Raw genomic sequence first — 72,089 nt, forward strand, 5'->3', positions numbered from 1 at the left:
GTGTCATTTTTTTTACATTTCCAGATTTTGACACCATGGAAGAAGAGGATATAATCAAATAAAACAGATTGAATATGCAAACTATTATTGATTCATGTCATCAGCTGGAGTCACACGTCTGCCTCACAATAAGAAGCCCACATCAATAACACCAATAGTCAATATGATGGCAGTACACAATTTTGGGACCATAGGCTCATTCTACTATTCAGTGGCAGTATCTGGTGGCATGTCAAAATCAACTTTAAGTGATGTGGTATAACACATTTTTTTTCTTACAGTGAAGAGATACATTAACAGCTTCATACACTTAACACAAAATTAGGATTTTCCAAACATGAAGGGAGATAAATATTCTATAGGTGGACTTATAAAAGTTAAGCAGCACATATTGCCTTGGTGGCAACATTCCACAGAAAACAGGTCTGACACAATCTCATAAACTTTCATTCAGTCACTCTGCAACTGTTAAATATATGTACATCCAAAGTGTATGTGTTTTTCAAAGGATCAACCCATGTTCCCTTTGTACTTTGCAACAGCAAATAGCGCAATTTTGAAATGTCCAAATGTAGATGACGTAGTGAAGGATCTTAAAACAGAATAACAGGAAAAATTAATTATTTACACACAAAAAAAGCATATAATGAGGATACATTTACTTAGAACAATCAAAGATAAACAATGTGAATTAACACAATAGTCAATGTGTCAGAAATGTCATCAACAAACATCTTTGCCCTGGAATTTTCCTATAGGAGCCCAAAATCCCCTCCCTGACCTCCGTGTTCTTCCATTGGCCTCATTGAAGTGGACTTCCCCTGGGGTTGTTGGATTCCTTAGCGGTGCTACCAACCATGGTCAGTTGGGATAAGCTGAGTCTTCTATATGCAATGAAAAATTATATTGAGCAAAAATATCTCAGCCCATTGTACATACTTAAACTAGAAATTAAGCAAATCAATATGTTGTCATATCGTACTCACCAACAAGCCAGGGCCTCTCAGGTCTGAGTTGTGACATTTACAGGGGTATGCTGCTGTTCTGTAGTACAAAGGTGTGAGAAAACAGGGCTGATTGCAGAGGCCCCATAACTTTTTGCCCCCATTTTCCTCTTTTTGCTGGTGTTTTCCTGACTTTGTTGGTGCCCTGGGTACTGCTAACCAGTCCCAGGGCCTGTGCTCTGTGTAAAATGGATATGCAAATTAGGTTAATTATAATTGGCTAAGTTAACCTACCTATAAGTCCCTAGTATATGGTAGGGCATGTAGGTTTAGGGACCACAGCATAGGTGGTGCACACCTAGGTGCACTGCTGAGGTGCCCAGTGTCATTTTAAAAGCAAGCCTGCCTTGCTGGCTGCTTTTAAATTAAAGTTATATGCAAATTCGACTTTGGAATTAAAGGTACTTCCAAAGTCTTAAACTACCTTATTTTTACATATATGTCACCCCTAAGGTGTGCCCTATCTGCCCCTAGGGCTGGGTGCCATGTAACTATAAGCAGGGACTTTATAAAAATAGATTTATAAGCCCTGGTGAGGTAAAAACAGCCAAATTCGTTTTTCCCTCATTGAAGTAAATGGCCTTCATAGGCTAGAATGGGCAGACTTTATTTTACATTTTAAAGTCTCCTTAAATGTTACATACCAAGAATTTGGTATCAAATTGATTGTTGTAATAAATCCCACAACTTCCAGTTGTTGGATTTAATATAACTTGTCCAGGTAAAAAGTTTAGACTTTACCTAAAAAGTTGCCAATTTCAGCTCTGCATTGTTTTTGCTGCTGTGCTCTGATTGGCCAGCCTGCAGCAGCTTCTGCCAGGCTGCCTTGATGAGGTGTGAAGTGGCCTGGCTTCACACAAAGGAATGTGCTTGGGGGAGAGAATCTCCCCTCAGCAGATGGTGAGGCAGGAAGGGGGAGTGCTGCCAAACTGGTCTTCAAAGGCAGAGAAGGACATTTGGAGCACCCAGCAACACCCCCACATCCTGCAACCCCAGACAATTAGGTGCCCCCTTGATTAGATTAGGAGAGGGCAGGAGAGGGGTGTGTTTATGATTTTTAGCCACACCAGTGGGTGGGCTCAGCCAGATGTAACCTCCAAAAATCAGATTGATCCATGTTGGATTTTTAGAGACTGTTGCCTTCTGGGATGGATTTTTGCCACACTTCCCAGGAAGTGGTCATCACAGGGGGACGACCCTGTCCCTGATTGGAGAACCAGGGCCCCCCTGCTTTTCACCCAGGAGCAAGGATAAACCTGGCAGACCTGCCCCCACACCTCAGATCCCCTCCAGAATTCAACAAGAAAGGAACTAAAGAAGAAGAAGGACTGCCCTGCTGGACCCCTGGCCTGCACCTGGACCCTGCACTCAGAAGGACTGCACCAGCTGCACACTTAGGCTCCACCACAAGAAGGACTTTGCCTGGCTTCAACTGGTTCAAGGAGGGACTCCCTGTTTGCTACAGGTGAAAAATTGCTAACCAGAGTCCCCTGCACCAACTCCTGAAGAAAGCGACCAGCTGACCACTGTCCAGTGGCCAAAAAGGAGTTTGCGCCAGGTGCATTCTGGGAGTTGAAGTCTGCACCCCCCAAGGACCATCACAGAACTTCTGGACCCTTGGGGTGAGCTGTGGACCCCAAAAGAACCTTAAAAGAACATCTGGGTGAAGCCCCAGAAGTTTGGAAAAGATTTGAGAATTTTTGGAAAAAAGCTCCAGAGAGGGACTGACCCGCTGCGGAAATTCTAGCCGGCTTGCCTCAACCGCGACCCGGCCTGACTTCGTGGTTCGTCCCGGTAAAGAAAAACATCCAAAAAAGAGACTAAGGCCCTGATTCTAACCCCGGCGGTCTTTGACCGCCGGGGCGAGGGTCGGCGGGAGCACCGCCGACAGGCCGGCGGTTCCCCGCAGGGCATTCTGACCGCGGCGCTTTGGCCGCGGTCAGAAAGGGTAAACCGGCGGTCTCCCGCCGGTTTACCGCTGCCCTCAGAATCCCCCATGGCGGCGCAGCTTGCTGCGCCGCCATGGGGGATTCTGACCCCCCCTACCGCCATCCTGTTCATGGCGGGAAAGCCGCCATGAACAGGATGGCGGTAGGGGGGGTCGCGGGGCCCCTGGGGGCCCCTGCCGTGCCCATGCCAATGGCATGGGCACGGCAGGGGCCCCCGTAAGAGGGCCCCGCAAGGTATTTCAGTGTCTGCCTTGCAGACACTGAAATACGCGACGGGTGCTACTGCACCCGTCGCACCTTCCTTTCTACTCCGCCGGCTCGATTACGAGCCGGCATCCTCGTGGGAAGGGAGTTTTTCCCTGGGCTGGCGGGCGGTCTTTTGGAGACCGCCCGCCAGCCCAGGGAAAAACTCATAATACCCTCCGCGGTCTTCTGACCGCGGAGCGGTATTATGGGGGCGGAATTCTGGCGGGCGGCCTCCGCCGCCCGCCAGGATTAGAATCACCCCCTAAGTCCGAACGTAAAAAGTTGACCGGGACCTCCCAGCCATCGTATCCGAGAAGGGCTCCATGGACGTCGGATCAAGATCCAGGTTTACCTCGGTCGAAGGATTTTCATCTCGAAAAAACGACTAAGTCCGAAGGTAAAAGTCTCCACCGAGGAAACCCACATTGCGTATCCGGACAAGGGCTCCTGGAGGTCGGATTCAACTGGCAGGTTCGTCCCGGTGAAGAAAAACTTCAAAATAAAGACTAAGTCAGAAGGTAACTTTTTAACCGAGGCCTCCCGCGACCTGTAGCCGAGCAGGGCTCCATCGCGGTCGGCCTGAAAGTTTGACTTTGCCCCGGTCGAGGTGCAACCAGATGACCCGATTGGCGCTTTTTGTTTCTAAGCGCTAGAAAAGTAATAATTCTTTAAAAATTCGTATCTCCGGTTCCCCTGAACCGATTTTAATAGTTTTTGTGTCATTTTAAAGATAAAAATATAAACTATTTTTATAAATTGGTTTTGGATTTTTAAACTGTTTCCTGTGTTTTATTTAATTACTGATTTGTGATATTTGAATGCTTTACACTTTGGCCCTCATTCTGACCTTGGCGGGCGGCGGAGGCCGCCCGCCAAAGTCCCGCCGTCAGATTACCGTTCCGCGGTCGAAAGACCGCGGCGGTAATTCTGACTTTCCCGCTGGGCTGGCGGGCGGTCGCCTTCAGACCGCCCGCCAGCCCAGCGGGAAAGAGGCTTCCACGATGAAGCCGGCTCGGAATCGAGCCGGCGGAGTGGAAGCTGTGCGACGGGTGCAGTTGCACCCGTCGCGTATTTCACTGTCTGCGCAGCAGACAGTGAAATACATGTAGGGGCCCTCTTACTGGGGCCCCTGCAATGCCCATGCCAGTGGCATGGGCACTGCAGGGGCCCCCAGGGGCCCTGCGACCCCCCCTACCGCCATCCGGATCCCGGCGGTCCGACCGCCGGGATCTGGATAGCGGTAGGGGGGGTCGGAATCCCCGCGGCGGTGCAGCAAGCTGCGCCGCCGCGGAGGATTCAATGGGGCGGCGGTACACTGGCGGGACCCCGCCAGTGGTGCCGGTCCGACCGCGGCTTTACCGCCGCGGTCGGAATCCCCATTGGAGCACCGCCAGCCTGTCGGCGGTGCTCCCGCGGTCCTCCGCCCTGGCGGTCAAAGACCGCCAGGGTCAGAATGACCACCTTTGTCTCCTAAGTTAAGCCTTGACGCTCGTTGCCAAGCTACCAAGGGTTGAGCTGGGATTAATTTACTGAGACCTAACTGTACCTATGTGGAGGTTAGTGGCTTGTTGCTAGGTGTAGGTACCTACCTGCCCTACCAATAACCCATTTCCAACATAATTGGAAGCAGCGACGGGATCCTGTACTTGTGTTCAATATCACGTTACAGTTTTGGGTAAAACAAATTAAAAATCCTTTAAATTGTCCTAGTGCAAAAATTGTTTTTAATTTTTAATTTGGATTAATTTCAATTATTGAATTTTTGTAATTTTTCTAAATTCTTGTTTCCAATTTTTGCAAAAAGTTTTTGTTGACACAAAACTAGGGAACCATGGAGCTTGATCTGGCTAGCCTACCCACACTGACAGTAGTCCAGCTTAGGGGGTTGTGTATTGAAAGAGGGTTGCCTGCAACCACTGATCCCAGGAAGCAAATCCTGATCACATCCCTGACAGCATGGGCTGAGGCCCAAGAGGTAGAGTCAGAAGAAGCTCCAGAGGAGGGAGAAAGAAGGGAGGATGCAAGCTCTAACCACTCAGGGGAGGGAAGGCATCTGAGCCCAAGTGAGGATGAGGAAGAACGGTCCTCAGTAAATACAGTCACTAGGGGCAGATCCAAAGCTAGTGGTGGGAAGGGGGTCCTTTCAGGAGGAGAGAACCCATCCATCAGAGAAAGAGAGCTGGAGGCCCAGCTAGCATTCATAGCTTTGGAAGCAGAGAAGCTGGCCCTAGAAAAGAAAAAGTGGGCATACAAAGAGAAAAGAGATGGAAGCAGCGATAAAGAAGCTGAGGTGTCCATGGGTGGGGGAGTTTGCCCCAGGTTACCCAAGGGGGTAGTTCCTGCTTATGTAGAGGGGGATGACATAGATAAGTGGCTGGGGGCCTTTGAGATGGCACTCCAAATGAGAAGGGTTAGGCCTCAATACTGGGGTTCCCTTTTGTGGGAGTTGGTCCCCAACTCAGGGAGGGATAGGCTTCTGACCTTAAGGGGGGAGGAGGCAGATTCATACCCTAGTATGAAGAGGTGCTTAGCCAAGAAGTTTGGTCTGACCCCAGAGCAATATAGAATGAAGTTCAGGGACACCCAGAAGGTCAGTACCCAGTCTTGGGTTGACTTTGTGGACATTTCACTAAAGGCACTAGAGGGCTGGATTATTGGTAACAAAGTAGATACTTATTAGGGGTTATACAATCTGATCATGAGAGAGCACATCTTGACCAATTGTACCCAAGAAAGGTTACGCCAGCATCTAGTGGACTCTAAGCAGACCAACCCTAGAGAGCTAGGGGAGGCAGCTGATGAGTGGTTGAGAACCAGGGTGGTTGTCAAGTCCCAGGGGGGAGACTCCAAGAAGGGGGGGGGCAGGTCCCCAAAAACCTAAGGAGGGAGGTGGTAAGCCCACCACAGAGACTCCCTCTGTACCCCAGAACCCCAAGAAGGAGGAGAGTAAATCCCACTCTGACCAGCAGAGACAGTTAGACCCAGGGTTAAAAAAGCTCTTGGACAGTAGGGCTTGCTTTGACTGTCAGCAGACAGGTCACTTCAGAGGAGATGCAGCCTGTCCAAAGAAGGTGGTTAGCACTGGGCTGTCCAGTGTAGCCATAGAGGAGGATTCCTCAGATGATGAAGTCCTCCTAGCATTGAGCTGGGAGACAGGACCAGATGGTAAGCTGGTGATCCCTGAGGGTGGGAGCAAACACTTCCACCACATTCAAGTGAATGGGATCCCTACCACTGGCCTGAGAGACACCGGTGCCAGTCACACTATAGTGAGTGACCGGTTAGTGACCCCAGACATGTATGTCCCAGGAAAGACAAACAAAGTCAGGATAGCCACAGGGGAGGTCACCTCCAAACCTGTAGCCATAGTGCCCCTAGAGAGGGAGGGTATCCTTGACTGGATTAGGGTGGTAGTCAGTGCTGACCTTCCCCTAGATTGTATCCTGGGCAATGACCTCCCAGAGGTGAGTCTGGTCACAGATGGGGTGGTCGCCCAGGGCGCCCCCCCAACCCAAAGTCCTGGGGAGTCAGTCCCTACAGTTAGGAGACAGGGGTCCCCAAGAAAAGGAAAGAAGAAAAGGAAGGGTAGGCCACTCTTAAAGAGAGTTCCAGGGAGCCAAGGGCCTTCTGCCCCAGTAAGGGGGGAGCCCAGAGTTGGCACTGGTGAGGCCTCACCTGACCCCAAGGAAGTCCTGAGTAGTCAGGCAGCTGTCCAGATGCAAGGTGTTGCCCCTGCACTGACAGAAGGGAGAGTGGAAGGAGGGTGTCTGCCACAGGAGGTGGTAGCCCCCCACTCTAGACAGCAAGAGGGGTGCCAGGACCCCAAAGTTGCCCCTAAAGCAGCTCAGCCACCTGTCAGTGGAGAGCTTAGGGTGTGGTTCTGGGTACTGACAGCTGTCAGTAGCCTCTGCTGGGTGCTAGCCTTCCTGGCAGCACTGTACTTGGCCTGGGAGGCAGACCCCAGGGCCAATAGCAAAGTAGGCCCCCTGACCCTGTTGGTCATGGTGGGGTTGCTCAAGTGTTGGGTGACCTCTTTGGGTAAGCTAGGTGTTGCCCTAGCAAAGTTTGGAGTAGGGGAGGTGGGCACCTCACTACCCAAGTTGGCAGAGAGAAAGGAGGAAGACCCCCCTAGAGGGAAGTTTCAGTTTGAGTTGGGTCCTTTTACTGTTGGGATGGCTTCACTACCCATAGGGAGTGACCCTGACAGGAGGATATAAGGCAGAGCAGGCCCTGCAAAGGGACAGCTAGTTTTCTTCACTGTCTTCCTCGCCTAACAAGCCAGGAAGACTCTCCCAGGGTTGGGCTGAGTCTCCTGGGCGTGTGGGCTGGGGGGGGGGTTGTGTGAGAAAACAGGGCTGATTGCAGAGGCCCCATAACTTTTTGCCCCCATTTTCCTCTTTTTGCTGGTGTTTTCCTGACTTTGTTGGTGCCCTGGGTACTGCTAACCAGTCCCAGGGCCTGTGCTCTGTGTAAAATGGATATGCAAATTAGGTTAATTATAATTGGCTAAGTTAACCTACCTATAAGTCCCTAGTATATGGTAGGGCATGTAGGTTTAGGGACCACAGCATAGGTGGTGCACACCTAGGTGCACTGCTGAGGTGCCCAGTGTCATTTTAAAAGCAAGCCTGCCTTGCTGGCTGCTTTTAAATTAAAGTTATATGCAAATTCGACTTTGGAATTAAAGGTACTTCCAAAGTCTTAAACTACCTTATTTTTACATATAAGTCACCCCTAAGGTGTGCCCTGTGTGCCCCTAGGGCTGGGTGCCATGTAACTATAAGCAGGGACTTTATAAAAATAGATGTATAAGCCCTGGTGAGGTAAAAACAGCCAAATTCGTTTTTCCCTCATTGAAGTAAATGGCCTTCATAGGCTAGAATGGGCAGACTTTATTTTAAATTTTAAAGTCTCCTTAAATGTTACATACCAAGAATTTGGTATCAAATTGATTGTTGTAATAAATCCCACAACTTCCAGTTGTTGGATTTAATATAACTTGTCCAGGTAAAAAGTTTAGACTTTACCTAAAAAGTTGCCAATTTCAGCTCTGCATTGTTTTTGCTGCTGTGCTCTGATTGGCCAGCCTGCAGCAGCTTCTGCCAGGCTGCCTTGATGAGGTGTGAAGTGGCCTGGCTTCACACAAAGGAATGTGCTTGGGGGAGAGAATCTCCCCTCAGCAGATGGTGAGGCAGGAAGGGGGAGGGCTGCCAAACTGGTCTTCAAAGGCGGAGAAGGACATTTGGAGCACCCAGCAACACCCCCACATCCTGCAACCCCAGACAATTAGGTGCCCCCTTGATTAGATTAGGAGAGGGCAGGAGAGGGGTGTGTTTATGATTTTTAGCCACACCAGTGGGTGGGCTCAGCCAGATGTAACCTCCAAAAATCAGATTCATCCATGTTGGATTTTTAGAGACTGTTGCCTTCTGGGATGGATTTTTGCCACACTTCCCAGGAAGTGGTCATCACAGGGGGACGACCCTGTCCCTGATTGGAGAACCAGGGCCCCCCTGCTTTTCACCCAGGAGCAAGGATAAAACTGGCAGACCTGCCCCCACACCTCAGATCCCCTCCAGAATTCAACAAGAAAGGAACTAAAGAAGAAGAAGGACTGCCCTGCTGGACCCCTGGCCTGCACCTGGACCCTGCACTCAGAAGGACTGCACCAGCTGCACACTTGGGCTTCACCACAAGAAGGACTTTGCCTGGCTTCAACTGGTTCAAGGAGGGACTCCCTGTTTGCTACAGGTGAAAAATTGCTAACCAGAGTCCCCTGCACCAACTCCTGAAGAAAGCGACCAGCTGACCACTGTCCAGTGGCCAAAAAGGAGTTTGCGCCAGGTGCATTCTGGGAGTTGAAGTCCGCACCCCCCAAGGACCATCACAGAACTTCTGGACCCTTGGGGTGAGCTGTGGACCCCAAAAGAACCTTAAAAGAACATCTGGGTGAAGCCCCAGAAGTTTGGAAAAGATTTGAGAATTTTTGGAAAAAAGCTCCAGAGAGGGACCGACCCGCCGCGGAAATTTTAGCCGGCTTGCCTCAACCACGACCCGGCCTGACTTCGTGGTTCGTCCCGGTAAAGAAAAACATCCAAAAAAGAGACTAAGGCCCACATTCTGACCCTGGCGGTCTTTGACCGCCAGGGCGGAGGACCGCGGGAGCACCGCCGACAGGCCGGCGGTGCTCCAATGGGGATTCCGACCGCGGCGGTAAAGCCGCGGTCGGACCGGCACCACTGGCGGGCTCCCGCCAGTGTACCGCCGCCCCATTGAATCCTCCACGGCGGCGCAGCTTGCTGCACCGCTGCGGGGATTCCGACCCCCCCTACCGCCATCCAGATCCCGGCGGTCCGACCGCTGGGATCCGGATGGCGGTAGGGGGGGTCGCGGGGCCCCTGGGGGCCTCTGCAGTGCCCATGCCACTGCCTGCGCAGACAGTGAAATACGCGACGGGTGCAACTGCACCCGTCGCACAGCTTCCACTCCGCCGGCTCGATTCCGAGCCGGCTTCATCGTGGAAGCCTCTTTCCCGCTGGGCTGGCGGGCGGTCTGAAGGCGACCGCCCGCCAGCCCAGCGGGAAAGTCAGAATTACCGCCACGGTCTTTCGACCGCGGAACGGTAATCTGACGGCGGGACTTTGGCGGGCGGCCTCCGCCGCCCGCCAAGGTCAGAATGAGGGCCTAAGTCCGAACGTAAAAAGTTGACCGGGACCTCCCAGCCATCGTATCCGAGAAGGGCTCCATGGACGTCGGATCAAGATCCAGGTTTACCCCGGTCGAAGGATTTTCATCTCGAAAAAACAACTAAGTCCGAAGGTAAAAGTCTCCACCGAGGAAACCCACATCGCGTATCCGGACAAGGGCTCCTGGAGGTCGGATTCAACTGGCAGGTTCGTCCCGGTGAAGAAAAACTTCAAAATAAAGACTAAGTCAGAAGGTAACTTTTTAACCGAGGCCTCCCGCGACCTGTCGCCGAGCAGGGCTCCATCGCGGTCGGCCTGAAAGTTTGACTTTGCCCCGGTCGAGGTGCAACCAGATGACCCGATTGGAGCTTTTTGTTTCTAAGCGCTAGAAAAGTAATAATTCTTTAAAAATTCATATCTCCGGTTCCCCTGAACCGATTTTAATAGTTTTTGTGTCATTTTAAAGATAAAAATATAAACTATTTTTTATAAATTGGTTTTGGATTTTTAAACTGTTTCCTGTGTTTTATTTAATTACTGTTTTGTGATATTTGAATGCTTTACACTTTGTCTCCTAAGTTAAGCCTTGACGCTCGTTGCCAAGCTACCAAAGGTTGAGCTGGGATTAATTTACTGAGACCTAACTGTACCTATGTGGAGGTTAGTGGCTTGTTGCTAGGTGTAGGTACCTACCTGCCCTACCAATAACCCATTTTCCAACAAAAGGAATCGTGTGTTGACACCGGGGAATGGGCACACATACTTGAGATGTACAAATCAGGTAAGCAGACACCTTGCACATTATTTGAATGGAACTTGTTCCCCGGCGTGTTATGGCACTAAGGCAATGTGTGTGTGCCATCAATTGCTCTAACCAAATGTGCTATGCCACCTAAAGCATAAAATTCTCCCTTCACAGTGGCCAGATCCTGAGCTCTTGGAACTAGATGAAGCTGTTGATGTGTCTCATCATTGAAGAAATGACTTCTTGAAGCATACCACTGAAAGCTGGTTGTGACATGCCTCCTGGTAGTGTCACGACTTACACGCTGCTTTAACCTGGAGTCTGCAGAACGAGAGGCGAGGATCTTGTTCCTGAATGTTCAGCCTTGGCCCAGGTAGGGGCGACTCTTTCTGGTAGCCACGGTGCTTCAGGCAATGGAAACGCCAAGAGCAGGCCATGTCCTTCAGAAGTAGTGCCAGAGGGAAAAAAACCCTGAGAGGGGAAAAAACCTCCAAAAAAGAAAGGTTCCTGAAACAGGAGCAAAATGAATAGGTAAATACAAGAGCAAAGTACAGGAAAAAACACTGGAACAGACGTGAGCCAGTATTGAATATGAGAAAGCAGGAACGAAGACACCATCCAAATAGAAAGTGTTGCAGTGCCAGGAGAGAAAGAATCACAGGCCTTAAATACCAAAAAACAGGAAGCGACCAACAGGAAGTACAAGGACACCATGTTAGATAGGGACAAACACATAGAACATTATGAGCTAGGAGCCATAGAGAGTAGGGAACGAAGGCTTGCTGGGAAGAGAGGGGTAATATGGGAAAAGGAAAAAACATAAAGGAAGGCACAATGAAGAGACAGAAAAAGAAGAAGAGAAGAACAGGTGAGTGCCGGAGGTCAGACCTGCATGAAGGCGCGTCGCGCTCAGAAAGAACGAGGCCCCATGCCCAATTTGGGTCCTCGTACTGTGCACAGCAGGCTGGGGACGCAGCGCGTCTTCATGCTGCGTGCCGCGGCCCGAGCCGAATGTTTGGTTCGTGCCGCGCACAGCGGCGTGACAGATAGTGCCAGTGTACTGGAAGGATCCTGATGCTACAAAACAGAGTACTGCCATGATACTCACTATTGGTGGTATTGATGTGGGATTCCTATTGTGTAGTAGATCTGACTCAAACTGATGGCATAAATCAACAAAATTTGGCCTATTCAATCTGAATATTTTGATAACATCCCTTTCTTCCATGGTGGCAGGGTCTGGATGGGGTCAAAGCACTTGAGGCTGTTTTCTACCTTGCCTTGGGTTCATATGTCTGCAGTTAAGATAAAAGAGAAATATCACTTTAAATTGGCAAACAATACTTTGCTAATCAACATCCCATGTCTTTTTAGTGATGTTACTTAGATAAACATTTTTTTACATGTCTGATATTTTCTAAAAATAATATGTAAATAATACTTTTTAAATGTATTATTTACCCTTTTTGGGGATTTTTTTTCTCTAAAATTCTGCCAACTGAAGTGTACAATGAACTGCGTCACTATTGCATTTAAACACAGTGATGCATTATATTATCCTTTTTAAATGTTATCATAAAACAGTAATGTATGCATTTCGGAAATGTAAACAAACTAGCCACCTTTTTGTGTGGTGGTGACGCACTTACCATTAAAAAATATACTTGTTCACATTCTAAAATGGCAGCCGTCTGACCTTGCTATCAGGACATTTGCAAACTGATGGCAGAAATTGCGTAGTAGATGTAATACTCCACGACAGACACAGCCATAGGCTAACATATGTGACAGCACATGCGAAAGCCAATGGCTCAGTCCTTCTCTGTTGACGATCACGTACTTTGTGTACTTGTACCCGACATTACAAAAGAAACTCACTTGCCTCTTAACACTGCACCTTGATCTCTGGGAGCCACAATGCTGGGCAGAGCAGATGACAGGGTCCCTAATTTCAGAGCTGAGGAGTTAAAACTACTGATACCAGTTTCCATTCCCTGTATAGCCAGCTGTATAGGAACCCAAAGGAATAGGTGCATGTTTGAATTGAAAATGTATTTCTAACTAACTTGTTTTTTAATCACACAGGCCAAATTGTCCATTTTAGATCTTGAGTGATTGGACTGGAGTGTGGTCACCTCAATAATTTAGCTGAGAACAAAATGTTGTTTTCATTTAAATTTACTCACAATTTACCACAACCTGAATGCCCCTTATTTCCAGTAGCCAGTAGAAAATGTGTCATAAGTACAACTGAAAATTTCAGCCATATGTCGAAATGAGAGAAATGTAAAGTGCAGGAAAAACCTTTCAACTTATGACCTTGTCTGAATTTTATTTCTACTTCAAATTTATCCCATTGTCTTGTGTATTGAGTATCTGTATGTTTACATAGAAAAATGTCCCCTTTCTACTCACGCTTGTTCACACATCACCAAAAATGTGCTCTCACTGACACACACGGCAAACCTTCCATACTACCCTTAGTCATAGTATGTGATTCTGACCATACTGTCTGGCTCTAAAAACGTTAAGCATTAAGCCAATGAAACTGGGTGTAGGGGGTGTGTGCTAACAATGTACATATTATTCAGCCTTCAGTAGCTTACATTGACTTTTACTGATCAGAAGTAGCTCTCACTACGGGAAATATTTTAGACCCCTAGCCTAGATTATGTTTATGGCCTGGATCATACAATGAGGATATTTAAAGTGATGAGGGTAGTCAACAAGTCACTACAAATTATTATTGCCTAGGAAATATTACATTTTAGAAAATATTCTGTACTAACTGTCCAGAAATGCTTGTGGTAGATTGCACACAATCGTTTTACAGCAATGCAGACAGACAAAGCCTCACAAAACTTTTTTTCTTTATTTTTCATATCCATACAGGTCAGCACCCATCAGAAAAAGTGATATATGGAAGGCCTTTGCCGAGAAGGTGTGGACTCTGGAGCTGTACATGTGGTGCAGCATCCATTGCCGCAAGAGGTGGAAGGACCTACAACACTGAACCCAAAAGTCATCTGAAGTCCAGCTTGGCCAGTCTTCCCAGCATGGGAAGCATATGCACTGCATACTGGCCCCCCTATTGACCTGCATACTTGCATTGGCCTATCTGGACCTTTATAGGCAATTGAGAGCTCAACAGCTGCATCAAGGGGGTAAGTGTTTTTTTAAAGTTCTTATTGTTAGTTAACTATTTTTGTTACAGTAATAATTTGTGGCATCAGCACAAAGTTTGGCAAAAATTCAATACACAAGAAGAGTTCTCAAAGGTGTAAGTTTGGCACAAAGTGTATGATGATGTGTTTTGCGTAATGTTTTGTGTTAAAGGTTGTCACTAGATTCATTGTCACTACAAAAGGACAGTTTTCAGCATACACATGCTTGTCAAATAAAAAAGATATACCTGGATTTAGTCTATGTTACTAGAGACAGTTGTACCAAACAGGTTACAATTAATGATTCAGTCATTCAGTCAGGTATGATGCTCCATCACAATTGTGAGGAGGTTATGTTGGCCCTATTACAGGTGACCTAGCATACAATGCACTTATGATATAGTGGATGTTTCTGACTACACATTGATGAGTTGGTTTAATGGCCAAACAATATTGAGCATCTGATCCAAAATGGCTAGAAACAAGAGAACAATGGAAACATTTCTTAGCAAAAATATTTCAGAAATATGTTTTCACTGCAAAATTCAAGTCAGTTCATGTTAATAGTTGCAGGTTGGCATGAGGTCTTACTCCTTCACAAATGTCCATGCAAGCAGGATGTTTCAACAAACATGAATTTATTAGGCAAACATTATTAATTGAAATAGACAGGAATCTGTGCACATTAGTGACAGTGTTACACATCCCCTAAACAACATTTTTGTGCCCTTTGTTATGTTCAGATGATAAATCAATGTTGAAGCAAAGGAGTTATTGGAAGGGACTTTTGCAGATGAACAATGTACAAAGTATAAAGGTTTCTTGATAGATATTTATTTTTGTGGCATAAGTTAACTATTCAAAACAACCAATCTGTACAATTCAGAGGTGTTGAACAATTCCATTAGACATTTGAAATGTTTAAGAGAAATTACCTAAACTGGAATGTGTCTAATGATGGTAATTTGCAAAATGGGTCCATATGTTCCCTACATGCATTGGGTAATGGTGAAGTATACCTAAGTGTTATAGCCTTGAAACAGATGGAAATTTGAAATTAGGAGATGTTTTGTAAAATAACTTTGTGATCATTTTGATTTGCACAGATATAAAAATGTTGTATGTGTCTTTTCAGCTTCTTCAGGAGCAGGGGATGAAGACATTGGCCAGGAAGGCAGGGTAGCAGCTGGCTACTGTGTGCCGGGTAAAGAAACATCCAACACTGACAGGCACAGTGGCATGGAGGGTGAGGGGACTATCATGGAGGCCCCCAGATCACCATCATCTTCAGAGGGCTCCACAACAGATCAGTCCCTAGCTGTGGCACACCCTATAGGCTCTGTTCCATCCTTGTCCACAACCCAGATTCCAATCTCCATCCGCCCTCTTGCTTCCCTTCCAGTTGACCGAGCTCAGTCCCCTTAAAGGGCTGGGGTCTCCTTTGCTGCAGGCCCCACCCTCTCTGCCCTCGTCCCTGCCAGGCTGTACTCAGTGAAGAGGCTATTGACCTCTTATACAGCATCTCTGTAAGCCAGACAGTAATTGTGAATGGCATCCAAAGGTTTAGTTCCTGAATGCAACAGATGGTTGCATTCCTGGATGCCATTCACAGTTCAATGTCTGGCATGCAGAGAGCACTAGCGACAATAGCCTCTGCACTGACTGCAGCCCCACAACTAGCCCAGCCTTGTGCCCCTACTCCGGTCCCTTCCTCATCCGAAATCCCAACTCCCACCCGAATCTGAAGAACACTCATTTCCTTGCCATACCCACTCCAACAGACAAAACGCTGCACACCAACACATAAACACAAACACACCACGAAACACAAACATACACACATCCAACAGACACACACTACTGACACTTTATCCACAGTCACCACAACAACCACCAAAACCACTACAAGCACCCCCACACCTACAAGCACCACCACCATACCCACAACTACATGCACCCCACCACAATAATAACAACCACTGCCACACACACAATCACCAGCACACCCAAAAGCACCACAACCAAAACATCCACTTCAACATCACATGCATCCAAACCACACACACACACCTACACTCAAAATAACACACACCAAATCCACACACTCTCAATCACCAGAGTACAAATCACCTACAATACCACATACATCCAAACATACACCAGGCACATGCATCTACAACACAGACACATGCACCAAAACCACAGAGACCACCTCAACAGCATACTCATCCAAAAAACAGCCACAGAAAAGCACACACAAACCAGCACGCACCAAACACAAAGACACACACTCACTCAAACACCACACACTTTCAAAGAAACACACACCCAAACATACATCACGTACACCAGACCACATGCACCTGCAAAAGAGACCCACACACATCTACTCCATCTCTCTCTACCTCCCAAACCCCATCCTCTCCCATCGCTTCTACCCCTTCCCCCAACCGCTTTTACTGCCTACCTCTCCCTGACCCCTAAGAAATCCAAATGGCAACTCAGTGAGGAATTTGCCCTTGGCAGTGTCATTAGGGGACAGGTTCTGGTCCAGAAGCCCAAAATGTGTACCCACATATTTGATGGACAATCCTTAATAATTTTTGTTACTTCAGTGATTCTGAGAAATGTATCCCCATCGACCTCCTGGTCAGCGTCTGTTGCCCTCCCCAGCCCCTGCTGCTGCTGCTTCTGACTTGGGAATGAACTAAGAGCCTGCCTGACTCACAGTTTGACACCATCCTCCACCTGCACCCCCCTGCCTGCACCTCATCCCTGGTGGCCTAGTGGCCATCTGTAAGTAAGTATCTTCTGTCTCTCTCTGTCTTCACTCCTGCTTTTTTACTTCTGTCTTTACCTTTGTTTTTACATTGTTTTTATTTTTCTGTCTCTTCCTTGTTACCCTCTTGCCTCCTCTCCCTCCTGCGCTCTCCCCGCGCTGCTGCTGTCCCACCCCCGCAAAGCACTTTCCTGCCTTCCTAGCTCCCAGCTGACCGGAACCCCTACCTCCCTCCTCTTCTTAATGGTGGCTGCAGTGCAGCCACACTGCTGGCATGCCAAAGGCAAGCCCATGTGCGCTCATCCACGCCTGGACCTCGCTGAACGCCACGGACCCTAGCTCTTGCCCCTTCCGCCAGTTGGACGCTTGCACTCTACGCGCCCTCAACCCAGGAAGATCTTCATCCTGTCACCAAGCCGACCCTAGGATGACCCCTGGACCTTTTTCCTGCCACTCCTGCTCCAACACCCTCCAAGGACCACCTCATGTTCCTGCATCAAGCACAGACAGTCACCTCAAATGCATACTCCTCAACATATGCTCCCTCGTCAAACACGCAATAGAAGCCTGGGACCTCCTTGACTCAACTGCCCCAGACAAGGCCTTCTTCACGGAGACCTGGATCACCCCCACTGCTGCCCCAGATATCACTATGCCCATACTGAACAACTAAAAAATCATCCACAAGGACAAAGCCAGCCGGCCCAGAGGAGGCATTTTTATAAACTACAAGAACAACCTCTACCTGACTATCAGCATCGAGTTGCAGTCTCAGTCAACACACTAGCACCTAAACTTCCAGATCCAGACCAACCCAAACACCTCCCAACATTGCAACCTCATGTATAGGCCACCTGGACCCTGTCCCTAGATCTGCGAACACATCACCAACCTCCTCGCCCCCCAATTGCTCCCCTCCTCTGACTACATCCTACTCGGTGACCCCAATTTTCACCTTGATACTCTAGATGACCCCAACATCTCAAACCTCCTGGACAACCTCAAAACTCTTGGCCTCAAACAACTCGTCAACATCCCCACCCACAGAGCCGGACACATTACCAACCCTGTCTTCTCAGAAGGGGACAACATCACCATCTCCCACACCTCTGAACACCACTGGACTGACCACAAGTGCATCCACTTTACCTACACAAAGAACACCGCATGCCACCACACCCCCCGTTCCCTCAGCAGACGCTGGGGCAAAGTCACAGAAGCACAGCTCACCAACGCTGTCACCCACTCCCTACCACCGGATACAAAGGATGCTAATGAAGCCGCAGGCAACCTACACCGTTGGCTCTCAAACTGCGGCAACAACGTAGCCCCCTAAGGAAATTAGCAGGGAGTCAACAGAGCAAAACACCCAAGTGGTTTACACCAGACCTACAGGAATCCAAGTGCGTCTGCAGCTGATTGGAACGTAAATGGAGGCTCAGCAAATCCACGAGAGACTGAACAGCCTAATAAATAGCAGTCACCATGTACAACCAGAACATCAGAATCACCAAAAAAGCCACTTTTCAAGCACGCCTCAATACCAGCACTCACAACAGCAAAGAGCTCTTCGCCATCGTTAAAGAGTTCACGAACCTGGGTGTAGACACCTCATCCATCCCTCCCTCTCAAGACCTCTGCAATGACCTTGCCACCTTCTTTCAACGTAAGATCCAGGACCTCTACGAAAGCTTCTGGAACCAAAGCCTTTGGCAACACTGCTCACCACCACGGACCTTGCACCCCACCAGATACTGAACTCCTGGACTCCCATCACCCTTGCGGACACCCTAAGTCTGATGAACTCCATCCATTCTGGAGCTCCCTCGGGTCCATGCTATCAACACATCCTCAACTTTGCCAGTGCCTCCATAGCACCAGAGCTCTGCCAAGCCATCACCCTATCCTTCAAGACAACCACATTCCCCTCAGACTGGAAACATGCCAAAATTAGCCCGCTAATGAAGAAACCCACCGCCGACCCTAGGGAGCTGAAGAACTACAGACCCATCTCTATGTTGCCTTTCCCAGCCAAGGTAACGGAGAAGACTGTCAAACAGCAAATCACTGAGGTGCTTGAGACACATTGCATCCTGGACCCTCCCAGTCTGGTTTCAGAACCAACCACAGCACCGAAACCACACTCTTAGCAGCCACAGATGACATACACATCAACCGTTACCACAGAGGCACTGCTGCATTCACTCTCCTCAACCTCTCTGCTGCATTTGACACCATCTCCCACTCCGCCCTATACAACAGGGTGCACAATGCTGGCATCTGAGACAAAGACCTGAACTGGATCAGGTCCTTCAACACCGGAAGATCACAGAGGGTCAGACTACCATCGTTCACATTAGAACCTAAAGACACTTGCTGCAAAGTGCCCCAAGGAGCCTCACTCAGCATGACGCTTTTCAGCGTCTACATGGCCGTGCTTGCTAAGATCACCAGACAACAGGAGCTAAACATAGTCTCCTACACTAACAACACCCAACTGATCCTCTCCATGTCTGAGGACTCTGTGCAAGCCAAGAAGAATTTCCACAATGGGATGAGAGCGGTGGCCACCTGGATGGAGGCCATCTGCCTCAAGCTCAACACGAACAAGGAAGAGATCCTCGTGATCAGCTCCACCCTTTCTGCCTTAAACCACTCCTGGTGGCCCACCACCCTGGCTAACGCCCCAGTCTCCACGGACCATGCGCGAAACCTGGGCAACATCATGGACTCCACTGTATCAATGATCCTCATGAAGTTTCCACACCCTCCGTGTCCTGCACAAGATGTTCAAATAGATTTCCCCCGACACAAGGAAGACAGTCACCCACGCACTCATCACCACAAACTGGAATATGGCAATGCACTATGGCCCCCATTACAACCCTGGCGGTCGGTGATAAAGTGGTGGTAATACCACCAAAAGGTTAGCGGTAATAACTTTGAAATTACGACCACGGTTTAAACCGCTCAGACGGGCAGCCACTTTAACACACCGACCGCCAGGGTGAAATCAACAGGCACCACAACGGTAACCACCTACAGCCAGGCGGAAGACAATGTTCCGCCCACTGTATTATGAGACACATATCCACCAACTTTTCCGGGGCGGTACCAACAACATCAAAACACTGGTGGAAACACTGCACACAAGGGAAACGTCCCACCTCTGGAGGCTCAAGGAAGAACTACGCCGCCATGGAGCCCGAGTTGCATGCTTTCCCCATGCTTTTCTACGTGCTGCTCCACTACGAACACCAACGCCGATGAAGATGACCACGGTGAGTACTGCTGCCTAGCACACAGGGGAGGGGGGAGGAAAAAGAGAGTGACACACACACGCAACACACAACACCCCCACCCCAACACCATACACACAAGCAGATGCAGCAAAATAACATATACCCCTCAGGAATAATGCAAGGACAACTACAATAGAGTAAAAAGAGTGTAATAAGATAAATATAGTAGTAGTATGTGCATCCAAATAAAAAAGTATATACATATTCACAAATCAAGGGACAGTGCCCAGTCCTCTATGTTTGTGGGCCACAGGGCCACATCACAAAGTTCAAGGCCCCACCTCACTCCTGCAACAACACAGAAAGAATACTGCAGGGACATCAGGTCGAAAATAGCCAGGCACCTCAGAGGGACGGGGAATGGGGGGTACCTTAGCCAGAAGATGGTACAACACCTCTGGTCCTGGAGGGGGCAACATGCCCTGTGCTGAGTCCTGGTGAGTGCAAGGCCACAGTTTCTTAAGTGAGTGACTTGCCCACTGATTTGTCCTGGGGAGTGCAAGGCCACAGTCTCTCAAGTGGGTTACTTGTCCACCAACTTGTCCTGGGGAGTGCAATACCACAGTTTCTCAATTGGGTGAGTTGTCCACCAACTTGTCCTGGGGAGTGCAAGGCCATAGCCTCTCAAGTGGGTACCTTGCCCACTGACTTGTCCTAGGAAGTACAAGACCACAGTCTCTCAAGTGGGTGACTTGCCTACTGACTTGTCCTGGGGAGTGCAAGGCCACAGTCTCTCAATGGGTGACTTGCCCACTGACTTGTCCTGGGGAGTGCAAGGCCACAGTCTCTCAAGTGGGTGACTCGCCCACATGCTCTGGAGGGGGCAACATGCCCTGTGAGCTTCGTCCTGGGGAGGATGGGATGAGTGGATGTCTTCTCCACTCTTTCTGGAGGGGGCATCATGCCCACTGAGCTTCATACTTGGGAGGATGGGGTGAGTGGATGGCTTCTCCACTGGTTCTGGAGGGGGCAACATGCCCTGTGAGCTTCATTCTGGGGAGGATGAGATGAGTGGACAGCAACTCCACTGGTTCTGGAGGGGGCATAATGCCCTGTGATGCAGATCTTGGGGAGTGCAAGGTCACAGTCTCTCAGCTGGGTGTCAGACCGACAGGATTTGCAGGGGCCAGGCTACACAACAGCCCATGGAGGCAAGACTACACACTGTCTGCCGGCGGTGACGGCTTCTCAGTGGTGGCAGTGGTGATGCTGCTTGTGGAGCTGGTAGTGGTGGGGGGAGGCTCCAGCCCATACCCTGCAGCCTCGGACGGCTGCCCACTGGGGCTGCTGCTGCTGGTGGCAGTGCTGGCAGTGGTGGGGGGAAGCTCCAGCCCATCCCCTGCAGCCTCGGACGGCTGCCCACTAGGGCTGGTGGTGCTGGTGGAGGTGCTGGTAGTGGTTGGGGAGGCTCCAGCCCATCCCCTGCAGCCTCACATGGCTGCCAACTAGGGCTGCTGGTGCTTGTGGTGGTGCTGGTGGTGATGCTGGCAGTGGTGGGTGGAGGCTCCAGCCCATCCCCCGCAGCCTCAGATGGCTGCCCACTGGGGCTGCTGCTGCTGGTGGCGGTGCTGGCAGTGGTGGGGGGAAACTCCAACCCATCTCCTGCAGCCTCGGACGGCTGCCCACTGGGGCTTCTGCTGCTGCTGGCGGTGCTGGCAGTGGTGGGGGGAGGCTCCAGCCCATCCCCGCAGCCTCAGATGGCTGCCCACTGGGGCTGCTGCTACTGGTGGCGGTGCTGGCAGTGGTTGTGGGGAGGCTCCAACCCATCTCCTGCAGACTCAGATGGCTGCCCACTAGGCTGCTGGTACTGGTGGAGGCGCTGGTAGTGGTTGGGGGAGGCTCCAGCCCATCCCATGCAGCCTCAGATGGCTGCCAACTAGGGCTGCTGGTGCTGGAGCTGGTGGTGATGCTGGCAGTGGTGGGTGGAGGCTCCAGCCCATCCCCTACAGCCTCGGACAGATGCACCACCATGGTTGGTGGTGGGGGCTCTGACTCCATCCCAGCACCAGGCCCCTTGTCTCTACTGTCTGCTGTTGCAGGCCCCTTGCCCTTCCATCCAGCAGCTGGGGCTGGCTCCTTGCCCTTCCTTCCTGCAGCTGGGGCCGGTTCCTTGCCCTTCCTTCCAGCAGCTAGGGATGGCTCCTTGTTCTTCCTTCCAGCAGCTGGGGCTGGCTCCTTGCCCTTCATTCCAGCAGCTGGGGCTGCCCGCTTGCCCTTCCTTCTTTCAGCTGGGGCTGCCTCCTTGCCCTTCCTTCCTGCAGCTGTGGCTGCAACTTTGCCTTTCCTTAAGGCACTTGGGGCAGGCTCTTTCCTTCTGGCTGGTTGGTGGCCGGGATCCTTTCCCACCTGGAGTTCCTGTGGGCACTACAGTGCCCGTGGACTGCGTGGCTGAGGTGCTTGCCTGGGTTTTGATCACCCTGGACTGACATGAGGGATGGGGGAGGGGGAGGGAAGAGGTCAATGGTGGTGAGGAAAAGCTTCTTAGGGACATTTGGGTGGGACGAGGGAGATGGTTTGGGAGTGGAAGAAGAGGGAGTGGTGGTAGGAGGTGTCAGTCTACTGTGTTTGGGTGCAGGTGCATGGGCTGGATGCTGTTGTGAGGTGGATGGCTATTGGGTGTCTGAGTGCTTGCGTTTGTGTACTTTGGGAGGAGGGGGCACAGACACAGTGGGAGAGGACACAGGGGACGTGTGCATGGATGTGGGGGTGGTGACTGCCAGTGAGGGGTGGGTACTGATAGGTGTGCTGGTGATGGTGGCAATGGATGAGGATGTAGTGCATGCAGGTGTGAGTGGAGACGCAACTGGGAGGGAGCTGGATGAAGAGGAGGAGGGGACAAGGTGGAGGCAGTTGATGTTGGTATGTCTGCTTCTGGATGCTGTTTGTGTGAGTGCCTGTGGAATGAAGTGTGGTGCTTGTGTTTGCCATGTCCACTCTTGTGTGTTGTCCTGGGTGCCTGCTCTTCTGCCTGTGTGCTTGGGATAGGTTGGGGTTGAAGGGAATGGGATTGGGAAGGGGAAGTTGGAGGGGACATGGTGCCATGATGGAGGAAGCCAGAGCCTGGATTCATATCTGTTGGGCCGACAAGCCAGTGTGAATGCCCTCCTGAAATGCATTGGTCTGTTGCATTTGGGCTGCCAGCCCCTGGAGTGCATTCACAATGGTTGACTGCCCAACAGAGATGGATCTCAGGTGGTCAATAGCCTCCTCACTCAGGGCAGCAGGGCTAACTGAGGCGAAGGAGATGCCCACCCTCTTGGTGAGCTGGCACTGAAAACTCACTGATGGGCTGCTGGGAGGGCGGTGATGGTACGGGGTGGCGGTTGTACCTTTAACTGGGGTGGGCACAGAGGTGTCTGCCACCACCAGGGAGCTTCCATCGGAGGAAGTATTCGTGTCCGAACTGTCTCCTCCAGTCTCTGCCGTGGTGCTCCCCTCACCCTCCATCCCAATGGTGCCCTCACCGTCGGTGGATTCGGCCTCCTGGGTCCTGTGGGATGCAGCTTCCTCCATCACCGGTGCCTCTGCTCCTCTGCCAGATGATGCTAATGCACATAGGGACAGGGTGACAAAACAAAAAGGGGGGGAAGAGACAAAGGATACACTTGGTCAATGGTGGAAACAACACCACCGTTGTCATACACAACACAGTCACACACAGGGAACAGCCCTATGCATTAGGCAATGAACTACCAGTCACTATACTAGTCACCAGCCCATGGATAGGGACACCTAACGCAAATTGCAGCATACCTGAGACCCACAGACCCCTGCCCAGTAGTGGATGCCTACTAGCTTGGTTAGAGGACTTTCACATCAGAATCTTGCCCAACATGTGACCCACTCTGCCATGCCAGGACTGGCCTAGGGGCACCCACAGGGCCCACACACCCCAACCCGGATACGACCCCACCAGGTGTAAGTTGTAAATTAGGTCACTGTACTCACCCCCTTGTGGCTGCTGTGATGCCCACAAGTGGCCATCTAGCTCCGGATAGGCCACCTCCAGTATGCAGGCCATCAGGGGGGTCAGGGATCGACAGGCACCCCTTCCTCATTGGGAGGCCATCCTAGGCTGGACCTCCGCTGTCTTCCATGCCCAGTGCCTCAGGTCCTCCCACCGTTTCCGACAGTGGGTGTTCCGCCTGCCGTAGACCCCCAGGGTCCGCACGTCCTTCGTTATGGCACACATATACCCTTCTTTTGATGGATGCTGACCTGCAGGGAAATAGACACAGGGAAATGTATTAGTCCGACCGTCCTGCCTGTTCCCATCCCCATTAGCACAGACCTGGCCCAGCTCACATGCTGCATGCTGCCCAGGGCCCATCCACCAAATGTCCCCACATGAGGCCTTCACACACAGCACTCAATGCATTCACGCCCCATGCATCGTTCTCATGGTGTACTCACCTGTTGTTCTGGAGGCCCATAGGGCGGTCGGTACTGGGGTAGGACCCCATCCACCAGTCACTCCACCTCTGCTGAGGTGAAGGCAGGGGTCCTTTCCCCAGTGACACACGCCATGGTCAGTTCCAGACACAGGTCACAGAAGCACTTGCAGTGTAGTTCCTCTCCTGTTGAAGGTCAGGTGGCAAGTGAGTGAACAGATAGAAAATGGCGGTCACGTCTGCGGTGGTGCGCACCGTCACCGCCAGCGTACGTCACCATTGGCTACTGTACCCCACAGGGCCCAATGATAACCAATGAGAAGTTGCATGGCAGTTCTCGGCTGCCTCCTGCAATGCCGCACAATGTCAGCGGAATTACCTCATTTCCACCTGTCCCTGCATACAGGACAAGCAGACGCCATTTCATGGGGCGGTGCAGGCCATGGATCCTAACTGCGTCACAGTACACAAATGCACTATTTGGAAATCTCCAACAAAATAATGTTACAATCACAATCTGCATTGAACTGTAGTGGTTGGAATGTACAGATAATGACCAGCTGCTCACTCTTGTGCCCCATAGATTGCAACCGCTGTGGAAGAAAAGGAGATGGAGACATCCCCCTGTGTACAGAACCCTGGTGGACTTGGCAACAATGGAGGATCGGCACATTATCCTTACCTATAGACTTGACAGGGCCACAATCACAGAGCTGTGTGCCCCATTGGAGCCTGACCTAATATCTGCTATCCATCACCCCACCGGGATCCCCCCTCTTGTGCAAGTGCTATCTGTGCTCCATTTCTTAGCAACTGCTTCTTTCCAAGTCACAGTGGTTTTGGCAGCAGGAATGTCACAGCCAATGTTCTCAATAGTGCTGACAAGAGTGTTGTCTGCCTTGATTAAACACATGTGCAGCTACATCGTTTTCCCCCAGGTGGAGGATTTGGCCACAGTGAAAGCTGACTTCTATGCAATGGGACATATCACCAACATCATTGGGGCAATCAATGGAACCCATATTGCATTTGTCCCCCCGACGAAATGAACAGGTGTTCAGAAATCAAAAGAGTTTTCGCTCCATGAATGTCCAGATGGCGAGCCTGGCAGACCAGTACACCTCCCATGTCAATGTAAAGTATCCTGGGTCTGTGCATGATGCCTTTATCCTGAGGAATAGCAGCATCCCAAATGTGATGACCCAACTCCAGAGGCACAGGGTGTTATTAATAGGTGAGCCCTGGTTCTCACCCAGTGAATGTTGGTGTATGGGTATGTTGTGGGCCTTAAGGATGAGTGTGTGGCTAACAGTTGTCCATCGATATTTGCAGGTGACTCTGGTTACCCCAACCTCTCATGGCTACTGACCCCTGTGAGGAATACCAGTACAAGGGCAACGTTACGAGGCACATGGGTGAACAAGAAGGATTATAGAAAAGACCTTCGGCCTCCTGATGGCCAGGTTTCATTGCCTCCATCTAACAGGTGGATCCCTGTGCTACTCACCCAAGAAGGTCTGCCAGATCATCGTGGCATGCTATATGTTGCACAACCTTGCCTTGCGACGCCATGTGTCTTTTCTGCAGGAGGAGGAGGCTGGAGATGGCCATGTGGCTGCAGTGGATCCTGTGGACAGTGAAGATGAGGAGGCAGAGGATGAGGAATACTTCCAATGAGATACAGGTAAGACAGTGTTAATACACATATTATTGACAGTTTCATGTGTGACATTGTCACTGGCAGGCTGTGTATTCCTATTTTTATGCCCACTCACTGTACCCTTTTGCATCTCTTTTTGCAGATGTTGGTCCCACTATTGCTCCTCCTGTGTTCAGTGCAGCCAACTGTAGGTCTTCCCTCTGTAAACATTACTGTACAGTTGACTTGCAATGTTTGAACCTGGTTAAACAAATACATTTTGAAAACATTTGACATACACCATAATTGTATTTTATCAAAGTGTGTTTATTGCAGTGCTCTGAAGAAGAGGGGGTAGTGCAATGGGCTGGGGTGATGATGGAGGAAAGTCCAGGTTAGAGTCCAGTCTATTTGTATCACACGGGCATTGCCCAAGGGGGCATAGGAAGGAGAGCAGTGGCAGTTTAAGGTGGACAGGGTGACAGAGTGGGACACAAGGGTGAGAGTCAGGAGAGTCTCATGTCCTGGCTGGGGTCTTGGCAGTAGTCTCTGGCTTCTGCCTGGAACGTAGGGAATGTTTGCAGGGTGGCTCTCCTTCTGCAGGGGGAGGGGTGCTGGTGGCCTGTTGGTCCTGTGGCAGGGCCTCCTGTCCACAATCAGCAGCAGAGGTGGAGGGCTGTTCAGTGGTTTTTCTAGTGTCAGGGGCCCGGTGGTGTGCCACTGCCTCCCTCATACTGTTGGCAATGTCTGCCAGCACCCCTGCAATGGAGACCAGGGTTGTGTTGATGGCCTTCAAGTCCTCCCTGATCCACAGGTACTATCCCTCGTGAAGCCGCTTGTTCTCCTGCAACCTGTCTAGGATCTGGCCCAGCGTATCCTGGGAATGTTGGTATGCTCCCAGGATCGGGGTGAGTGCCTGCTGGAGGTTCGGTTCCCTGGGTCTGTCCTCCCCCTGTCACACAGAAGTCCTGCCAGCTTCCCTGTTGTCCCGTGCCTCTGTCCCCTGAACCGTGTGCCCACTGCCACTGACCCCAGGTCCTTGATTGTCCTGTGTTTGTGGGGTGGCCTGGGGCCCCTGTAGTGTTGGACACACTGCTGATTGACGTGTCCTGGGGAGAGAGGTATGGGCCCGCTGGCTAGGTGCTGTGGTGGTGTTTCCTGAGGGGGAGGCTCTGTGGTGGTATGAGAGTTTGCCTGGGTAATCGACTGTCCAGAGGTCCCTGGTAGGCCAGGTTGGTCATTCAGATCCAGGTGAACAGAGCTGCTGTCATAACTGTGGGCCTCTTCTGGGGGGGGACTGGATGTTGGTCGCACCTCTTTTTTGGTGACATTGGCTGGGAGTAAATGCAGTGTTATTGTTTCTACATGTGACATATTGTGCATGGGTGTGTTATCCTCTATGGTTGTAATTGCCCTGGCAGCTTTGCCTTGTGTGAGTTGTTATTTTGTGGTCTAGGTGATTCTCTCTAGTGTGCATGCTGTGGTGATAAGTGTCCATTTAGGTCTGTGAGGGGTGTCCATGCATTGGTGTTGGATGCAGGGCTTGGTATTGGGATGAGTGCGTTGTGATGGTGTGGTATGTGGGAGGTGGTAGAGTGACGGGAGTGTGGGTCAGGGTGGGGGTATTTGATGGCATGCAGGTAGGGTGGGGTGATAGTAATAGAGAGTTGACTTACCAGAGTCCAGTCCTCCTCCTACTCCTGACAGGCCCTCAGGATGCATGATTGCTAAGACTTGCTCCTTCCATGTTGCTAGTTGTGGGGGAAGAGGTGGGGGTCCACCGCAAGTCCTCTGTACAGCGAGTTGATGTCTTGCTGCTATGGAATGCACCTTACCCCATAGGTCATTCCACCTCTTCGTGATGTCATCCCTAGTTCTGGGATGCTGTCCCAAGGCATTGACCCTGTCCACGATTCTCCTCCATAGCTCCATCTTCCTAGCAATGGATATCTGCTGCACCTGTGATCCAAATAGCTGTGGCTCTACCCAGATTTTTTTCCTCCACCATGACCCTTAGCTCCTCCTCAGAGAACGTGGGATGTTGTTGTGGTGCCATGAGTGTAGTGTGAGTGGTGTGGGTGAGGGCGTGTAGGGTGATGTGTTGAGGTGTGTGTTGTGAGGTGAGTGAGTGGTGTATAGATGATGGTGGTATGTGGCTCTGGTTGTGAGTGGTCTTGCTGTCTCTCTCTGTTGGCAATTGTTTGTAGTCGTAAAGGGTTTGTGGTTAATGTAGGTGTGTGTTTTATAGTGGTGTGGGTATTTGGGTGTGGTGTGTGTATGTTTGTCAGGTTTGTGTAGTTGGAATTGTCCAATGTAGTGTTGTTTTGTTAGGTTGTGTGTGTTTTGAGTGCGGCGGTATGTACTGCCAATGGATTTTCACCACTGAATGTCCGCTGCAGTGATTTGTGGTCATAATGTTGTGGACTTTGTTCTCTTGGTGTAATGGTGTAGGTTTTGATACCGCCAGTTTATCTCTGACCTTTGGTGTGGTGGACTTGTGTGTGTGGCTGTATAGTGAGGGATTGGTCTGTGTGTGTCATAATATGGTTGTCAGATATCCGCGGCGGCGGCGGTATGTTGGCGGCAGTCGGCATGGCGGTAAGTGGGATTTACCGCTAATGTCATAATGAGGGCCTATATGCCAACATTACCAAAAAACTTCAATCAAGACTACAACGAGTCCAGAATGCCGCAGCCAGACTCATCCTGGACATCCCCTGACACAGCCGAATCTCCACCCACCTCAGATACCTACACTGGCTTCCACTCAACATGTGCATCACTTACAAACTCCTGATCCACGTCTTCAAGGCACTGCAAAACATAAGACTAGCATACCTCAACCAGTGCCTCACCTTCCACATACCCAACAGACATCTCCATTCCTCCCAGCTCTGCCTTGCAGGTGTCCCGAAGATCCGGAAAGGTAGAGCAGGAGGAAGATCCTTCTACCTAGCAGCTCGGGCATGGAACATACTTCCCCTCAAGTGCAGGCAGATCGTATCATTAAAGCAGTTCAGGAAGGACCTCAGGACCTGGATCTTCAACTGAGCAGCACGCCTACATTCAGCGCCTTAAGACCTTATGGATGATTACTCGTGCTTTACAAATCCTTGATTGATTGATTTGTTGAATAAATGATCATTTATTTACACAAACTTAGTCCTGACATTATTTTTAAATTGATAGTAATTGATTGATGACAATGTTACTAATGCAAATGTGAGTAACATGAACCTAATTTAATTTATGATAGTGACAATCAGGTTTTATTTTTGATATATTTTCATAGTGCATACATTAGTGATGAGCATTTGTAATGGACATGCTAATTTTGGTGCAAGTATTCATCATGCTAATGAACACTTACACCAAAAGTAAACATGTTTACATGTAAATTCTGAATGCAGGTGTGTTTGTCTAAAAATGATGTGTTAATAGTAAACACATTTGCATTACACATTAAAAAACACATTAGAGTTAAATGAAATGTAATTGTTGGACCTGGCCCTTTTTGCAGGGTCATCCCCACACTTTTTGCCTCCTTCCTCCTATTTTTTCTGACCTCTTGCTGTTAACTGTAGAACTCTGAGCACTTTATCACTGGTGATCAGTGCTAAAGTGCAGGTGCTCTCCCTTCTAAAGTTGGTATAATTGGCTTACGACTAATTGACCCAACTAATTTGCCCATAAGTCCCTTGTACAGTGGTATCTCTATACCCAGGGCCTGTAAATTAAATACTACTAGTGGGCCTGCAGCGCTGCATGCACCACCCACAGAAGTAGCCTTTCAAACATGTATCAAACCTGCTAGCGCAGGGCCTGCGTGAGCAGTTTACTGCCACGGGGACCTGGAATCTAAATTTACTTGACAGGCCTGGAACTCCCCTTGTATTACATGTAAGTCACCCCTAAGGTAGGTCCTAGCTAGCCCTATGGGGAAGGGGATATGTATGTAGAAGGCAGGACATGTGCATGGTTGTGTGGCCTGTCTTGTTAGTAACAAGCAGCCTATTTGGTTTCTCACTGCTGCAAGTGCTGCCTTGCTCATAGGATTGCATTGGAAATTCCCTGCCTTATGGCTAGGGGGCGCTCTCTGACCTGTGTGGGGATAGCATAGGCATGTTTGGTATGGTAATGATAGTAAGAAATGCTGCTTACTGGTGTAGGTGGCTTGTTTATTACTATTATAGAAATGCCACTTCTAGACAGTGCTTATGACTCTGGTGTTTTGCAGCTTGACTTCAATCCACACCTGGGGCAGAGTGACAGCTGGGCTTTGTGCATACTTTTTAGACAGCCTGTACACAGGGAGAGTGGAGGTGTCACAGAGGTGCATCTGCATATTGAATGGTCTCTGGACTGAGAGAAGGGGAGGCGGGGCACATCTGCATTTGTAACGCCAGTGCCCTGGCCTCACACAAAGAGCTTGTTTACCCCTAACTGATGCCTGGAGCCTATGCTGGAGGAGAGAGGGGACACTACTAGGACCAGTTGGAACTGGTTGGAACCTCGTTGTGCAGGGTTTTTTCCCCCCATACTGAGACACAAGAAGAAACACTGGACTGGACACAGAATGTTGCTGGAGGGACTCACCAGGAACTGCTTTGGACTGCTGCTGTTATGCTGACCTGTAAGCTGCTGGGTCACTAGGAGGAATTGCTTGACTGCACTCCCTTGTGCTGGCCTGTTGTCTTGGGCCCCACCGCCCTGTGCCCCATTTTTCTGTGTCCAGTGGCTGGGTGCTGAGGCCCCTGTTCCCTTGCAGCTTTCCTTGTCTCCCAGTGCTGGAGAGCGCTGCAACTGAGTAGTGCTGTAGCGCAGGAAGAGTTCTCTGCCCATTTCTACTCTTGCAAAAGGAGAGCGCTGTGGGTGTGGTGCCCCTTCAGCGCATGCAGAGCTCTTTATGTTTCGGGCTGAGGAGAGCTGGACAAGTGCTCAGCTGACGGGCCTATCTTACCTTCGGTGTAGGGGAATCTGTGTCCCCTGATGTGTGATCATCGCTCTGCCCTGGGTGAGTTGTAAGAAGCCACTGGCCAAGGTGCTTTTGTAAAAGTGCCCATTGGGCACTCGCAGAAACTGCTTTCTGGTAGCCCATCACCGCTGTGGCCCAGGCGAGTACAATAGACCGCATGACCAAGGATCCCTCGGCAGGAGGACACCTGCCGGTCAAGCAGGGGGAGAAGACCCTTGCTGGCCCGGAGACCGTCCCGGGAGGAGGAGCGCCACCTCGATAAACAAAGTCTGGCCGCATTTTTATCAGCAGCGGCCCCCTCCCCCTGTCTTGGTGCTGCTGTAAACGGGACACTCATGGAGAGCTTGCCCTGGTTCACATAACTCTTGGGGAGTGCGGGCAACCTCAGTGGCAGGACAGGAAGCGGAATCCTCATCGGAGGACTCATCCCTGCCAAACATCTGGGGGGGTCGTATTTCTTGATGTAGGAGCGCAGTAGGATTGGCACCCTACAGACTGTACCCCCCACCACTAAAAGGAGCGCATGAGCTCCTGCACTTTCCCCGGTGTGTTGTGATACCACCCCTCATGGAAAGGCTGTGCAGGAGCGTAAGGCCCTGCAACTAGACAGTGCTTAGGGAGTTGCACCTTCTGTGTATTTGAGATAACGTCCTAGCTTTCATGCCAATGTGTTCTCCCATGATACGTGCAGTAATGATGGTGCATTTATGACAATGTTCTGGCATTTTGGGTAATAAACATTTATCAGAAGAGGTGCATTGGTGTTAATGTGTTTATTTTGACATGCATTTATAGTGATATGTTTTCATGACTTGCCAAGTGTTCTCTGATGTTCCTCTTATGTGCATTTTATGATGGTTTACCTGACTACTGCTTATGTTGCAGGACTACCATGTTGTGTTTGGTCTAATGATGTTGATATAACTTGTTGTTGTGTTTCCTTTGTGGTGGGGACAGTGCATCACGTATGTTGCGTGTGTTGTGCAATTGCTTTACACATTGCCTCTGGGATAGGCCTGACTGCTCGTGCCAAGCTACCAAGGGAATGAGCAGGGGTTATTTTGGGTGTGTAACTCCCTCGCCCTGATTAGAATAGGTGGGTTCTGCCTGACTTAGGGGTGTACCCTAGCCAACCAGAAACCCCATTCCTAACAGTAATGATTTACAGAAAATGCACTAGAAAAGGGTAAATGTGACTTTAATACTTATATGACATGTTTTAAGTTTAGAGGTGACATTGAATGTATATTCCTTGTTAACCCATTTCAATTACTACATATAGGTCCAATAGTGTGTAATGTATATGTATCTGATTAGGTAGTTTAGGGAAAATGATTAAACACACCATGTATGGACACATTTAGAATTTTGGATTTATGTGATTTTTTTGTGTAGGTGTCCATTAGCATGAAGGCAGTTTGGACCAAATTGATAAATATAAATAAAATATAGAGTTTGTTTCTATAAAGTTCTTAAACTACCACATTACACACATGGCTATTATTGTACTATTGCTTGCATGTATTTTTTTTTTAAATGCGAGTCCAGAGCTAATGTACAGTAATTAAAAGTAAAAAAAAGGTAAGTTATGACCTGATGAACCTCATTACTACCTTGGCGATAAGTGCCGCTTACTGCTGTGCTGACGGCGGCCAACATACTGTGACCGCGACAGTATACCGCTACGGGTATTATAATCCGCCACTATACAGACACCCACACAAGTCCACCAGACCAAAGGTCAGTGATAAACGGGTGGTACCAAAACCCACATCGTTACGCCAACAGGAATACGCCCACAGTATCAGGACCCACGAATCACTGTGGTGGTCTTTCAGCCTCAGGAAACCATTGGTGGTATACACAGGCGCGCTTAAAATACACACACACTAACAAAACTACACCACATTGGACAATTCAAAATACACATACCTGACACACATACACACACAACACCCACACACTCACACCACTATAAAACACCCACCCACATTTACCCACAACCCTTTCAAGGAAAAAAAAGATTGCCAAAAGAGAGACAAGCCAGGAGCACCCATTCAATCTGAGCCACAGAACACTATCACCCATATACCATCCACGCATCTCACAGCACACACCACAACACATCACCCCACACATCACCCCACACATCCTTACACTTACCACTCACATCACATACATGGCACCCCAAAGACACCGTAGGTTTTCAGAGGAGGAGCTAAGGGTCATGGTGGATGAAATCATCTGGGTAGAGCCACAGCTCTTCAGATCACAGGTGCAGCAGACGTCCAGTGCAAGGAAGATGGAGCTATGGCGGAGAGTCGTGGACAGGGTCAATGCAACAGGACCTTACCCCAGAACAAGGGATGACATCAGGAAGAGGTGGAACGGCCTATGGGGGAAGGTGCGTTCCGTGTTAGCAAGACACCAGATGGCAGAACTGAGGACTGGCGGTGGACCCCCAACTAACAACATGGGAGGAGCAAGGCTTGGTGATCATGCATCCTGAGGGCCTCACAGGAGTAGCAGGAGGACTGGACTCTGGTAAGTCAAATCTTTACTACTATATCCCCCACCCTACCTGCATGCCATTACAAACTCCTACTCCTACCCTCACCCCCATCACTACACCACCTCAAATATACTCCACTATCACAACCCACTCATCCCAATACCAGGCCCTGCATGCCACACCAATGCATGGACCCCCATCGCAAACCTGCATGGACACCGATCACCACAGCATGCCCATTAGAAAGAATCACCTAGCTCACACAATCACCACGCACACAAGGCAAAGCTGACAGGGCAATCACAACCATACAGGGAAACACACCCATGCACAAGATGGCACACGCAGATACAATAACACTGCATTTTCATCCCCACAGGACCCTCACTATACGTCACCGGAGGGGAGGTGCCACCAACATCCAGTCCCCCCACAGAAGAGGCCCACAGTGATAACAGCAGCTCTGGAAGCCTGGATCTGGAGGACCAACCTTGCCTATCAGGGACCTCTGGACAGTAAGTTACCCTGCCACAGTCCCATACCAACACAGAGCCTCCCCCCTCAGGAAACACCACCACAGCACCCACCCAGCGGGCTCATACCGCTGTCCCCAGGACACGTCTATCAGCAGTGTGTCCACCACTACAGGGACCCCAGGCAACCACATAAACCCAAGTAAATCTGGGACCTGGGGTCAGTGGTAGTGGGCACACGGTTCAGGGAACAGAGGCACAGGACAACAGGGAAGCTGGAAGGACTGCTGTGTGACAGGGGGAGGACAGGCCCAGGGAACCCACTCTCCACGAGGTACTTGCAGGGATCTTGGGAGCATACCACCATTCCCAGGAGACCATGGGCCAGATACTGGCCAAGTTGCAGGAGACCCAGCGGCTGCAGCAGGGACAGTACCTGGGGATCAAACACATCCACACCATCCTGGTCACCATTGCAGGGGTGGTGGCTGACATGGCCAACACCATGAGGGAGGCAGTGGCACAACAAAAGGCCCCTGACACTAGCCACACCGATGAACAGCTCTCCACCTCCGCCGGCACTAGTGGACAGGAGGCCCCGCCACTGGAACAACAGGCCACCAGCACCCCACCTCCTCAGAAGGAGAACCACCCCACAAACGGTCCCTGCGATCCAGGCAGAAGCCAGAGAACATTGCCAAGACCCCTACCAGGAAATAAGACTCTCCTGATTGTCACCCCTGTGTCCCACTCTGTCACCCTGTCCACCTTGAACTGCCATTGCTCCCCTTCCTATGCCCCATTGGACAATGCACCTGTGATACCAAGAGACTGGACTCTAAATGGGCATTCCTCCACCATCACCCTAGCCCACTGTACATTCCACTCTACTTATCAGCACTTAAATAAACACCCTTGTAACAAATCGAATTCTGGAGTCTGTCAATTGATTGAAATATGTATTAGTACAACATTCTGAAAACATTGCAAATCTTATGTTCAGTAATTTATACATTGGTATGACCTGTAGTGGACAGCAGTAAACATACCAGGAGCCAGAGTTGGGCACAGAGATCTGAAAATAGAGATGCCAAAGGGTACAGTAAGTGGCCATAGACATAGGGAAATCAGGCTGCCATATACAATGTCCAACAGAAAACTGAAAAGAAAACTGAAGTTACAATGTCTTACCTGTGTGTCACTGGAAGTACTGCTGTATGATATTACTTCTGTTGTCCACATCTTCTTCCACTGCCTCCTCTTCCTTACTGTCCACAGGATCCACCGTTGCCACAAGACAATCTTCAGGCTCATCCTCCTGCAGAAAAGGCACTTGGTGTCTCAAGGCCAGGTTGTGCAACATACAACATGCAACAATGATTTGGCAGACCTTCTTGGGTGAGTAGTACAGGGATCCACCTATCAGATGGAGGCACCGGAACCTGGCCTTAAGGAGGCCAAAGGTTTTCTCAAGAATCCTCCTTGTTCTCCCATGTGCCTCATTGTAACGTTCCTCTGCCCTGGTCCTGGGATTCCTCACTGTGGTCAGTAGCCATGAGAGGTTGGGGTAACCAGAGTCACCTGCAAATATCGAGGGACAACTAACCTTTAGGGACAACCCCATACCCAGACACCAACATATACTGGGTGGGGACCTTGGGCTCACCTATTAGCAACACATGGTGCCTCTTGAGTTGAGCCATCAAATATGGGATGCTGCTATTCCTCAAAATAAAGGCGTCATGCACAGGGCCAGGATAATTGGCATTCACATGGGAGATGTACTGGTCAGCCAAACACACCATCTGCACATTCATAGAGTGATAGCTTTTTCTATTCCTGAACACCTGTTCATTTCTCCGGGGGGGATAAATGCTACATGTGTACCATCAATGACACCAATGATGTTGAGGATATGTCCCAGGGCCCAAAAGTCAGCTTTCACTGTGGCCAAATCCTCCACCTGCGGGAATATGATGTACCTGCGCATGTGTTTCAGCAGGGCAGACAACACTCTGGTCAACACGTTGGAGAACATTGGCTGAGACATCCCTGATGCCATGGCCACTGTTGTTTGGAAGGAACCACTTGCCAGGAAATGGAACACTGACATGACCTGCACTAGAGGGGGGATACTTGTGGGCTGGCTAATAGCTGACATCAGGTCTGGCTCCAATTGGGCACATAGTTCTTTGATTGTGGCCCGATCAAGTCTGTATGTTAGAATAATGTGTCTGCCCTCCATTGTCGCAAGGTCCACCAGGGGTCTGTACACTGCAGGATGTCTCCATCTCATATTTATCCTCAGAGGTTGAAGCCTAGGGAGGAAAACAGTGAGCAGAGGGTGATATTCACACATCAATTGCTATAATGATGCATCACTTCATTTCCAGAACCAGTATGTGAATCCGAGAGTCAGTTGATTTGCCAATGTCTGCTGTGATGCAGTTAGGTGCCATCGCCTATGCCCGCCAAAATGGCAGCTGCCTGACCTGTGAGGAGGGACAAGTAGAAATTAGGTCATTCCGCTGGTGTTGTGAGCCATTGCGGTAGGTGGTTGACAACCGCTGCACAACTTCGCATTGGTTATCATTGGGCCCTATGGGTTCCAGGAGCCAATGGAGATGTACGCTGGCGGTGATGAGACGCACCACCGCGGATGTGACCGCCATTTTCTCCTCACTCACTTGCTACCTGACCTTCAACAGGAGAGGACCTACACTGCAAGCGCTGCTGTGACCTGTGTCTGGAAGCAACAATGGCTCATGTGTCTGGGGAAAGGGCCCCTGCCTTCACTGTGGAGGAGTTGGAGAGACTGGTGGATGGGATCCTACCCCAGTTCACTTTACTCCATGGTCCTCCAGACAAACAGGTGAGTACACTCTGAGCATGATGCGTGGGCCATGATTGTATGGAGTGCTGTGTATGTAAGCCACATGTAGGGAGGCTGAGGTGTGCTGGGCAGAGTGCTGCATGCAGGGTGGTCAATGTATGTGCCTTAGTGGATGGGAGGGATATGGTGGGCCATGAGTGTGACAGTCCGGACGGTATTACTAATCCCTTTTCTGCTCTATTTTTCCTGCAGGTAAGCACCCATAAGAAAAAGGGTATTTGGCATGCCATCGCCAAGGAGGTGCAGACCCTTGGGGTCTTTGACAGGCGGAGCACCCACTTCCACAAACAATGGGAGGACCTGCGCCGCTGGGCAAGAAAGACGGCGGAGGCCCAGCAAGGAAGGGGTGCCCGTCGTACCCTGACCCCCCTGAAGTTCTGCATCCTGGCAGTGGCCTATCTGGAGCTGGATGAGCGCTTGAGGGCATCACAGCAGCCACAAGGGGATGAGTACAAATTCAGATTCATGAGTCGGCGTGCGTTAAGGTCTTACCTGGGTGGGGTATGTGGACTATGGGTGTCCCTAGCCCAGGGCGAACATGGCAGGCTAGGTCCCTTGTTGGGCAGGTTCTGAAGCACTCCAAATCCAATGGTATTAGTGGGCATCTACTACTCGGCAGGGTTCTGTGGGTTTCAGGTGTGCAGCTGATGGCGTTATGCCATGTCCCCCCTGGACTGGTGACGAGCATTGTAATTGGTAGTACATGGCCTAGTGCATAGGGTTACTCCCTGTGAGTTGTGTAGGCCAACGGTAGTATTGTTGCTGGCATTGACCAAGTGTATCCTCTGTCTCTCCCCCCCTTTTTTTTTGTCACCCTGTCCTTGCGTGCATTAGCATCATCTGGCGGAGGAGCAGAGGCACTAGTGACGGAGGGAGCTGCATCCCACATGGGTCTGGAGGCCAAATCTGCCAAGGATGAGGGCACCATTGGGATAGAGGGTGATGGGAGCACCACGACGGAGACAGGAGGGGACACTACAGACAGTAACTCCTCCTCCGATGGAAGCTCCCTGGTGGTGGCGTACACCTCTGTGTTCACCCCAACAACAGGTACAGCTGCCACCCACCTACCAGCACCACCCTCCCAGCAGCCCCTCAGCGTGTTTGCCGTGCCCACTCACCCAGGAGGGTGGGCATCTCCTTCGCCCCAGGCACCTCAGGCCCTGCCCCAGTCGGCCCTGCTGCCCTCAGTGAGGAGGATATTGACCTCCGGAGATCCCTCACTGTTGGGCAGTCAACCATTCTGAATGCCATCCAGGGTGTCAGAAGAATTTGCAACAAACAAATGCACACTTGGAGGGCATTCACTCTGGCGTGGCAGCCCAACAGAGAGCATTTCAGGCTCTGGCCTCAGCACTGATGGCAGCCATTGTCCCTGTCTCTAGCCTCCCCCCTCCAACTTCCTCTACACAGTCCCAATACCCTCAACCACCAGCCTATCCTGAGCACACCATGAGACCAGCATTCTCCCAAATCAACACACAAAAGTGTCTCAGGCAAACACAAGCACCACTTTTCATCTCACAGGTACTCACACAAGCACCATCCCTGTTAGACACACCAACATCCACTGCCTCTACTGTGTCCCCCCTCATCGTCGTCCACCTCCTTCCCAGTAGCATCTCCACTCACACCTGCAAGGACTTCATCCTCATCCACTACCTCCATCACCACTCCCTCTTTCTCCCCTCCCAAACCTTCACCCTCTTTCCGCCCCAATGTCCCTAAGAAGCTTTTCCTAGCCAACATTGACCTCTTCCCTACATCTCCTCCCTGTCCTTCCCCTGGGGCCTAGATGGCCAAAACCCAGGCCAGCACCTCAGCCACCAAGTCCACGTCTGCTGTGGTTCCTGCAGTTGTCAGAGGCTCAAAGTGGGCACCCGTCAGGCCAGCCAGTGTGCCACCAACCCCTGCCAAGGCAAAGAACATTCCGCCACCTTGCAAGATGCAGAATGGGACAGCTTCCAGTAAGGGGAAGGAGCCACAACCACCCAGCAAGGCCACCTCAAAGACTCCAGCTGCCAGACCCAAAGTGACACCCCCATCTGCCAAGGGCAGGAAGGGGCACAAAACACCAGCCAAGGCACTTCAGCCTTCTGAGCCTGCAGGTGAAGGCCTGGCGGCTACCAGCACAACCGTCAGCACCGCCACCTGCACCGCAGCCAGCACCGCCACCTGCACCACTGCAAGCACTGCCACAAGCACTGCCACCTTCACCGCCGCAAGCACCACTACTGTCAGCAGCAGCAGCCCCAGTGGGCAGCCGTCTGAGGCTGCAGGAGATGGGCTGGAGCCTCCCCCCCACCACTGGTGGCATTGGCACCTCCACAGCACCGCCGCAAGCACCGCCACCTGCACCGCTGACAGTAGCACAACTGCCAGCAGCAGCAGCCCCAGTGGGAGCCGTCCGAGGCTGCAGGAGAAGGGCTGGAGCCTCCCCCCAACCCCAACACTGGCAGCACCAGCACTACCATCACTGTGCAGCTGTAGCCATCGGCAGGTGGACTGTAGCCCTGTCTCCATGGACTATCGTGCATCCTGACCACTACAAATCTCGTGGTTCTGACACCCAGGTGAGGGACTGTAACCTGCCACCCCCCAAGTGCTGCATAACTGGGCAAAAAGCCCCCTCCAGAACCAGTGGAGAAAGGCATCCACTCACCCTATCCTTGGCAGGATGAAGCACACAGGGCACAATGCCCCCTCCAGAGCCAGTGGAGAAAGGCATCCACTCACCCTATCGTTGGCAGGATGAAGCACACTGGGCACAAAGCCCCCTCCAGAACCAGAGGAGAAAGGCATCCACTAACCCTATCCTAGGCAGGATGAAGCACACTGGGCACAATGCCCCCTCCAGAACCACTGGAAGAAGCCATCCTTTGAGAGACTGTAGCCTTGCACTCCCCAGGACCAAGCAGTGGGGGGACCACCCACTTGGAGACTGTGGCTTTGCACTCCCCAGGACCAGGCAGTGGGCAAACCACCCACTTGAGAGACTGTGGCCTTGCACTCCCCAGGACCAAGCAGTGGGCAAACCACCCACTAGAGAGACTTGAGAGACTGTGGCTTTGCACTCCCCAGGACCAAGCAGTGGGTAAATCACCCACTGGAGAGACTTGAGAGCCTGTGGCCTTGCACTCCCCAGGACATCGCTGGGCATAGAGCCAGCTCCAGGAGCAGTTGCATTGTACCAACTTCTGGCTGAGGTGCCCCCCTTCCCCGTCCCCCTGAGGTGCCTGTGTGTTTTTGACCTGATACCCCTGCAGTGTTCTCTCCGTTTTGAGGCAGGAGTCAAGTGTGGGCTTGGCCCATGTGTTTTGGTCCAATGGGCCACGGACTATTTTTGTGTGGACATTGTCCCTCATTTTGTATGTATTGTATATATTGTACATGCTGTTTTTTTTATTTATGAACGTATTTCTCTAGAATTCTATTATTACACTAATTTGACTCAATTCATTTTGTCTTCCAGAGGGTTACGGTGTGTATATGTAATGTTGTTGCATGTGTTTGTGTGTATGGTGTTGGGGGTGAGGGTGGGGGTGGGGGTGGGGATGTTGCGTGTGTGTGTCACTTTCTTTTTCCTCCCCCCCTCCCCTGTCTACTAGGTGCTTTGCTCACCGTGGTTGTCGCCGCCGTTGGTGCTCCTGATATATGAGAAGATACTCCAGCATGGGCAGGATGTGCAGCTCGGGCTCCATGACGTCCTGGTTCTTCATTGAGTGTTGAGATTGGTTTCCCTTCCAAGTCCTGTTTCCGCCATGCTTTTGATGGCATTTGTGCTGCCCTGGAAAATCTGGCGGATGGGTGTGTTGTAATGGGGTAGGCGGTACATTGTCTTCCACCTGACTCTTGGCGGTTACCGCTGCGATGCTTGTTGCTACCACCGTGGCGGTCGGAGTGTTAAAGTGGCTGTATGTGTTGGCGGTTTCTGCCGTGGTCATGATCCCATTTTGTTACCGTCGGCTTTTTGGCGGTATGACCGCCGCTTTAACACCAACTGCCAGGGTTGTAATGAGGGCCAATATGTATTCAGTTCTGCCAACTCAGGTGTGGTGATTTAGCCACCACAGTTATGTTGGCTTGAATGCACATTTTAATTGGCCTGGTGGTAAAATTAGCTGTGGTCCCTCTGCCAGCTGCTTTTGCCTATTGCTCTGTCAGTGTGGGTCAAACATTATGGTGGTGATGGCCGCTCGCTGACAGACTTTCATTTATGGGCCTGCCAGCATCTAAATAGAGCAGGCAAAATGCCTATTGAGCGGAAGGATTATCTGACAGAAAAACAATGGTGGGACCGATTTCGCCAAGATCTAAATCAAGACCTTGGTTCTGCAGAGGATGTAGTGAGCAAAGTCTAATCCTTCTCACTCCAAGGCAAGTGGCAGCAGGCAAACACAACAATGCAATTGAGCAGAGTGGCAGTACCTCCTGCCAACACATCATTCCCACTTTCTGGCAGAATGCCGTCCAGATTCAGAAGTGTACTAATTTGGTGGGGTCTGGGGTCGAGTACGTATTCCCGGTTAAGCTTTTGAAGTGGGGGAGACTTCAAAGAGAGGCCGCTAAAGTGCACAAGGTCCCCGTGGCTCAAGAAACTCTACAAGGGATTATGCAGCCCTTTCTGTGGAGGTAGGCACAGCCCTATTAAAGAGTAAGTATAGGCTCCTCCCTCCCATCTGGCCAAGGAAAGTTCACCAGCCTGGGAATGGGCCATCAGAATGCAAATGTCAGATCCCAGCTCCCTTTGTGTATGTCTGTCTAGAGGGAATGCACAAAGCCCAGCTGTCATCCACCCCAGACGTGCATTCAGAAATGTGCAGAGGCACAGAATGGTTAAAGTAGGAAAATGCCAACTTTCTAAAAGTGTCATTTTCAGACTTACAATATAAAATCCAACTTCACCTTAAGTTGTGAGTCTAACTTGTGAGTCAAGAGACACCAAGCTCCAAATATATATATTTTCCCTATTAGAAATTACACTTAAAGACTGCTTTAAGGTAACCCCAATGTTAACCTATGGGAGAAATAGGCCTTGCAGTAGTGAAAAAACTGTTCAACAGTATTTTAATACCAGAACTTGTAAAATTTAAAGGTGCAAATCCAACTTTTTAAGAGCACAGCACCCTGCCCTTCGGGCTATTGAGGGCTCACCTTAGAGGTGACATATGAATAAAAAAGAAGGTTTGGGCCTGGCAAGTGGGGGACGTGCCCAGTCAAAATAGCGGGTTAAAACTGCACACACAGGCTCTGTAGTTGCAGGTCTGAGCCATGTTTAAAGAGCTCCTGAAGTGGGTGGCAAAATCTGTGCTGCAGGCCCTCTAGTACCATTTAATTCACAGGGCCTGGGCACATATAGTGCACTGTATTAAGGACTTACAATTTAACTAATTATGCTAGTTGTGGTTAAGCCAAAGTCAACATGCTTTAGAGTATACAGCACCTGCATTTTACCACTGGATAGCAGTGGTAACGTGAACAGAATGATAAGGCCAACAAAAGTGAATTCTGCAAAAAGGGATAAGGCAAGAATTCTGGCGATGACGTTGCAGAAAGGGCCAGGTCCAACACCCCCTCCAGGCCAAAGCCAGGATAGACTAATCAATACCTTGATCTGCTTTCCTGCCTAGGGTGATACAACATGGATACTTGCCCACTACTGCAGGGGCACTTGTCAGTTCCACACCTTTCTGAACCCAGTGGATCCCTTTGTCTATACCCTCCAGAGCCACTGAACTAACCCATGGGGAACCCTTCTCCTCATTTATGGAGTCCATCTGTGTAGCACCTAACCTTAATTTGCTCACAAATGCATCCCAGTCTGCAGACGGTAACACCATGGCCAACAAAGTGATATGGCACATTCCACCCCTCGGATTTGACTTCTGTCCCCAACCCAGGGAAAACTCTGTCCACAAAGATAACAACTAATAGCAGCTATTGACAGCAGCTGTCAGTGTCAGCATTCAGACCCCATGCCAGCCAAGATTCTCTGGCCTTTGTGGTTTCTCAGGGTGAGAGGAAGTAGCCCCAGATGCCTTGCTCCCTTTTTTCCACTCTATCTTCCACAAGCTCAGGAGTGGTATCCTGAAAGTGGCCACCCAGTCTGGGGCCTGTACCCTGAGGCTGAACAGGAGACAGGGCTGGGCTCCTCCTCACCCAACTACTCTATCTGGGGACCTGCACGCTCCTCTCAGGATTGGTACCCCCACAAAATGAACTGTTAGGGCACGCGTGGCAGCCACCCCACCCAGTTCCACAGACACGGGGGGCAACTCACTCCCCAGATAACAGTCTATGGGCATCTGGGGATTAAGTATGACACTCCTCAGGTTCAACTCCCCAGCCAACTCTAGGGATACCAGGGCCAAAGGGCAAAAAAAGTCCTGCCCATGAGCTGCTGTCCCCCTACACACCTGGCCGGTGTGCTGTTCTGGGGATACTAGCTATGCCTCCATCATGGTATTGCTTGCTGTGGTGTCCATCAGAGCAGTGACTGGGACCCCATTCACTGTCACCTGTTGAAAGTGATGACTCCCACCTGCAGGGATCACCAACTCACCCTCTGAGTCCACCTCCCAACTAAGGGAGATCACAACATGGTCTATGACCTGCCACTGGGGACTTCTCACCTCTAAAGCCACATTAGAAACTCCTGTAGAGTTCCCACCAGTGGGTGGTTTCTTTGTATGGACAGAGTCCCCCTGCTTGTGTGCTAGCTGAGAACTATTAAAGCAGAAGGTTTGGAAATGGGCATGCTGGGCTACCACCCACCAGAAACTCCTTCCTTCTTTTCAGAAGGGACATGGTAACCCTATCCTTCCCATTTGTCCAGGGTCTTGACTGGGTCTCCCGTGACGTCCCCCTCTCTCTGCTGGAGGGAACCAGAAACACCCTTCTTGGGGACACTCCAAGGTACCTTCCTGTGGACTGTGGTACTGACCCAGTGGTCCGCTTTGTTAGCAAACTCTCTGGGATCAGTGCGCTTACTGTCAACAAGGTGTTGATGCTGTTCTGTAAAACAGAGACTGAACAGGTGCTCTGTTGCAAACAAAGTGTACAGCCTCTGGTAATCTTTTATCTCACTGCCCTTCACCCCACTATCCAGTGCCTTGCAAAAGGAATCTACACAATCCACCCAGGTATGTTGGGAGAGCTTCTGACTGTCCTTGAACTTTCGTCAGTACTTTTCTAGGGTCAGACCAAACTTCCTGATCAGGGCCTCCTTTCTGGGGGAAAACCTCGTTCTGTCTCTCCCTTCTAGAGCGAGTAAAGTGTCCCTCCCCACACTAGGAATGTGCCTCGACAGACTAGCTCCCCCTTTCTCCTGAGGGACCCTGTGCATCTGTAAAGCAGTTTCATAGACCTCAAACCATGTGTCTTTGTCATCTTCCACCACAAAATGAGACACCAGAACCCTGGGTATGTGGACCCTACTATCAGATGCCACGGAATAATTGCTGCCTCCATCACTGCTAGACTCAGCCTGCATGGCTTTGATGTCACCTCTCTCAAGGTCAGTTCCTGAACCAACATAATTTTGTTCTAAAAACAGCCTGGTTTTCCTCCCCTCCTCCTCTTTGGCCGGTTGTTTTTATTTCTCCTCAAATTTGAGCTTACTGAGCTTCAATCTCATTTTTCTCCCTTCCCACCTGTCCTCCAGCTCATCTGGGGACAGGTCTTTAGATGACACACTGCTTTCTGCCCTGGGGGGACCATCTCTCCTCACATGCTACATGCTGATTGCCTTCTGTCCCACAGTCTGTCCCAGCGTCTCCACTGAATCCTGGTCCAGCTCATCATTATCTTCTATCTACAAATGCTTCTACTCTGTGGTCTCATTTTCTGCATCCCTATATTACAACCAGGCCCTCAGTGACTTTTACAGCTCCACCCCTTGGTGAAGCCCTCGGTGAAAACCTTAAACCCCTTGCAAAAATCCTTGAGTTGTTACATTGTTTTCATTGTATATTTCTCCAACTTGGGCAACTCAAAATCCATGCTTGCATGTGCAGTAATGGAACCTCCAATCAGAGACATGATTTATATAGAAAAAAATGTCAATCAGGGAGAGTTAAAAAATAAAAAATCTCAATCAGATAGGGTATACAAAAACATTTGCCAATGGAGATCTTAGGCAATTGATTTAAATTAGTTTTGATTGGGGTGGTAGTGTACACCAAATTACTGTAAGGTACTGCACAAACACAAGTCCCATCCTCACCGCTGATCACAAGTGTTAGAAATTGGGGTCTCTAGGTAGCAGAGGTGCATACCCTGTCCAAGTAGGGAGCACTGTCCTAGTCAGGATAAGCCAGATACACACCCTACATTAACCTGTGAAGACCCTCTGGTAGCTTGGTACAGAACAGTCAGGCTTAATTTAAGAGGTGATGTGTAGAGTAATTATGTAACACTTAATTACAGTTACACAGTGAAAAACACTCCAAAAAATTCAAAAAAGTTTAGAAAATTAGAGAATATTTATCTGAGTAAAACAAGACCACAATGACAAAAATCCAATAAGTAGAACTCAAGTTATGAATTTGTTAAGAATGAACTGCAATGTCACAGGGAGCTCCAAATGACCCTCAAGGACGTTACTCCTTCATTTGGAGCAGGATGGCATTGTTACACCTTAACTGCTTGGGTGCCCAGGACGAGCTGGTCTCGCCCTCGGCAACAGTTGCCCGGTGCTGAGGACTAGACCAGCTCGTCCTGCGATCGGCCCCCGGGGGGATCGCTAGCACTCCCCCGATGGCCAAGCACCCCCTCCCCTAGGCAGAGATGGAAGGGGAATCGTTTCCCCTTACAACCCCGCCCCTGACGTCCCTGTGGCATCTGATGACATCATCGTGCAATCGCACGCTGACCTCATCAGAGGCCTACCCCTCCGTGGATCGAAGGAGAAATGCAAAAGCATTTCTCCTCCGATCACGTGGAGGGGGCTAGAGAGGCATGAAAGGAAAGGAAAGGCCCACTAGACACCAGGGAAATTGCTTTTTTTTCATGCATAAGGGGAGCGGCCGCTCGGGCAAGGGCTGCTCCCCAAGGGGGCAAAATATTTTACGCCCATTTCTGCCACCCCTGGGGGCAAATAGGCCTAATCTAATTATAAACCCCTAGACACCAGGGATATTTTTTTTGTTGTTTATATATTATTTTTTTCACCTGGAGGGGGTGGGAGAGGCATGAAAGGACAGGAAAGGTCTTTCCTCTCCTTTCATGTCTCTCTCAGCGTTTCTGCTGCCCGATCACGAAGCGATCGGGCAGCAGAAATGCCCACTAGACACCAGGGATTTTTTTTTTGTTTCTTTGTTATGCATAATGGGAGTGACCCCTTAGGCAAGGGTCGCTCCTTTGTGGGGGAAATGGTCTTTAGGCCATTTCTGCCCCCCTGGAGGCAGATCGGCTGATTTTTATTAGGCCAATCTGCCCCAAGGTGGGCAGAAATGCCACTAGACACCAAGGATTTTTTATGATATGTATACATAAGAGGAGCGGCCCCTTGGGCAAGGTCCGCCCCCCACAGGGGTAAAACAGTCTTTTCTGTCCCCCGCTGGAGGCAGATCGGCCTATTATAATTGAGCGGATCTGCCCCCGGGAGGGCACAAACCCCTAGAAACCAGGGATTTTTTTTTTTTTTACTTGTGTTTTTATTTTTATATGTAGGGAGCGACACTGGGGGCAAGATGAACTCTAGGCCATTTCTGCCCCTCTTGGGGGCAGATCGGCCTAATCTTATCAGGGCATTGTGGTTTTTGCTTCAATTTCACGCAAGGGGAGCGATCCTTAGGCAAGGGTCGCTCCACTGGGGGGGCAGATTTATTTTAGGCCATTTCTGCTCTCTTTGGGTGCGGATCAGCCGATTTCTATTAGGCTGATCTGCCCCTGGAGGGGCAGAAACCACTTAGGCACCAGGGACTGGTGTGTGTGTATGTGTGTGTTTTGTTTGGGGGGCATCCCCTTGGGCAAGGTTCACTCCCCATGGGAGCACATTACTGTTGGCCATACCTTCCCCCCTTGGGGGCCGATTAGCCTATTTTTCAAAGGCCCATCTGCCCCTATTGGGGACAGAAAGCCCACCAAGGACCGGGGAAGTTTTTTCTTTTCTTAAAATAAGATGGTGAGGGTATAACCATACCCGACCCCAAATAAATGGAGCCAAAGTTGTTCTGCCCACCAGTGGGCAGATGGGGCAATTACCCCTGTTCCACACCCGGTGGGGGGCAGAAAGTCTACTAGATGCCAGGAAATTAACCAACCAGTATGGGCATGATTATGACCCCACCCCAACTGAAGGGGGTAACAGTCTTTCAGCTCTTTCCCCGCACATTAAAACATCTTATCCCACAGCAAGCAAGAGGACATTTGATTATTTGGGGTTTTGGTTTTACATTTGGGCCATGAGAGCTTGGCTAACTCTCAAAATCGTCCCACTTGGAATGGTGAGGGTTGCACTTTTTGGACTTTGGGACGCAGCCATGTAGAAAAATCCACAAGACCTAGACACATATGAAAACTAAACATCTGGGTGAGTCCAGGGTTGTGTGCTTCACATGCACCCCGCGCCATTTTCTTACCCACAATGCCCTGCAAACCTCCAACTTTGCTGGAAATCACACATTTTTCCCACATTTTTGTGATGAACCTTCCAGAATCTGCAGGAATCCACAGAATTCCTGCCACCCAGCATTGTCTCATCTATACTGATAAAAATTCTGCCGCACTTGTCAGCCCAAAAATGATTTTTTTCAAACTGCCCTTTTGGACCCACTTTGGTTCCCCCTCAATATGTTTTTGGCTCTTCCCTGTAACAGGCACTTGACCCACCTACACAAGTGAGGTATAATTTTTACCTGGAGACTGACGGAAACGTTGGGTGGTAGGAAATTTGTCCCGCTGCGGTGACAGAAATGTGGGAAAAATTAGATTTTTAGCACAATTTGAGGTTTGCTGAGGATTCTGGATAAGAAAACATTGTGAGATCCACGCAAGTCACACCTCCCTGGATTCCCTCGGGTGTCTAGTTTTCAGAAATGTTTGGGTTTGGTAGGTTTCCCTATCTGGCTCCTGAGCATAGAACCAAAAACACCCCCCGCAAAAACAGGTAGTTCAGTATTTGATAATTTTGAAGTGTCCACATAGTGTTTAGGGGCATTTCCTTTCACGGGCACTAGGCCTACCCACACAAGTGAGGTACCACTTTGGAGAATGCTGGGTGGAAGGAAATTTGTGACACCTCTCAGATTCCAGAACTTTCTGTCACCGAAATGTGAGGAAAATGTATTTTTATTGCCAAATTTTGAGGTTTGCAAAGGATTCTGGATAACAGAACCTGGTGAGATCCCCACAAGTCACCCCCATCCTGGATTGCCCTAGGTGTCTAGTTTTTAAAAATGCACAGGTTTGGTAGGTTTCCCTAGGTGCCGGCTGAGCTAGAGGCCAAAATCCACAGCTAGGCACTTTGCAAAAAACAGCTCTGTTTTCTTTGGGAAAATGTGATGTGTCCACGCTGTGTTTTGGGGCATTTCCTGTCACGGGAGCTAGGTCTACCCACACAAGTGAGGTACCATTTTTATCTAGAGACTTTGGGGAACACTGGGTGGAAGAAAATTAGTGGCTCCTCTCAGATTCCAGAACTTTCTGTCACCAAAATGTGAGGAAAAAGTGGTTTTTTTAGCCTAATTTTGAAGTTTGCAAAAGATTATGGGTATCAGAACATGGTGGGATCCCCACAAGTCACCCCATCCTGGATTTCCCTAGGTGTCTAGTTTTAAAAAATGCACAGGTTTGTTAGGTTTCCCTAGGTATCGGCTGAGCTAGAGGCCAAAATCCACAGCTTGGCACTTTGCAAAAAACAGCTTTGTTTTCTTTGGGAAAATGTGATGTGTCCATGTTGTGTTTTGGGGCATTTCCTGTCATGGGCGCTAGGCCTACCCACACAAATGAGGTACCATTTTTTCAGGAGACTTGTGGGAATGCTGGGTGGAAGGAAATTTGTGGCTCCTCTCAGATTCCAGAACTTTCTGTCACCGAAATGTGAGGAAAAAGTGTTTTCTTGCCAAATTTAGAGGTTTGCAAAGGATTCTGGGTAACAGAAACTGGTGAGAGCCCCACAAGTTATCCCATCCTGGATTCCCCTAACTGTCTAGTTTTTTAAAAATGCACGTTTGGTAGGTTTCCCTGGGTGCTGGCTGAGCTAGAGGCCAAAATCTACAGCTAGGCACTGCAAAAAACACATCAGATTTCAATATAAAAATGTGATGTGTCCATGTTGCGTTGCCTGTCCCAAGCATTAGGCCTACACATGCAAGTGAGGTACCATTTCTATCAGGAGACTTGGGTGAACACAGAATAGCAAAACAAGTTTTATTGCCCCTTGTCTTTCTCTACATTTTTTCCTTCCAAATGTAAGACAGTATGTAAAAAAGATGTCTATTTGAGAAATGCCCTGTAATTCACATGCTATTATGGGCACCCTGTAATTCATAGATGTTCAAATAAACACTGTTTCTCAACACCTTATCTTGTGCCCATTTTGGAAATACAAAGGTTATCTTGATACCTATTTTTCACTCTTTATATGTCAGCAAATGAATTGCTGTGTAGACGGTATGGAATGAAAACCCATTGTGAGGTGCAGCTCATTTGTTGGCTCTGAGTACACAGGGATCTTGATGAACCTACATATGCTATAAATCCCCGTAACAAGAAGAGTCCAGCAGATGTAATGGTATTGCTTTCAAAAATCTGAAAGCGCAGGAAAAGATCACAGAGAAAAACATTGAGAAAAATTGCTGTTTTTTCACCTCAATTTCAATATTTTTTTATTTCAGCTGTTATTTTCTGTAGGAAAACCTTATAGGATCTACACAAATTACCCCTTACCGAATTCAGAATTGTGTCTACTTTTCAGAAATGTTTGGCTTTCTGGGATCCAGCATTGGTTTCACACCCATTTCTGTCACTAACTGGAAGGAGGCTGAAAGCAAAAAAATAGTAAAAATGGGGTATGTCCTAGTAAAATGCCAAACTGTGTTGAAGAATTGGATTTTCTGATTTAAGTCTGCCTGTTCCTGAAAGCTGGGAAGCTGGTGAATTTAGCAGTGCAAACCCTTTGTTGATGCCATTTTCAGGGAAAAGAACACAACCCTTCTTCTGCAGCCCTTCTTCCCTATTTTTTGGAAAAAAATAAAACTTTTGCTGAATTTTGGCTAATTTCTTGGTCTCCTCCAGGGGTACCCACAAACTCTGGGTACCTCTAGAATCCCTAGGATGTTGGCAAAAAGGACACAAATTTGGCACGGGTAGCTTATGTGGATAAAAAGTTATGAGGGCCTAAGCGCAAACTGCTCCAAAAAAAAGGCCTGGCACCTGAGTGGGCAAAGACCTGTCAGCGAAGGGGTTAATTTGGGGTAGGATGGCATAATACTCACTTGCCATAGTCAGTTTCTATGGCCCAAATATTGATGACTCCTCCTTTTTTGATAGACTATGGGACCAAATAGTAGATATCGTATCCAAGCACATACTCTGGGGAGGTGCTTTTAATTTGATGGTTGACGTAGAATTTGATAGAATGCACAGCTTCTCTGCCTCCCACAGTGTAGGTGCGCGATATGTCCATAACATAATGGTCGAACAGGGGCTGATGGACACTTGGCGAGCTATGCACCCACATTTAGCAGAAGGGACCTATTACTCAAGTGTGCATGCGGTGGTCTATGTCAGGAAAACTATTGCCAGCCTTGTTAAGTTCTTCCCTCAGCAAAAACGATTCCCTTTTTCCTTGTACCCACGTTGGTTGCAGCGGCGTCCTCAATCCCAGTGGCTGTTGCGGAGACTGTTCTGAGAACTAGCTTCTTCAGGTTTAACTGCCACTCAAGATGGTGGCTGCAAATCCTTGTGAGGTCAGCGCTCTAGTGTTTCTACCTTAGTATCGTGCTGAAGCTTCTCTCCAGCTGTTTCTCTATGGGAGCCCTGCACTTCAACTGTCATCCTGAGGAGAATGAGCAGTGTTCCTGAGGCGCTTTCTTTAATAGAGAATTCTTTGAGTTTTGAGTAATTAATTATTTTTCTGGTTACGGTGTGCACACCAGCTACTTTTTCCCTTATGAAGAAGCTGAATTTGTTCCTTCTTCCAACAACTGGCTATCGGCTTCCTCAGGAGAATTCGTTTTGGCTTAACAGAACTTCAAGCAACTGCAGTAAGGAATCCTTTTGTATGATTTCCAGACTTGCCAACATATATATGTACATATACATTAAAGAGCTCTTTGCTTTCCAGACTTTTCAGTCTTAGAGACAAACCTCAGTGCTCAGACTAATTCCTAGAGACTGAGATTGAGAAAACTGAATGTTCAGAAGGAGTTTTCGTTTCCTGTAAAAGACATTAGTAGTTTGTATATTTGTGAACTTTTGAACTGTTCTCCAGAAAACCTTGGAAACCTCTGACTCCCGGAGAAAAGAAGATATTAAGTTAACTTTGTTCCATTAGAGAGAGGCTAGTCTCTCTAAAGTTCCAGGTTAGAATGATAGAATTGGGTGAATGTGGATTACTGAACAGTTGAATGCACAGTAGGAATGTACTTATCTATGCTCTTATCACCAGACTGCAGGTCCTTCCTTTGAAGAAATCCCAATAAGATGAAAGGTGCAGGTTTTCAGAGACACACACTGAATATCCTATCTTTAAGTGGGAAACACAGGCTGGAACTGGATTTGGAGGCGGTCTCTCTTTTTCTATTCCCTTTCCCCTTTCTCCCTAGCGGATGAAGGGTTCAGATAATCAGTTAAAGATCGGTAATCTCCTGACAGACTAGACTAGATTATTGGATTCTATCACCTTGGGTCATGGCTGAGAGGAGCCACACTTTTGGCTCACTCCTATTCCAACCACTCTCCAGTACTTCTGAAGTTGAGCCCACGTTTACTAAATCGCCATGTATACAATAGAGACTCTCTCCAAATGTTTTGCTGGACACTCCATTTAGGGAAGAATTAAGCCAAGCAATTATCGACTTTTTCCAGAGGAGCAAAAAAAATGGTTCCCAAACTGGGCCCCTTTTGGGAAGCCTTTGAAAGTACAGTACAAGGCCTATGCTTAGCTAAGAGTGCTCTTAGAACTGCACAAAAATTTAGAGGAGAATGCAAGGTGTCTGGAGGCCCAGCTGGGAATGACTGATGATCGCGAGGTAGCAAAGAAAATTAGAAATACCGTGACGGAATTCCATTAAACCGAGAACTTCTATACTGAGGGAAATTTATGTAGGCAAGGACATACAGGGAGGGAGAGTGGCCTGGTCAGGAATTAGCTTACCTGATCTGTAAACCCCATTTTTCAAACGCAATCTTAGATATCAAGAAGACATCTAAGGTTGTGATACTTCAGATATATTATGAGTATTTTCTTCATTTTATGGCACGTTGTATACCTCAAACAGGAAAAAGGAGGCTGAGGTAGATGCCTATCTTTAAGATATCACATTGGAATGGCTGAGGGACGCACAGAGGCAGTTCCTAGCCACTGATATAGAAGAGGAGGAAAAAATGGAGGCCATAATACAGTTACAATCAGGTAAGGCCCCCTCCTGGATGGCTTACCCGCAGACTTCTACAAGACCTACAGTGGTAGTCTTATACCGATGCTGAAAGGCGGTCTACTGCGAAGCGAAACAGGATGGAATCCTACCCCCTACCAGGAGAGAGGCCATGATCATCACTATGCTTAAGCCTAACAAACCCACAAATACCTGTGAATCCCAGAGGCCCCTTTCAATAATTGATTGTAATACCAAGATATTGGCTAAGATATTAGCAAACCGTTTGGGCCTCTTGATAACGTTCTTGGTCAGGCCAGACCAATCAGGGTTCAACCCAGGAGGGCCACTTACAATCACCTGCGTACCCTGTTCGCTCTATTACAGATTAAAGATCAGGATTTATCTGCAATCACAGTCTTTCTTGATGCCATGAAGGCTTTTGATTTGCTAAATTGGGACTACCTAATGATAGTACTTAGGTGTATGGGTTTCCCCCTGCGTTCTTTCATGGACAGCTCTCTTGTACTATTTTCCTACTGTCAAAGTCCAAATCAATGGTGCATGCCCATCACCGGACACAATCATGCGGGGCATGGGACAGGGGAGTCCTTTGTCACCCCTGTTGTTTATGCTTATGGTTGAACCACTGGCTGCCCTTCAGCATCACCAATATGCCATCAGATGCCCTGATGGGGCACATCTTGGTATCATTATACACAGAAGACTTCACATTATACCTCAGGGACCCCCGAAGATGGCCTAAACACAGTGCTTTGAGAATTTGAACAGTTTGGTTCACTGTATCCAAATCAATTGGGGAAAATCTAGCATTTTTCCTCTGACCTCAATTGCTCAGAAATTCCAACCAGATTTACAGCTCAAATGATGTGACACCAGTCTCAGATATTGAGGTATAGATATCTGTAAGGGTAAAGAGGAACCTATTCATGCAAATATGGCACTGTGCTATCAAACATGACGGACGTCACACTCTGGTTTTGAGGCACCAGATATGGAACTCTACTATTTATGTGCTCAGGCTCACCATGCTATTTATTGGTATATTCTGCCCCGCACATGCCACACCTAGTGATTGAGCATGGATATATGGCTCTGATTCCCCCCGCCTCATACTTGGGGCCTCGAGTATACACGTTAGCTCCCCCCAAGTCAACTGTTTCCTGCACAAATGCAGTGTGAGAAAACTTTACTAAAAAAGGCTGACAAGCCGCTAATATACTCACCTTCCATCTCAATCAGGTATCAGGCCTCCCTCCTGCTTACACACAAAGCTAGCTGCCGGAACATGCTAGAGGAAGTAGGGGTTAAGACCTCAGGAGATCGCTATAAAGTTAGACAAGTTATTGCTTGTAAGGCTTTGTTTGATGGAAAAAACTTGACATCTTTACATATAATCCTGTACATTAAATTGCGGCAGAAGGTCAAGGCCATTACCCCATATTTTCCTCAGGAACCACCCACATTAAACAAACTTGACACACTACTCAACTCTGCAGGGCCATGACACTTGATGTCCATTCTCTACCATCCGGCACAGCGGGAGGTGGCAGATATGAGGAGCAGAGCCAAGGAGGGCTAGGACAAGGAATTCCCCTTTCTGATGCTCAAGGGCTGTATTGTTGTCAACAAACTGGGTGTATAGCCTCAAACAGCAGGCTTCACATAATTCATTATAAATTCCTACATAGGATGTATTACACCCCTGCAAGGTTATATAGATATCACTTTTGCAGGTGCGACAGGTGAACAAGTTGCGGAACAGAAGGGTCAGGCTTCCTTCATCTAACCTGGGCATGTCCGCCAATATGATCCTACAGGCAGGAATTGAGCAGGCATTGACCCTTATGATTGCTCAACCAGTCACTCTTACGTAATTGGTGGCAGTGTTGGGATATAATGGGGACCTAGAGGCGGTATTTAGGAAATGTATCTCATTAGACCTGCTTCTTGCCAAGAGGAGAATGACGTGTAAATGGGGGAGGGGTCAAGCATCAAAACTTAAAGATTGGATACAAGATCCGATGTACTGTAGGGACGAGTTCACTACATATGTAGAACTACTGCCTCCTAGCTCCAGCCCCTGGATATCTGCGAACCATTGGATGCTTGTCTCCCGAATCACACTATGGATGTGGTACAAAACCCAATACTGAATTGATGGCTTGTAATCCTCATCCAAAAGCAGTATATCTGGAGCTTGTGCTCTGTTCCCCAAGGGTCAGAGCGGACCTCCTCCCCCATAGACACGCTTATATACAATAAAAAGGAAGCTTTGAGCCTGGCAGGTAGGGACACTTGCCACGTCGACATGGTAGTTTAAAACTGCACACACAGGCTCTGCAGTGGCAGGCCAGAGCAATGTTTAAAGTGCTACTATAGTGGGTGGCATAATCGGTGCTGCAGGCCCACTAGTAGCATTTAATTTACAGGCCCTGGGCACAAATAGTGCACTGCACTAAGGACTTAGAAGTAAATTAAAATGGCAATTGTGGTTAAGCCAATGTCAATATGCTTTAGAATACAGAACATTTGCACTTTGTCACTGGGTAAAGTGCACAGAATCCTAAATCCCAAAAAACGAATTCAGCAAAAAAGTGGAGAAAAAAAACAAAAAGTCTGGGGATGACCTTGCAGAAAAGGCCAGGTCCATCAGTTACCTTGATACAAATTTTTCACCATATGAATTGACCTATACTCTGTATGCAATGAAAAACTATTGTACGGTTCAGCACAGTTGTTGGGTCTGGGAACCTTGGGTTCTTGGAGAACCTACAAACCCTATATCCCCACAACGAACGGGGTCTAGCAAATATAATGGTACATTGCTTTTATGAATCGACCGTTGTGACAAAAGGTTACAGATGAAGACATTGGCACAAGTGACTGTTTTTTCCTGCTCGTTATCAACATGTATTTATTTGAAGTTTGTTTCCATGGGTCAATCTTTAGGGATCTACACATACGAGCCCTTGTTGAATTCAGAATTGTGTTTACTTATCCAGAAATGTATAGCCTTCCTGGATCACAATCCCCATCATGTTGGAAAAAAGGATGGATATTTGGCATGGCTACCTTAGGTGGACAAAAAGTTATGGAGGGCGAAGCACGAACTACCGTAAATAGCCAAAAAAGGACTCAGCACTTGGTGGAGGATGGGGGATTGAGGCGTTAAGGACCCTTTCACCAAGTAGACAGTAGTAGCCATAATACAAACTTAATAGAAAACTGTGTTTGTTTTACCAACAGTAAACACCTACAGCTGCAGTTTTGTTAGTTGATAGCGTTGCCTTTCCTTCATTTCATACAATTATACCACCATCGTTCTTTCTCTTGGATTTAGTTTCTTAATATGTCTATGCTTTATATTCCGTAGCTGTTGTTTGTGACTGTTGCAAGAACTGTATTTTCCTTTCGTTCGTTTTACAAGTTCAGTCTTCATTCTACAAACAAGGGCTAGGACGAACAAAGGCATTTGTTTAAAATGTCAGCCTTTAATAATTTACAGGTGGCCTTTAAAGCAGTTTTAAAGATCATATACACCTCATTTCCTTTGCTACAATGAGCTCTGAGATACATAAGACATGGTACTAATATCTTTTTCAGTACGGGCTTACATGCCAGTAGGTGTGAAACATTTTTTCAGTCTATTATATTTTCTTACTTTAAAGCTTTATCACCACAATATCGTAGGCCTCCTGCTGTGAACACAAAAGTCTATTATACTTAGAATATTTCAGAACTCTCCGTAATCACGAAAAGGAATAGAGACACTCTAATAACAGAATTTAGAATGACTGTATATTTTAACAACTTTTTAAAGTTGTCTCTACAGATATAGGCAATAGTTTCTTTTCCATCTCAAAAGCTAATTCGCATTGAGACTCCCATGCGGTTTGAAGTACATGCTACATAACCCCTGATTATGGGAGCCATGTAAATTGAGGAATACTTCTTGTCTACAGCCATTTGGATTACCACTGGGCAAATATGCATGCATCTGAGGCTATTATGTGCAATTTGCATGCCCCACGATGTCACTGTTAGCAAACCCTCAGTTGGCAACTGTTAGACCTGACAGTCTTAGGGTGGTCTTCTCCCAACCTTTCACCTACTGCCTCCATTTTTCTGACCTAGTTTTTTCTGGCTTAAGGACTCTTTACCAATGCTACCCAGTGCTTCTGCTTTCTCTCATAAAACAAGGTACCATTGCGTAATCCCAATTGGTGTATTTAATTTACTTATACGCCCCAAGTAAAGTGCACTACATGTGCCCAGGGCTTGTGGAGTCCCCATCCTGATTGGCAATCCTGTGCTGGATGGGAGGGAGGAGCTGAAACTTTCATCTAAATAGGCTGTGACCTGTTCCCACACAAGGAGCTACATATCACCTGTCTTTAGCCAGGGACCTCTATGAACTTCAAAGACCTTCATTTGAAGTCTTCCCCACATCAAAGGTACAACTGGATATAAGTACTGGGCCTCTAACACCACTACTTCAGTACACCTTTAGACCCGTGGATACTATGCCAGGAAGAAGGACTGCTGTGTTGTTACAAGTACTGCCATTGTGCTGGACTGCTACTCTGCTAAACTCCTGCTTTGCTGTGCTAACCTGCTGCCTGCTACCTCTTGCGTGGAAATGAGAAGGATCGGACCTGTATCTCTCTACCACAGAACCCAGAGTGACCCCAAGGGCCAGCTGATTGGTCTTCTGTTTTCTAAAGTCTCAGGGACATAAAAGACTTTCAACCTAGCTGCATCTGTACCTGGACTCTGCCATCTGTGAGTCTGCCCTGTCAAGTGGTGCCACCCCAGACTAGACCCCTAGAAGTGAAGCCTAAGTTGCTTTTCTGTCAACCCACGTATCCTCATTTAAACCGCTCCATCTGCATTGTTGTTGGGGTCAGATCTATTGCCATGTAGACTGTGCCCGGTGCACCATCTTTGGATTCAGATCGCCCTCTGAATCAACACATCCTCTGCTACAGGAGCAGAGCTGATACATTGCATTTGGGACCAGTGCATCACCCTTTGATCCAATGCATCAGTGACTTTGTGTGGAGAAAACCAACACAACTCCTTCTGTTGCAGGATTGGAACTGATGGATCACCTTGGCTGCACCCGCATCTTCCTTGACGTTGACGCACCCAGGATCAAGGTACTTGTGTTCAGTGGGCCTAAGTGGATCCCTGCATCTAACCTGCACTCCATAGAGATCACCTTGAAGATTTGACCTTGTCTCAGTCGGGCGCAAACAGATATCCCTGATTGGCGCTTCTTGCTTCTAACCACTTTTCTACAGTGTATTCTTTAAAAATGTATAGCTCAAGTTCTAGTTCAAGGATTTTTGTTGTTTTGATCTTGTTTTATTTTTTTAATTAAGCTCTATTTTTATAACCAGGTGTGGTATCTTTTCGTGTGGTGTTTTCACTGTTTTACGGTTTGAAGTGCTGCACCAACACTTTACACATTGCCTCTTAAGTTAAGCCTCTGTGCCAAACTACCAAAGAGTGAGCACAGGCTAAATTAGGATGTGTTTGTGACTTATCAAAGTATTATGGTTTCTGCTTGGACAGGGTGCATACCTCTGCCAATCAGAAAGCCAATTTCTCACAGCAAGATTTGCTATTAATGTATGTTTAAAGATGATCAACTCAAAATAGAGCCCTGAGATACTTTCTCATATTTGGGCCAGACCTATATCTCATACACATGGATTGCAAGGAGCAACAGCCAAATAGTCACAGTGAGTCTTAAAGGTGATCCACAAAGGCATTCATCATAGGTGGCACATGAAATGGGCAAGCTATTCCCCAGCTATGGAGGTATTGATACAGTGGGTTCTGGTAACTCTGGCAGTGGGGAAAATCCATTCCATTACAAATAGGACACTGTTGATTTACTAAGAAATTATTAATCTGTAATTCCAGATCTGATTCCCCTTTTAATTCCTCATGTACATCAGATTTCCACCTGGAGATTTTAGCTGCTTTTAGATGATCGGAAATTCAGAGTGAAAGTTAAGAGATCTACAGTAATTCCACAGATCTCCTAATTCTAATGAGGCCATTAACTGTGGCTGACACATATCCAATTATATAGAACCTAACCCTTAAGAATATCACCACTACTTAAATAGATCATTACAGACACATCTTCTATTACCGTGCTAGCTCAGCGTAAGGTATAGTTATGGATGCAGTGTTTCATCTCATGGCATGATTGTCTTCATGGTACTTATGATGATAATATTATGCTCAGTGATCCAATCTTTTATGCTAACAACTTACAGAAAGCCCTAGGTCGCCAGGCTGAAATACATCTATGCTGGGTATGTAATGCTAAAAATTGTACAAACCTGTAAAACAAGTCTTGGACCACAACTTTGCAATCAGAAAAATAAGGATAGTCTTCAAAACTGTCCTAATTTTAAAAGGGAAACAGTCTTTAGAACAATACCTTCACCATGCAATGCCTTTACCAGACAGCCTTTAACACACATTCTTTTACTATGCAGATGTCTTTACTATGCATGCATAGGTAATTTAAGTATATATACTTCAAATTAGGGTTTGAGGTCAGTAGTGGTGCAGGGAATTAGGGAACATTTTAGGTTTAGGGGTGTGTAGTAGTAAAGGAAGGTATGGATAATTTAGGGTTTAGGGTTACATATTGGTAAAGGGAGGTAATGGTAAATGCAAGAATTAGACTAAGGGTGAGTAAAGGTAAACATTGGAAAAGGTAATTTTAGGGTTTAGTGGTGGGTAGTGGAAAAGGGATGCACGGATAATTTTAAGGTTCAGTAGTGGTAAAGGGGGTAAGGAAATGCCTCATTTCGCATGTTCACCCCCACATTTATGGACTGGTGCTGTTAGTTTCTGACTCTGTGAGTGCACTGAGGCTTTCTAACCAGCCCTCAGTGCCATTGTTTTGACACCATGCAAAGTATGTTTCAAATTTGATTCACCTACTTGGCAAGGCCTAATTGTCCCTAGTATATTGTACCTAGGTAATGTAAAGGAGCTTGTCCACTCAGGGCTGCAGCACTGCTTGTGCCACCCTTCATGTGACAAGGTGCAAAATGGCTCCCAGCTTAGCACTGCCGACTGGAAGGACTGTGTGTACTATGGAAATGTCTTTACTATGCATGCATAGGTAATTTAAGTATATATATTTCAAATTAGGGTTTGAGGTCAATAGTGGTGAAGGGAATTAGGGAACTTTTTAGGTTTAGGGGTGTGTAGTAGTAAAGGGAGGTATGGATAATTTAGGGTTTAGGGTTACATATTGGTAAAGGGAGGTAATGGTAAATGCAAGAGTTAGACTAAAGGTGAGTAAAGGTAAATATTGGAAAAGGTAATTTTAGGGTTTAGTGGTGGGTAGTGGAAAAGGGATGTACGGATAATTTTAAGGTTCAGTAGTGGTAAAGGGGGTAAGGAAATGCCTCATTTTGCATGTCACCCCCACATTTATGGACTGGTGCTGTTATTTTTTTACTCTGTGAGTGCATTGAGGCTTGCTAACCAGCCCTCTGTGCCATTGTTTTGACACCATGTAAATTTGATTCACCTACTTGGCAAGGCCTAATTGTCCCTAGTATATTGTACCTAGGTCATGTAAAGAAGATTGTCCACTCAGGGCTGCAGCACTGCTTGTGCCACCCTTCATGTGACAAGGTGCAAAATGGCTCTCAGCTTAGCACTGCCGACTGGAAGGACTGTGTGTTCACTGTCAGTTCAACTTTGCCATTCAAACCAATGGGAAGTGAGACATATGTATTTGGATATGTCTCAACAGCAACACTTCCAAATTGTTGTTTTGTTGTGGGCAAAGTTGGTAGCCCCTTTGGCTAGCATGAGCTTTGCAGGTAACATCCCCACCCAGTTAAATTTGACTGGGACTCCCAAACTGGGTTATGGGAGACATCAAATTAATCATGACATTAAATGCGATATGATGCTCGGATTAAAATTATTGACACTAATAATAGTTGACCACTTTTAGAAAAGACACACACACATATAAAGAGGTTTCTGGCTGCCCCAGGAGATGTGATAAAGACTCCTAAGCCAAGGACAAAGGCAGTGCCACAGCAGCAAGGTCTCACCTCCTCTGCCAGAGTGGCAAATCCGAGAATTAGCGCAGAGGTGTACTTCAAAGGGAAAGCAACCGTTGATGGACCACCTGGCCCAACATCCCTGAGCAGGATGCCTTTTGTCCCTGTAGACAGTGTGGAGATAGGGAAAAACTCACCTCAAACCATTTTTACTGTGGGTGGATAGTCCCCTGGTAGCAACAACTATAGGATGGGCTACCTTGCTACTCATGACCGAGGAAGGGTTGTGCCATCTTGAAGGGGGCAAGAATGTGGCATTCTGGGATATCCAGGTGTCACAAATCACAGGAACTTTGCCACTAGGTAGGAGGGGACTCAATAGCCCATTGGCTAATGACGGCATGGTCCCCTCAGGGCACTTTCCTAGGATAAATAGGCACCCCTGGTATTTTGACCCTCGGCACTCAATGCATCAGGAAAGAGGATGAGAAGAAGACCGCTCTGCACCTGTTGGAAGTGCAGAAAGAGAGGCTGAAACACCTGCTGCACTTTGGGCTCGATGAGTTTTGGCATGCCTAGCTCATTGAGACATTGATCCCCGGCTCCAGACCAAAGCAAAGACTCCAAGGGTCAGTTGTCTGGCCCCCAGAACAGCACTGGGAACATTAAAGCTGCAGGAGCTCAAGTCACATCCTTGGTAGCCATCACAGAAGTCTTGCTGCTACCAGACGTCGGGCACCCCTAAGGACAACTCAGACATAGCCGAAAGGTGCACCCATGTCTGCTGGACTTGTGAGTGTTGGTTGTCACCGGATTTGTCACCCGAGAGGGACATCAGCCTTCACTAAAGATTTGCATCGTGACCACTGTGTTGCAACAGCGTAAGATCTGCATTGGCAACTCTTGTAACCATGCAGAGAGAACCTCATAGGACCTTGAACTCCATGGCAAGAGTCGCCCTATTCACTTGTGGACCAAGGACTCAAACGGAGATCACTCCCTTGAGCGGCTTTGAGCCTGCATCCCTCAACATCAGGACCACTTCATTATCATTTATGGCGGTCATCCTGTAAAGTTTGGATCTTGTGCTAATAACACTCTAGTGGCCAGGTCTCTGTCCAAAGTATCCTCTCCGGCCCCTGGGCCTTTGTCTTGTTGGACTTGTTTTTTTAACCCAGGCCAGAGTTGCAGAACTTTTCAAAAGTCTTCAAGTTGTTGTTGATCAGTGCTTGTTTGCAGTTAATAGTAAAGTTATTTATTCCTTTAAAAATATTTATCTCTGGAACCCTCTTGTGGATTTTGATGATCAGGGTTTCTGAGGATTCATAAAAATTAAATCTATTTTTCTAACCTGGTGTCCTGTTTCTTTCGTGTCACATGACTTTCTTGTTCTGTTGTTTGGTGTTGATAAATGCTTTACTCATTGTTCCTTTGCTAAACCTTAGTGCTCACAACCAAAGCTACACAGTGTTGAGCGTAAGGTAACATTAACATACCTCACTGGACCCAGGGTAGTATTTGTGAGTGCTGCTATACAATATAGTATACCCCAAATCCTCACAGGGGGTTTGGGAGGTTCCCCCCCAAAAAGACAACAATTAACTTGACATTAATGCAGTTTCTCCACTGTCTGCTCCTGGTGTTCACTGTGCTTCTGCCCACCCCAGGTCAAGAAGGGGAGGTTCCTGACCAGGTTTCTGTGCCACTGTTCAGCTGCTGAAGGCAGAAAGGACACAGTTTACAGGTCACAGAGCCTCATTGAGCCACATCGACCAACAAATGATGGCAACCATACGCAACTTGGAGAGAAAATTGCTATTGAGGTACTAGTGACATTTGTGACTGTGAGATGGTGGAAGACTTCTTTCCCACACAGTCTCCTGAGTGACTCATGTGGCTGTCAGATTGGGAGTTTGGTCTTCCCTGTCTATCGTGGTCTTAGCGGCATTGCTGGGGACTGTAATTTCCCTCACTGTGCTTATATCCCAGGGAACTGTGTCGAACATGCAGCAGTGCGGCCAGCAGTCTTCAGGTCGTGATTCAGTTGACAGGAAAGCCTTTCTTTGGAATTTGTGGAGCTTTTTCTTGCTGTTCTCACTCGGAATCTCTTGGATTGTCCCTTTTTCTTGGTCATCCCATGGAATCCCTCTATCATCAAATGAACTCAACTTCTGATTATCTGCTGCCCTGTAGGTGATGGAGGTGGCTGGTGCTTTAATTGTTTGCCTATGGGAGGTCAGTACATGTACAATACCTTGTACTTCAAGAGTACTGGTTGGTATTTGTGAACTAGTGACTGCATAATCTGATTGGTCAACAAGCTTTTCTCAGAAACATGTGGGCAGTATGACAATCAAAAAACTCAGGAACCAAACCATTCACCTGAAAATACATCAGCTTCCACAAGGAACATGTTTTTCCCAAAATTAAGTAATCAGGGAAAAGAAACATCAATTCACCTTGATACAATTGATGAAGTTTTGTCTAGACAAAATGACTCACTTGTACTGTTATCAAAAAGGGAACCACTACAAGAACATCATTTTCCTCTTATATCAGTGATAGAAAATTAATTGAGTCTAAAATACAAAATGGATTGTACTCTCCTCGATATTGATATGTGTAGCTTAATCGTCCCTACAAGGAAAAAAGAAGTAAAAGAGACACTGGGGCCCAGATTTAAAAGGGCCTAATGCCTCCTTGCATCACATTAGTGTCAATTTTTGATGCTCAACGAGGCCAAATTTGCCGTACCATATTTACAATGTGTGCAATGCATGCATTGCCCACTTTGTAACCTGTTGCACCACATTATGCCTGCGCCAGGCATAATGTATACAAGAGGGGCATTCCCCTGTTAGGGGGAACGCAAAAATGGTGCAGTGGAATCTACTTTTAACACCTGCACAGAGCAGGCATTAAAAGGGGGCACACCATTGTTTTCAATGGGCCCCTATGACCTGTGCAGGATTAGTGCCAACATTTTGATGCAAATCCTACACAGTACATCAATAGGCTCAAACATTTTGACGCTATATCTCCTACCTTGCGCAATGGTGCGCCGTATATTAAATTCAGCGCACATATGGTGGTGGGAGAGGGTGCTAAGGGGTGCAAGAAAAGTGGCGCTGCATTGGATGCAGCACCACTTTTCCTAAATTAGGCCCTAGAGCCTTTTAACAGGACACCAAGTAATGATTACTTGAATATTGATGAACTCTCTAACATACCTGAGTTTCTGCTAAATATCTCCTCACACCCTAATGGAGAATATATATTTCACCTTCACAAGCTCTGCAAATTTTACAGCGAAATTTATAACCAATTCTATTGTTAATAGAAAAGACAACCATAAATTTGCATTATCGGCATAAAATGCTATCAGTAATTCTAAATTCCCTTAACAGCCCAAGTGCGCTCCCAGAAACGTCTCAGGCTCAAACTAAGGCCCATATTTATGAGATTTTAGGCAGCACAGCACATCAGGTCACCTTGCTGTGCTGCCCTGTGTCAAAGGGAAAGGGCAAGAATGCCCTGTATTTAAGCAATACAACACATCCCTGCCCTTTCCCCCTGCACTGGTGCCATTTTGGCAGCCTAGCACCACCACAGGCATTCTTGCACCACGGTGCAAGGGTGACAGTGTTGCATGCAGGATTGTTTCTGTGCAGGAAGGGGCACCTTTTTGCACAGAAATAATCATGGGAGAATGCAGCACACATAGAAAGATGAAAAACTAGGAGTTGAGCCTCCCCTGGGAGGCGTAAGGTTTTAGCGCATTCCCAGGTTTAGATGGTCTTGTAAATCTGGGGATGTGTCAAAATCTATGGGTGTTGCATGGGAATACCGTCCTTAATGCCCATGGAATGCCTACCTAGTTGAGATCTGCACAACAAAGAGACGTGCCCTGCGTTGCGCTACTCCAGATACATGAGGTCTCTCAAAGCCACGCAAAGTGGCTTTGTGTGTCTTCATAAATCTGACATAGAGCCTTGCATCATGAATGTTCCACTTTGCGTGGTGCTAACATGACACAACACTTTAGTAAATATGCCCCTAAAAATCGCAGAGCAGAGTATATTCCCCTGAATTGAAAGGGTTTAAACTTTCTCTGGCCAATAATAATAACAACGATCTACTTAAGCTGGGAAGCCAAACGTAATGCAGTGAAATATTTTAAAAGCATCTGATAAGGATTAAACTTTTTCCTTAAAAAGATTTTTACAGAATATCATTTAAGTCAAAAGCTCTCACAAATGCTCAAACTATACCCATGTTCTCTTTTTCCCAAATTTTAAAATAAAAAATCTAAAGAATTACAGCAACTGAAAACCCCAGAAGAGCCTTTTACAGAAATTTTGTGGAGAAGCTGACTATAAGCCTAGAAGGAAATCTATTAGGAAAAAATATTAAGGTCATTATGACCCCGGTGGGTGTCGATAATGTGGCTGTAGTACCGCCAACAGGCTGGCGGTACTTACTGCCACATTATGACTGTGGCAGACTCTCGATGGTAATAACGCTGATACCGCCAGGCTGCCACAAGCCTGCAGCCTGGTGGTTGTAATCTGCCAGCCTGTCCCTGGCGGTAAACACCGCCATGGAAAGGCTGGTGGTATGGGAGACTCGGGGGGGCCCCTGGGGACCCCTGCAGTGCCTATGCACTTGGCATGGGAACTGCAGGGGCCCCCATGCACAGCCCCTTCGTGCATTCCAGTGCCCAAATTACGGGCAGTGGAATGGCGCGGGTGCTGCTGCACCTGACACACCTCAACATTGCCTCTGGCTCGATTACGAGCCGGCTTCACTGATGTGGTGAATTTTCATTATAGTGAGCCGAACATACCGTCAGCACTGGCGGTATGTTTGGCGCCTGTGGCTTCGGCGGTCTTTTAAGCAGGCCGCCGAAGTCATAATGAGGGCCTAAATAAAGCTTTTTAAAACGTCTCCTCCCAAACGGAATTGATTTAATCTTCATTCACTAGAAAAAAGCCCCCCCCCCTCATGTAGAAAACAAGACCAGCCCGGGCTCAAGTGTAGCATAATTACCAATGATAAGTCGGACCTCTTAAACTTCACATACTGATAGCTCTGCAATCTTGCAGGCTCGAGAAGATCAGATACCGGTCCTAAACCCTAGCCCCAAAATACACAACTCTTAAGTCAGTTAATTCAAGCTCATCCTTTTCATGCAATGATATTCCAGATAATAACCGCGGAGCTGTTACAACATCTTTCTCCTTAAAGAAAACACCAGTTAGTACGATATCAATCATTGAATATGTAGACATATTTCACAATGATGATTGTCCTTTGAAGAGACAAAAATGTTTTCTGAAGAAACCTGCTCTATGTAATACAAGAGTGGCATTTTGGTCATTGTTAATTGCATCAATAATTCTAAATGATCGTTATCTTGAGAGGAATGGGTTTGATATCTCTCTTATAGATCAACAACTTGAGGGAAGAAAACCAATAGCATGTGCAGTAACTGGTCTCAATGCCATGGTGCCCAGTTCTAGATCTCTAACTTTCTAGAGTCATCTAGTTTATTCGTTGTTCATGCTGATCCTGGAGGTAGAAGAGTAAAATTTGTGAAGGAAGTCCCTAATGTTGTTTTGTTTTGACCTTGGTTACCAGGAAAGTCAAACACAAATAAACATACTATGGCTTCCAGGTTGCCATTTAAACAACAGTTGTTGCCTCCTTTAATTGAATCTAGCCCACCTACATGATGGTACAATTAACTATCTAGCTAATTTAAAACCCTCAATTCTGTTACTTTGGGAGACTTGGTCGGTAAAGGATTTGGGGCCAGATGTAGGTTGGGTAAAAATAGCGAATAGGAAATAGCGATAGGTGTCGCACTGCAATTTGCGACCTTCGCTTTTAGCGAGGTCGCAAATTGCGAGACGGGTGTTGCAAATTGCGACTGACTCGCAAATTGCCTGCAGGTGCTGCACAACAGTGTGAAAAAACACTTCCTGGCTCTTGGTGATGACATCAGAACCAGGAAGTCATCAAATACACCTGGGTGGAGGGAGGACCACACCCTTTCCAAACCCCGGGAGAGAGGAGCTGCTGCTACAATGGAGGAAACAGGCAGTGCTGGCAGGAGAAGGAAGGTGAAATTCTCAGATAAAGAGCTGGAGGTGCTGACGGAAGAATGCTGCCTGCACCACGACCAACTATTTGGGAAGGCAGCCATGAGTGTCCCAGACACTCAAAAGAAAATGATATGGCAGCAGATCCAAGAAACAATAAATGCCATAGGGGTGAGCCACCGTACCCTTGAGGAAATCAAGAAACGGTGGTATGACCTGCGCTCTAGGACAAAGGAGAGGTTGCAGAGCGGCTGAAAGAGATGAGGGGCACCGGAGGAGGCCCATCCACCGTCCCACAATGCACAGCCATGGAAGCAATGGTCGAGCAGACCCTGGAGCCAGAGGCCGTCATTGGAATGGGAGAAGTGGACAGTTCAGCGCCAGGGACATCTCAAAGTGAGTACCATGAGATATGCTTTGACACCCACAAATGCAGTATACACACTCTCCCAGTACACAACAGCAGGCACTACCAGACTAGCTCCATTCCAGTCTAGCCACCTCTAGAATAGTGCATTGTGGGAAATGTAGTACAGTAGTCAGAATATAGGCAAATGTTTATTATGAGGCATAAAACAGATGTGAGAGACTGACAGTGTAGCCCCTATGTCCCACAGGTCTCCCACAAGACACCCCCAGCAGCGACACCAGGCAGGGAGGAGGGCATGGGCCAGAGACACTGCAGGAGGCTGCTGCTGAAATTGCTGGGCCCAGCAGAACACCATCAGGGCCCATTGAGGAATATGCACAGGAAATGAGGGCAGCTGACACAACCCCAGGGCCCAGCCCCACAGCAAGTCAATCAGAGCCAGCAGCAGGACGAATGCGCAGATGCCGGCACAGAGTTCTGAAGGTGCCCCAGGAGGAGGTAGGGGAAGCAGGCTTCGCAGGATTGGAGGCATCCCTCATCCATGGTCAGCACCTGCAAAATAGACAATTAAGGACAATATCAAGAACCCTCAACAGGATGCAGAGCAGCATGACCAATGGGCTGGCTGATGTGAACAGTCAGTTCACAAGGATGAATGATCATTTGGGGGATCTCACACAGACCATCCACCAACTGGTGACTGAACTAGTGGCAGACCGACAATATGCAAGGCGCAGGGAGCGCCACACAGTGGCACGATTTGACCGCATGGCTGCATCCATTGGGCGTCTTGCAACCAATACAAGTGGCCTCTCTAGACGGACAGTAAGACTACAAGTGGAACTTGGGCACTTTGCTGGCAATGTGGTGCGTGGACTTGGCCGCATCAGCCACGCTGTGGAACTGATGGAAAGTAGGCAGGCTGCAAGGGGCACAGGGGAGACCCCTCAGGACAGTGAGGAGGGGTCTACAATCAGCGTGTCTGCCAGTGAGCCCTGTGTGCTATGGAGTGGTAGTGCACGGCAGGGGTTAGGGGACCCACCAGGGATGAGCCATGCGGGCCGCTCAAGGAGGAGGGTGTGAGACACCATACAGCAGGGTTCATGAGGCACATGATGTATAATGTGTCTTCATCACATTTGGACAATGACAGACTGTGACAGACAGCACTTTTCTTTCCCCATATAGTTTAGAAATAAAAACGTTTTGTTTGTTTCACTACACAACTGGGCTATGTCTGTCTGACATTAGTGAGTGCGCTGACAATTGCCACGTACCTGCCAAAGTACTGGGTTGCAATGTGGTTCCGTCTCTGTCTGCCTTGATTTGCAATGCTTCTATCCCCAGGCTGTCGGTGTGGTAGCTCTTGCTCCTCATCCTCCGAATCTGTGTCTTCAGGGGTGAGATGTAGCACACGTCTAGTGGCAATGTTGTGTAAGATTGCACAGGCGGAGACAATCTTGAATACTGTTTCTGGGGCATACTGGAGTGCACCTCCACTTTTGTGGAGGCACCTGAATCTTGCCTTTAACATGCCAAATGTCCTCTCAATGACAGTTCTGGTCCGCCGATGGGCACTGGTATAACGCCTCTCGTTGTCATTGCCAGGTGTTAGGTACGGGGTAAGTATCCATGGTCTTAGAGCATATGCACTGTCACCTGTTTGACAAAAATAAGCAATGTTAGCAGGGCATGAATGGTTTCCACAGTGACCTGTATGTAAGGCTTCAGGGTGTAGTCAGCAATACCTAATAGAGATCCGTCTGCAAACTCCCCACGTTCTAGGCATTGGTGTATCCCACTGTGCCTGAATATGTATGAGTCATGTGTACTCCCTGGAAATTTAGCTACAGTGTCAGTAATGACATTATGGGCGTCACATACCACCTAGATTTTTAGTGAGTGGGTACATTTCCCATTGCGGAACACATATTCCAGATTTGCAGGAGGGCAGATTTGTATATGTGTCCCGTACACACACCCTATTACATGTGGGTAGTTGGAAATTCTGTAGAAGTCCAACTTGGTGCTTTTAATTTCTGCCTCCTTCCTTGGTAGGTATATATATCTGGACATGTGTGTTAGTATGGCATATAGGAATTATCTGAAGAATCGTGAGAGTGAACTCTGGGATACCCCACCTGCAACAGCAATCACCCCCTCATAGCTACTCGAGGCCAAGAGGTGAAGTGAGCATAACATTTGCACATGTGTAGGGATGGCGCTGCCGCGCATTGTCCGTTGCTCAAGCTGCGGATTAAGTAGTTCAATTAATTCTAACATTGCTGCACTACTCAGTCTATATTTGTCATATATCTCCTCCTCAGTTTGTTGGAGTAGTGTCTGCCTGGTTCAGTATATCCTCTCCTGTCTCTGCCTCCTCCTCCTCCTCTGCTGGGCAGCGTGGACTCTCCTCCTGCATGCTATCACATACAGTTCAGGCATTTTGAGTAACCCAGATGCCTTCTGGGTCTCCTTTTATACGTTGGTTCTAGTTACCACCTGCTCTGAATCAGTGGTAATCTGGATGTGCAAAATGGCCTTTTTGCGACTAGTCGCAATTTGCGACTGGCTTTTGCATATGGTTTGCGTCTCGCAAATTGCGACTTCCTATTTGCGGGTCGCAAAATAAGGTTGCAAATTTTGCGAGTCGGTAAAGGCTTGCATCGCTATTTGCAATTCGTAAATGGGGTTTTTGCATCCCATTTTGGATTTTGCGAGGTCGCAAATAGCGATTCGGGCCATTTGCGACTCGCAAATGTTTGCTACATCTGGCCCTTTGACCTTGCTAATTATTATGTAATTAGCTGTCATGCATAATGTTCTAGTAAAGGCCATGTAAAAAGCAGCTTAGCCGTATTACTATCAAAAGCTTTTAATTGGAATTTTTAGATCTTGTCAGCACCAATTACCTACATCGAATGTATAAAAATTTAATGCAGTAGCTTAATCAACATCATAAAAACTTACTTCTTTCTCTTATTACATACATAACCCCAGGCTAGATAAACACCTGGATTTTAGTTAGAATATTCAAATTCATCAATAGTATAATTGCAAATTATCCTAACTGTCTGTTTGTAATTATGGTTTATTTAAATGAGAAGATGTATAGAAATATATTGAGAATTTAAATAAAGAAATAGAAGTTTTGTAGGCTATACTGAAACCAATATTTCCCAGTGATCACACGGCTAACTTAAGGGACAAAAACCACTTGAATTTCTTAGTACAATTGGAGGTATTATTAGTAAGGTGATCTATTTGGCCAGATTATTGAACTGAATAGGTGGACCAAAAGAACGGTGACTGAACAATTCACCAAGCTCTTGCTTAATTTACATCGCAGTGGTCCCTAGGGATTGTTAATGGTCTGGTTATCATTGCTTCTAAATAAGGGCATCTTCACTGGAATTCAAAAAGTGTAGATGTTTTCAATAGAAAAATCTTGGTAAGTTTGGTCTCAGGCAGGGTGCTAAGTGTAAAATAATTATGAAATTTGGGAAGCCATTTTGAGGGGCGTGGAGGAATTGCGAAGATTGAAAAAGTAGGTAAAAAGAACCACAGGTCAAAGTTAAGATGTGGTAGATGCTGAATTATACAAAGAATAAATAGATTCACTAGAAAACTATTAAACAAGTGAAGACAGCCAATGCATAATGCCTGGCTTCAGCAAAGAAATTATTTGAACAAAATTGGTCCAATCTCTGCAAAATTGCTATAAATACACCTTCAATACAATTTTGGAGATTAGTAGCACTTAGTTGTGGGACCAAATAGAGTATCAGATTCCCCTCTATTTCACCTTATGCACGGTCTGATTTTATTACTATGTTTATGTATGGAATAACGATCCAGCTCCTGATCCTCTTCTTGTTTCTTATTTAGCTCAGACTCAGCACTTTCAAGAGGTTCACTGCCAAGAAGGAAAACTTCGGGGGTATAGGCCGAGATCAGATTCCACTTTTAGCTCTGAAAGCCGATACAGAAGCATAGGAAGCTTTTTTAACCCATTACATGAATAATGTTTTGAAATAGATTGTATTCCAAGCTCTTGGAAAGAAAGCATCACTATCCTGTTATTTCTAAAAGACGACAGATCAAATCCTAGTAACTTTAGGCAAATTGCACTCCTTGACACCATTTGCAAGATTTTTGCACAAAGCACATTAGAATATCTACAAGACTGGACGTATATAAATGAAATTATTCTACTTGAACAATCATATCTTAGAACTAAATGTTCCATGATGGATAATATTGTAATTGTTCAATATGTAATTGATAAATATGTAATTTTTAAGTCTCAAACACTCTACACCACTTTTATGGCTTCCTCCACAGCCTTTGACTGAGTAATAGACCAATTATGTGGAGAAAACTAGTTGGATTAGCTATTCTTCAAAACCTGATAATAGTAATATTTGCACTCCATTCCTCAAGTTGGTGCAGAGTTCAGAAGGGAGGGAATAATGGTTTAGAACCTGAGATAAAAAAGAGTGCACAGATTAAAGCAGGTCTGTATACTGGCACTACTCGACTCCTACTCCTTGTTGTATTATCTACCATAATAATCCTTACAGGTTAAGAACTTTCCCATTAAAGTAGGAACCCAGCCCCTGCATCTCCTGATGTACACGGCTGATGTGGTGTTATTTGATTTTTGCAAATGGACTTACACGGGCATTTAGAAGCACTTTAGGACACAGAAAAACTTAACCTTAAAGTTATTTAAGGGGTAGTATCCATTGTAATTAATTTTGCTTGACACTAGATGGTGAGAAATTGAAACAAGTTACAAATTACTTCTGTCTTGAAAGAATTGTATTGCACACTCTCAACAGTAAACAATATTTTAAAGCAGGTGGGAGTAATGCCTTAGGACAAATGTCACTTTCCACACCTATTAGAAATATATAAAGAAAAAAAACTCCACTGCCTTAAGTTACACCTTAGAGTACATACAGATTTCAGAATGGATCTCGTATAAATTAAAACCTGTTAAGAAATTTAGCACAGTAAGTTCTGCAATTCCAATACAAGCTTTACCCCTTGACTTTGGCCTTATTAGCACTTTTTTGTATGCAATTGTAAAGATAATAAGATGAGTAGATAATGTAAGCCATTCAGAAAAAGGCTCACCCAGATAATTATTAAAATAGGAATTATCTGTTGCTCAACATAAAAATGGTATTTGTGTAGTACATTTACTATGTGCACTAACTAAATTTGAC

The sequence above is a fragment of the Pleurodeles waltl genome, chromosome 10, assembly GCF_031143425.1.
Source record: "Pleurodeles waltl isolate 20211129_DDA chromosome 10, aPleWal1.hap1.20221129, whole genome shotgun sequence".
Lineage (NCBI taxonomy): Eukaryota > Metazoa > Chordata > Amphibia > Caudata > Salamandridae > Pleurodeles > Pleurodeles waltl.